We start from the raw sequence: 72,089 nt of genomic DNA, 5'->3' as shown, positions 1-72,089 counted from the left end.
CATTAAATGAGCTTCATGCCGCATAAGAGTATGATTCCCGCATATGCGTACAACAGCAGTGTTAATGGGAGATTAGCACGATGTTGATAGGAGAGATTAGGCAGGGAGATTAGGGGGATTAGTAAGTTAATGTCATGTCTATGTGTAACACAAATTGCGGCACTGCCAACTGCGCTGTGAGGCAAGTGCATCCACGCAAGAGAACCACCGCAACGGTGATCGCGCCAGTGAGACACAAAGCCCATCACACAGCAAGAACCATCGATACATCAAGGCTAAGGGAGCAGAGGTGGCCATGTTAGTGAGACCCCAGCCCGTTACTGCAGAGGCGCCTAACAGGGCAATGCAATTCATAATATAGGTTTTTGGGTCAGATCGCGTTATTTATAAATGTGTCATAACCCTCCACCACCCGCCACGGCCAAACAGTAAAAAATGTGTCACGTTTTTCAAAGGACGAAATAATTCACTTCTTTAGCCCACCGGTGTGCTGAAGAGAGAATCAACAGCATTTAAAAATTTTAGTACGACATTTCGCTGATAATTACAATCAGCTTCATCGGGCAAGAATGGTGAAGCTCTCCTGTTGCTTCCGGTCTTAAATAGAGTAGCATCAGGGTGACGTCATCATTCAATTCAATCTGGTGCAGTGATTCGAGGCAAAGAGGGGGAGGGTATTGTAATTATATAGATTGGTAATCATTCAATTGTTATTCATTGGTATTTGTTTCCCTTATAAGGAATTGTAATTGTATTTATTTAATAATACGCTTCCAGGCCGCACTAAGCCTGTAGCTGTCAGAGCGATTGAAGTTATTTCTGTTTCTCTCAATTTCAAAGGATTCTCTAATTAGTCTTGGCCAGTAATAATTCGTTTTACACAACACTTCAACGTTATCAAAATCAATTGAGTGTCCTTGTTGACAAGCATGCTCTGCCACTGCCGACAGTTGTGTTTGAGATAATTTAATGTTTCTTTGGTGTTCTTTTAATCTTACGCTGATGTTACGTCCCGTCTGTCCAATATAGCATCTGCCACATTAACAATTAATCCGATATACACCTTCTGTTGATAATTTAGGCAATTCGTCTTTAGTGCCAGATACCAGTTTTTGAATTTTGTGCATTGTACCAAATCTTACTTTAATGTTTTGCTTTTGCAAAACCCGGGCTAATTTGTCAGTTACTCCTGAGATGTATGGTATTTTGATTGTTTGAACATTCTTATCGCTTTCGGCAGTGTTGCTTTGCGTTCGTGATTTGGCCTTCAGTGCTCTTTTAATTTGAGCATTATTGTAGCCATTCTGTCTTAGTGCTTCTTTAACATGTTTCATCTCTCTCACTAGACTCTCACCATCTGACACTGTTTTAGCCCGATGTATGAGTGTTTTGATAAGAGACGATTTCTGAGCTGGGTGATGATGTGAATCTGCATTCAGATAGGCATCAGTGTGCGTTTGCTTTCGGTAAACGCTGTGTGTTATTTTGCCATTAAGACCATGCCCCAGAAAAATATCTAGGAACGGGAGTCTGTTATTTACCTCCATTTCCATGATGAACTTGATAGTCAGGTTTTGTGCATTGAGATGATTTAGAAAATCATTAAGTACATTAAAACCATCCTTTTGGTTTAGATATGTTGATGACACTTTGGTTGTCTGGCCACATGGTAAAGATGCACTTAATGATTTTCTAAATCATCTCAATGCACAAAACCCGGCTATCCAGTTCACCATGAAAATGGAGGTAAATAACAGACTCCCGTTCCTAGATATTTTGCTGGGACATGGTCTTAATGGCAAAATAACACGCAGCATTTACCGAAAGCAAACGCACACTGATGCCTATCTGAATGCAGATTCACATCATCACCCAGCTCAGAAATTGTCTCTTATCAAAACACTCATACATCGGGCTAAAACAGTGTCAGATGGTTAGAGTCTAGTGAGAGAGATTAAACATGTTAAAGAAGCACTAAGACAGAATGGCTACAATAATGCTCAAATTAAAAGAGCACTGAAGGCCAAATCATGAACGCAAAGCAACACTGCCGAATGCGATAAGAACGTTCAAACAATCAAAATACCATACATCTCAGGAGTAACTGACAAATTAGCCCGGGTTTTGCAAAAGCAAAACATTACAGTAAGATTTGGTAAGTGCACAAAATTCAAAAACTGGTATCTGGCACTAAAGACGAATTGCCTAAATTATCAACAGAAGGTGTATATCGGATTAATTGTTTATGTGGCAGATGCTATATTGGACAGACGGGGCATAACATCAGCGTAAGATTAAAAGAACACCAAAGAAACATTAAATTATCTCAAACACAACTGTCGGCAGTGGCAGAGCATGCTTGCCAACAAGCACACTCAATTGATTTTGATAACGTTGAAGTGTTGTGTAAAACTAATTATTACTGGCCAAGACTAATTAGAGAATCCATTGAAATTGAGAGAAACAGAAATAACTTCAATCACTCTGACAACTACAAGCTTATTGCGGCCTGGAAGCGTTTTATTAAATAAATATAATTACAATTCCTTATAAGGGAAACAATACCAATGACTAACAATTGAATGATTACCAATCTATATAATTACAATACCCTCCCCCTCTTTGCCTCGAATCACTGCACCAGATTGAATTGAATTAAATGATAACGTCACCCTGATGCTGCTCTATTTAAGACCGGAAGCAACAGGAGAGCTTCACCATTCTTGCCCGATGAAGCTGATTGTAATTATCAGCGAAACGTCGTACTCAAATTTTAAAATGCTGTTGATTCTCTCTTCAGTACACTGGTGGGCTAAAGAAGTGAATTATTTTGTCCTTTGAAAAACGTGACACATTTTTTGCTGTTTGGCCGTGTCGGGTGGTGGAGGGTTACGACACATTTATAAATAACGCGATCTGACCCAAAAACCTATAATATGAATAATACTGGTCGCGAAAGTCTACGTGTTAAAAAGGGCAATGCAACTCAGAGAGTCGGAGATAACATCCAATCGGCAGGGAAGAATGGAAGCACTAGAGCAAGTTACGACATTGCTTGGTTAATAACGTCCTTCCAATGATTGCTCAGCTTAAACCCATCATCTTGGTTGAAATTGTCTCCGTGTTAATAATCTCGATGGCTTCATGGACAAATTTTTTATGGTAGCCCGAAGGTTTGCAGAGTACCTTGGTCTCAGGAAAAACAATATCTGTGCGAGCCCACTGCGTTATAACAATGATCAGCCACTGCTGAGGTATTGGTTCTGCCGTGTTTCAAATCTGCCTTGCGTTAGCGAACACGGTCCGAGACATGTCGTTTCTTTTCCCCAATGTAACTGCTACCCCTAACAGAACTTAGTTTGTAGACACCAGGATATTGCATGTCAGGAATTACATCCTTCACAGATGAGATCAAATCACAGATTTTGTGTACTGTATTAAATCAGACCTGGATCTTGTATTTGTTTAAGATTTTGAAAATATTTTTGGTAACACCTGCTATGTATGGCAAGGTGATGGTTTTGATTGGGTCCTCAGATGGTTGTCTCCCCATGGTTGGGGCTACAGCTTTGCGGATTGTGCGGTCTGAGTATCCATTCATCTTGTGGGCTTGGTGTATGTGCTTCAGTTTCACTGGCTAGGTGGCGCTAGTCGGAGATGCAGCGGGCCCTATGGTTTAGTGGTTTGATGATAGAGTTCTTCTCGGACGGATGGTGGTGGGAGTCAGGCTCTAGTTAGGAATCTGTGTGGGTGGCTTTCCTGTAGAAGGAATGTCCCAACGAGCATCAGGCCTCTTCTCGATCAAAACATCCAGGAATGGTAGCTTGCCATCATTTTCCACTTCCATGGTGAATTTGATGGATTGGTGTATGGAATTGATGTGGTTGAAAAACTGGTTCAGTGCTGGCTGGCCATGTGGCCAGATGACGACAGCGTAATCTTCGTATGGCATCTGTTTCAAATTTCTCCATGAAAACATTAGCTACCTATGGTGATAAAGAGAACCCATAGGACATTCCATCTACAGGAAAGCCACCCACACGCATTCCTATCTGAAGCCTGACTCCCACCACCATCCGGCCAAGAAGAACTCCATCATCAATACACTACACCACAGGGCTAGCTGCATCTCCGACCAGCGCCACCTAGCCAGTGAATTGGAGCACGTGCCCCTTTACCAGATACAGCCTAGGGTAGTGACCACCCAGCTAACTACACTATACACAGGAGTTACAGCTACAATGAACCGGACCCTCACTCGGATCCCGGCCACGTGTTGGTGCCTCTTCAGACGTAGACGTGGAGCTTCCAGCTTGTAGAACGAAGCGACCCTGGTCCCTCTCAGGGACCCACCTTATATCCTTCCGGGTCGGGGCCGGCTCCGCCCTCGGCCCCACCCACCTTCGCGAGCGTTCTAGCTCCCTCTCGAGAGCTCTCCCCAGACACGTGATCACCCCCTAGACCCCCCACCTGGGGGCCTCTCTGTGGACACTCCGGATCACGTGCATACGGGGTCAACCAGAGTACCATGGCCCGGGGCAACCCTGTCCCTGGGCTGACACTCTCCCACTCCCCCTTATGGGAGCCCGCACTGCATGCCATGCGTGGTGCCCGCGCTTTCCCAGCACTCACCAAGCCCCGCTAGGGTGTACGCGATGACGGTGCATCACACGCCGTGCTCTGCTAGAGCCAACCCCACTCAGCAACACACATGGTGCTGTCCGCGACGTAAGTACATCGCACGCCACGGCCCTCCCGGGCCGGCACCACACAGTGACATCCCTGATGTCACTACATATGTATGTTGAACTTCCTTCGCACCGTACGTAGCCAAATGTGCTAATCGGAGGTACGGTGAATGTAAGTTGAACTTCCTTCGCGCCGTACGTAGCCAACCATGTTCATCGGAGGTGCAGTGAAGGCCGGCACGGAACACCTGAGCCCGGCCGCCTTTGTCTTCCCAATGCGGATGGTTTTACACACCGCACTAAGTACTAATTTAAGGCCGAATCAAAACATACATACACACTCACACGTACATCCACTCATGTACACATTCTAGTATAGCCTTTCACAGACTATTGGGGCAAGTACTGTTAGTGAACACCTATCAAGGGCACTATTTAAACTTGTTTTAAACTACTATTTATTTTACCAGGTAAAGGCCACTGAGCTAGATAGCTTTTTTTCAGAAGCGACGTGGCTTATCACATGAAAATATATTGCAGCTAAATTATCTAAACGCATGATTCTAAATGTGGAGGGAAAAAACGGAGCGTCCGAAGAAAACTTCATACGGACAACAGGGAGAGGGACATGCAAACGCCAAATATACAGCAGGCTTCAGGGTCGAGATTGAACCCATGACCTCATGTATACCAGGAGATGTAATTAACATCTCGCCACCGCGGCGCACATACCGACGCGCACACAGTACGATCACGGGCACTCTCACCCAGACACACCGAGATACTGACATGCTCACACACACCCACATGCGCTCACAAGGAGACAGCGATCTTTGAAACCCACATTCCCACATCCTCTCTCTCCCTCTCACTCACACTTGCAGACAGCTCTCGAGTGGATGGGTAGGAGTGATCCCTACTCCCAAACAAAGACAAAGATCCCCCTATAGCCTGAACATACTTTTGGGGCAAGTTCTGTTAGGAAGCGCCAATGAAGGCCAGCAACGGCACACGAGGGGGTGGGTGGCCAGCACCACACCTGGCCACCTTTCTCTTCCAAGTGACGATTCTGACACACCGCATCAGGTACTAATTTGAGGCCGAGTCGAGTTAGGAGAGGCCTAGGACCGGTTCAGGTAAACGTCACTGGTATTAGCCTTTTGCGGGAAAGTAAACTCTGGTCGCCGAAGAGCTACAGTGAGGGAAAAAAGTATTTGATCCCCTGCTGATTTTGTACGTTTGCCCACTGACAAAGAAATGATCAGTCTATAATTTTAATGGTAGGTTTATTTGAACAGTGAGCGACAGAATAACAATAACAAAATCCAGAAAAACGCATGTCAAAAATGTTATAAATTGATTTGCATGTTAATGAGGGAAATAACTATTTGACCCCTCTCAATCAGAAAGATTTCTGGCTCCCAGGTGTCTTTTATACAGGTAACCAGCTGAGATTAGGAGCACACTCTTAAAGGGAGTGCTCCTAATCTCAGCTTGTTACCTGTATAAAAGACACCTGTTCACAGAATCAATCAATCAATCAGATTCCAAACTCTTCAACCATGTCCAAGACCAAAGAGCTCTCCAAGGATGTCAGGGACAAGATTGTAGACCTACACAAGGCTGGAATGGGCTACAAGACCATCGCCAAGCAGCTTAGTGAGAAGGTGACAACAGTTGGTGCGATTATTCGCAAATGGAAGAAACACAAAAGAACTGTCAATCTCCCTCGGCCTGGGGCTACATGCAAGATCTCACCTCGTGGAGTTGCAATGATCATGAGAACGGTGAGGAATCAGCCCAGAACTACACGGGAGGATCTTGTCAATGATCTCAAGGCAGCTGGGACCATAGTTACCAAGAAAACAGTTGGTAACACACTACGCCGTGAAGGACTGAAATCCTGCAGCGCCCGCAAGGTCCCCCTGCTCAAGAAAGCACATATACATGCCCGTCTGAAGTTTGCCAATGAACATCTGAATGATTCAGAGGACAACTGGGTGAAAGTGTTGTGGTCAGATGAGACCAAAATGGAGCTCTTTGGCATAAACTCAACTCGTTGTGTTTGGAGGAGGAGGAATGCTGCCTATGACCCCAAGAACACCATCCCCACCGTCAAACATGGAGTTGGAAACATTATGCTTTGGGGGTGTTTTTCTGCTAAGGGGACAGGACAACTTCACCGCATCAAAGGGACGATGGACGGGGCCATGTACCGTCAAATCTTGGGTGAGAACCTCTTTCCCTCAGAACCTCCTTCCCTCAACCAGGGCATTAAAAATGGGTTGTGAATGGGTATTACAGCATGACAATGACCCAAAACACACGGCCAAGGCAACAATGGAGAGGCTCAAGAAGAAGCACATTAAGATCCTGGAGTGGCCTAGCCAGTCTCCAGACCTTAATCCCATAGAAAATCTGTGGAGGGAGCTGAAGGTTCGAGTTGCCAAACGTCAGCCTCGAAACCTTAATGACTTGGAGAAGATCTGCAAAGAGGAGTGGGACAAAATCCCTCCTGAGATGTGTGCAAACCTGGTGGCCAACTACAAGAAACGTCTGACCTCTGTGATTGCCAACAAGGGTTTTGCCACCAAGTACTAAGCCATGTTTTGCAGAGGGGTCAAATACTTATTTCCCTCATTAAAATGCAAATCAATTTATAACATTTTTGACATGCTTTTTTTGGATTTTGTTGTTCTCTCACATTCAAATAAACCTACCATTAAAATTATAGACTGATCAATTCTTTGTCAGTGGGCAAACGTACATAATCATCAGGGGATCAAATACTTTTTTCCCTCACTGTATATAGCTCAGTGGGCCTTATCTGGTACAATAGAAAATAGTTTAGTAGTTTAGTAGCGCAGCACGCTGACCCCTGCGCCACCGCTCCCCACACACACACGCGTGCACACACGCGCGCGCGCACACACACACACGCGCACACATCTACGATCGGCTCTCCACAGTCAATTGCTTACAGCTGATCTGCCTAAGGGGCCATCCATTTATTACGTACGCAAAAATATGTTGAAACTTAACCCCTCCCCCCTCCCTGTACGCACGCGTACTTTTTACACCCCCCCCCCACCTCCGTGCGTACGCTTGACGCACCCCCCGGAATCCTATAGAACGGCCGATATTTAATCCACGCAGAAACGATCAAGGATTAGTAATATTAACGTGTTTAAGCAAACAGATAGTCCACCGCCGGACTATCTAACTCATTTGAAGGCCAATGCAGACAAATTATTATCGAGGCTTCACCCCCCTCCCCCCGTTTCATATGCGTGCATACATTGTCAGTAGACCCCCCATATGCAAGCGTACGCATTTGGATTAACCTTCCCCCTACAGGTTGCATGTTACAGGTCTAAGCAATCAATTAGTACAAATGGAACGTTGCCTAGTCAATTCAAGTCGGGAGTTATAATATAGTTAACGATTTCCATTTATAATAATCGTGGCATAATCCGCGAGGTTGTTTTTGTTGTTGTAAAGGAAGCATGGATAAGAAGTGATCGCGCGGGTCAGAGGGTCATGGAATCAGATTCAGAATGTTTATTTGTACTGGAAGAATTCGATGAGCTATAAAGCTCCTTTGTCACAAATGTCAAGTGGACACTGATCTGGCAACCGTTGCTGAGTCCGAGACCTCTTATTTTGTTCTTGTGTTTGTTGCTGTAACTTTGCCGACCCGCTCCTGCTGGACATTAGTGACACAGAGCTTCACGGCACCTTCATCCAACAGTCGATGGTCTCAGTCGGTCAACGTTGGCTGCACACAACCACCTCCCGATGAGGAGCACGCTTGGCTACATACGGTGCGAAAGAAGTTCCACGTACATAGAGCACTTTCACACCTCACTCAGAAAGATACACTCATACGCGTGATGCCAACACAAAGGCAAGCGCAAAGATCCCCCGGTATAGCCTCGAACAACCTGGTGGGACAAGTGTTGTTCGCGATATTAAGTGCTGCGGCCATCATAAACGATTCTCTTGAAGCGCTGAACAGTGCGCACCGCAGCTCCCGAAAAAAAGCTGCCTGCAACTTCTAACGTCGCAGGCGTGGAGTTTTTTTTCTTCAAGAAATTTTTACCGGTATGGCTCATGCAAGACAACGACGCATACGTTTGCAGACAGTTACCATGCGTGTCAGATGATGCATGGAGCGTTCTTCACCTTGGAAGCGCGAGCGAGCAGCAGAGATATATTTTTGGGGAGGGAGAGGAGAGGGGAGGGAGTTGGGTTACAGTGAGCTCTGAAATTTGTGCTGAAACACTTAAGGTTCGGCAAAAATAGTGCGCACACACACCGAGCAAAAAAAACATCAACGTGATGCCTGGGGAATAGAGGAATGTGTGGCTTTCGCGAATCTGGTGTTGGCACAAAGGGCGACTGTTAATGAGAAAGCGCCGCGTGGTGCGCGCCAGAGAGAGGTAGGGGGAGGGCGGTTAGATCCTGGCTACTACACGAGGCTGCAGCTCCCACTTTGTCTCTGATGGCTGCTAATCGAGGAATAGATCACCAAGATGGGAATAGGTCACTAAAGATGGGCCGCCACGATCAATGATTCGTGTTGCCGAGTTGCAGGCGTGCGGTTGGCTAGCGAATCCGACTCTAACTCAACTATTTTCATTTTACCAGGTGAGACCCACTGAGCTATGTAGCTCTTTTTCAGAAGCGACCTGACCACAAAGGATAGCTCAAAGAAGTGGCTTTTCATGTGGAATTGTATAGCTGCCAAATCCTCTAAACGCATGTCGATTCTAAATTAGGGATAAACCGGAAGATCCGGAGAAAAATCCACGCGACCACGGGGAGAGAGAGGGAGATGCATCCTCCAATTATTCGGCAGGCGTCAGGGTCGGAATCGAACCCACGATCTCTTGTATACTTGGCGAGGCAGATAACATCTCACAACCGGGGCGCACCCTTAAGCCCTCGCCTTACGCTATCCCCTCTCATTCCCGTAGTCCAGACAGAACATTTCACTCAGAGGAGGAGGCGTAATTGGCAGGAAAGGCGCTGATGGCTTCCAGCCGAGTCGTCGTCAGCGTTGTTGAGCACGGCGCGGGCCGAGGTGTTGGGTTACCCCCCGGGCGCGCGCGCGTAGGAGCGGAACTCCACTCCTCTCGGTCCCATTGCTAAAGGTCAGAGTTCATTGCGGATCCAGGTCACGCTTCTCGGCAAGGAACGGTTTCCTTCATTGAAACGGACGAACTTCATCCCTCCTATTTAACACGTAGGAGGAGGAGGCTTTCGCGACGAATGTTATTCATAATAAAGGTTTTTGTTGGGTTTAAATCGAGTAGATATGAATGTGTCGTTAACCCGACACCACCCGACACAGCCAATGAGTAAGGGTTGTCACCTAAATAAAACTGTGCCAATTAGTTACTAGTTCAGCACTAACCGGTTTGTTGGAGAGTAAACCCAGACACCATTTACCATTTGAGTACTGTGACGTTTCGCTGGTGATTACAACAACCAGCTTCATCAGGCGATGTGGCAGAATTGTGGAGAAGTCTCCCCGTTTCGCTCCTTCTATTTTGGGCCACAGTGGAACTCTAAATGTCAGTTATTAAATCCGTGCTCCGTCTTCCACGGGGGAATTTTTTTTCCCGGAGCTGGAATTCTCTTCTCAGTTTTCAGTTGCACTACGGGGTCGTTTCACTGTACACCGCGACGCGTTCCGGTCGGCGTTGCCGCGGGTAGCGGCAAGGGTGGGGGGGGAGGAATGAGGATTGAGAGTGCCTTGAGTTGTCACGACTTGGCTCGAGTGTCGACGGGACGGCCGGGCGGGAGTATGAGGGAGAGAGGATCGCACGAGAGCCGTGAGGAATTAACGGGGGATGGAGCAATCGGGGAGAAGAGCCCAGCCACCCCATCTCAACCCTCGCCCCGTGGAAAGGGGGCCTGCCTCAATAGAAACAAGGACCGTTGACGGGATGAGCCAGGCGCACGGGCGGAAATAAATAATTATATATATTAATCATCGACGGTAGATTCAAACCAACGATGTCGGGCGAGGTTATGTGAACGCAAGAGCAAAATACAATGGCCACGTGCCAGTGACCGAATGTAGAAGTGAGACAAAGATTGCACGGAGATAAAGACGCTGATGATCGAACAGTAATGAGAAGGAAAATTTGCACTATTTGGACACATATGTAGGATGGACAACAACAATAACAGAAAAAATATAAGTGTACTCTTTGGTTCTTTCGGTAAAGTCACGTAGGTATAAAATAAAATAAAGAAGTAATAAAATAATAAAAATAAAACATAATAAAATTATTCTCACGACGTTTCGGCCACAACGCCAGCATCCGTCCTCAGGTGAAGAACAGGTCTGTCGAGAAGACAGATTCTGAATGACAACCCCAGGCTTGGAGCGTCTTTTTAAGCTGGGTTGGAGGGGGGAAGAGCGCCTTGACAAGATAATTTGCATATCAAGAGGAATTTAGCACATATATAAGCTGGGTTGGAGGTGGAAGAAGAGCGCCTTGACAAAAGAATTTGCATATCAAGAGGAATTTAGCATATTTATGGGAAATGCGTAGGAGGTGGGCTGGGGGGTTTCAAAGTCATATTATGCCCATGCATTATGCAAGATTAGCAGCATCAAAGGGAGGGGGTATGGGGTAGCATTAACAAAGGGAGGGAATGTTAATAGTATGTAGAAGCAGGAGACCCGCAGCGGAGCAAATAATGCATTTCCTATGGAGAACACAAGATACACAGTCAATGCCAGTGAGTGGACTGCGGTCTGAAAGTCACCGTAATCGTGAACAACAATCAGTAAAGATCCGAAATGGTTTATTACGTCCTTCCAATGATTGCTGAGCCAGAATCCATCTTCTCGGTTGAAATTGTCTCTGTGTTTGTATATGTGGATCGCCTCATGAACGAATCTCTCATGGTAGCCAGATGGCTTGCAGAGAACCTCCGTCTTGGAGAAGTCAATGTCATGTGAGCCCACTGAATTGTAACAGTGATCTGCCACGGCTGAGGTGTTTGTCCTACCGTGTTTCAGGTCTGCTTTATGTTCACGAGGTGAACATTTGGAAATCAAGATTATACAGCTTGCCAAAGATACATAAAGAAGATACACCTCTTCGTCCCATTGTCTCTACTATCAACTCCCCCACCTACACACTGGCACGTTTTTTGTCTGAAATCCTACGGCCTTTCACTGGAAAAACCACCTCTGCTGGTACTAAACTCTACTGACCTGGTATCGACAATCAAGGGGATTTCCCTGTCCCCAGACGACCTGCTTGTCAGTTTTGATGTGGTTTCCTTATTCACCAAAGTTCCTGTACCTGACACCATCGCAATCATTGAAGAATTGGTTCATCAAGGACTGAATGCTGCGGTACCCCCCTGGTGTGACACGTGTTAACCAATACATACTTCACCTGGAATGGAACTTTCTACAAACAAACTGAGGGTACCCCAATGGGCTCCCCCCTATCTCCGGTTGTAGCCAATGTTTTCATGGAGAAATTTGAGACCGACACCATCCAGACTGCCACTCTACGCCCGACCTTATGGAAGAGGTACGTAGATTATACTTTTGTCATCTGGCCACATGGCCGGCCTGCTCTAGACCAATTCCTCGACCACATTAATTCCATACACCCAGCCATCAGATTCACCATGGAAGTCGAAAAAGATGGCAAGCTACCCTTTTTGGATGTCCTAATTAAAAGGAGACCTGATGGTTCAATGAGCCATTCTGTCTACAGGAAAGTCACCCACACGGATGCTTACCTAAAACCGGATTCCCACCACCATCCATCCCAGAAGAACTCCCTCATCAAGACTCTATACCACAGAGCCCAATGCATCCCCGACCAGTAACACATTGCCAGTGAACTCAAACACGTACGCCAAGCTCTTAAGGCTAATGGTTACTCCGACTACACAATCCGTAAGGCCATCACTCCAACCATCAAGAAGGATCCTGTTGAGGAGCCTATCAAAACCATCTCCTTACCCTACATTGCTGGGGTCACAAAAAAGATCTCCAAAATCCTGATTAGACACAAGATCCAGGTCCGATTCAACACAGTACATAAAATCCGTGATCTGGTCCCGTCTGTAAAAGACGTGGTCCCAGACATACAGTACCCTGGCGTCTACAAACTAAGTTGCCTCTGTGGTAGCAGTTACATTGGAGAAACCAAACGACATGTCTCGGACCGCATCCGTGAACATAAAGCAGACCTGAAACACGGTAGGACAAACACCTCAGCCGTGGCAGATCACTGTTACAATTCAGTGGGCTCACATGACATTGACTTCTCCAAGACGGAGGTTCTCTGCAAGTCATCTGGCTACCATGAGAGATTCGTTCATGAGGCGATCCACATATACAAACACAGAGACAATTTCAACCTAGAAGATGGATTCTGGCTCAGCAATCATTGGAAGGACGTAATAAACCATTTCGGATCTTAACTGATTGTTGTTCACGTTTACGGTGACTTTCAGACCGCAGTCCACTCACTGGCATTGACTGTGTATCTTGTGTTCTCCACAGGGAATGCATTAATTGCTCTGCTGCGGCTCTCCTGCTTCTACATACTATTAACATTCCCTGCCTTTGTTAATGCTACCCCCTACCCCCTCCCTTTGATGCTGCTAATCCTGCATAATGCATGGGCATAATATGACTTTGAAACCCCCCAGCCCACCTCCTACGCATTTCCCATAAACATGCTAAATTCCCCTTGATATGCAAATTATTTTGTTAAGGTGCTCTTCTTCCACCTCCAACCCAGCTTATATATATGCTAAATTCCTCTTGATATGCAAATTATTTTGTCAAGGCGCTCTTCCCCCCCTCCAACCCAGCTTAAAAAGACGCTCCAAGCCTGGGGTTGTCATTCAGAATCTGTCTTCTCGACAGACCTGTTCTTCATCCTGAGGACGGCTGCTTGTGTTGTGGCCGAAACGTCGTGAGAATTATTTTATTATGTTTTATTTTTATTATTTTATTACTTCCCTTCTACGTGACTTTACCGAAAGAACTAAGAAGATGAATCCCTGCAGTCACGAAAGCTTTAAATCGAAAAATAAAATAAATCAAGACGTTTCGGGTGCAACACAAGCGTCCGTCATCAGGTGGGAAAGCATGGTCTGCTGCTGATGCAGACTGTTTTAAAAGGTTTGAAATGGGTGTAGCCCAAGGGTCATAAAGAAGTGGCTGGGTCTAGTGATGTTAATGTGAGAAATTAGCATGTAACTGGGTACGGAAGTGGCTATGTTAATGTAAGAGTTCATACTCTTAGTTCTTTCGGTAAAGTCACGTAGGTAAAAAATGAAATTAAAATTAATAAAAATAAAAACAATAAAATCACTACGTTTCGGAGGCAACACAAGCTTCCGTCTTCAGGTGAAACTGTCACAGCAAAACATCTGTATCAAGTGAAGAGAAGTCCCAAGAGGCACGACCTTATATACTGGTTAAGGGGGGAGGAGACAAGATGGGCCGCGGGAGAGAAGAAGTTGTGAGATGGTCATTGCTGCTGCTGGAACTGAGCCTTTGTAATGTAGATGGCATATGTAGATAAGCAAGCTAGGATTAAGCCGCCTTTTGTTATGCTGCTGGGTGGGTAAATTAATTAAATATGATTAAGCCGCCTTTTGTTATGCTGCTGGGTGGGTAAATTAATTAAATACGAAACAGGAGAGTACTCTTAAACGCTGGGGATGTTAACACTCGGTAGAGTAAAATAGTGCCTGTCAGATAAGATGGTCCAAAAATATGTAGTTAATTTTTTTTGCATGGTTGATAACATCTTTCCAATGATTACTAAGTTTGCACCCATCATCACGGTTGAAATTATGTCTGTGTTTGTATATCTGAATGGCTTCGTGTACAAACCTTTGATGGTAGCCAGAGGGTTTGCAGAGCACCTTAGTCTCGGAGAAAACAGTATCATGAGAGCCCACCGAGTTGTAGCAATGATCGGCAACGGCGGAAGACTCAATTTTGCCGTGTTTCAAATCTGACTTGTGCTCGCAGACACGATCAGAGACATGACGTTTCGTTTCCCCAATGTAACAGTCACCACAGCTGCAACTCAGTTTATAGACTCCAGGGTATTGCAAGTCAGGGATGACATCCTTCACAGATGGAATTAGATCACGGATTTTATGTACTGTACTGAATCGGACTTGGATCTTATGTTTGTTTAGAATTTTGGAGATCTTTTTGGTCACGCCTGCTATGTATGGTAACGTAACAGTTTTTATCGGAGTTTCAAGTGGCTGTTTCTATATGGTGGGAGACACAGACGGAAGCTTGTGTTGCCTCCGAAACGTCGTGATTTTATTGTTTTTATTTTTTATTAATTTTAATTTCATTTTTTACCTACGTGACTTTACCGAAAGAACTAAGAGTATGAATCCTTGCAGTCACGAAAGCTTCAAATCTAGAATTAATGTAAGAGATTGGAATGAAATAACAGCTGACATAGGCAGGTAGGATGGAAACATCTCAGTCAGTTACGACTTTACCTGGTTAATAACGTCCTTCCAATGATTGCTCTGTTTGTACCCATCACCTCGGTTGAAGTTGTGTCTGTGTTTATATATCTGGATGGCTTCATGAACAAATCTCTGAAGGTTATTAACCAGGTAAAGTCTTAACTTACTGTGATGTTTCCATCCTACCTGCCTATGTCAGCTGTAATTCATGCTAATCTCTCACATTAACATAGCCACTTCCGTTCCCAGTTACATGCTAATTTCTCACATTAGCATCATGCTAATCTCTCACATTAACATAGCTACTTCCGTGCCCAGTTACATGCTAATTTATCACTTTAACATCATGCTAATCTCTCACATTAACATAGCCACTTCCGTACCCAGTTAGATGCTAATTTCTCACATTAACATCACTAGACCCAGCCACTTCTTTTTTGACCCTTGGGCTACACCCATTTCAATCCTTTTAAAACAGTCTGCCTCAGCAGCAGACCACGCTTTCCCACCTGATGACGGATGCTTGTGTTGCGCCCGAAACATCGTGATTTATTTTATTTTATACCTACGTGACTTTACTGAAAGAACCAAAGAGTATGGATTCCTGCAGTCGAGAAAGCTTCAAATCAAAATACTGTATAAGTGAGTTGTTGTTGTTGTTCGAAAAAAAATGGAAGGAACCGGGAAGAGAGAAAGACCTAACCAGAGGCGTAGCTAGGATATTTTGCGCCCGGGGACGAACTATAAAATTGACGCCCCCCACCCCCCCGTTTAATCACATTTTCCTATTACATTGTATTTAAAGAAGCAAATATATAGAAATTATATTATATGGCTCACTCAGCCACTGTCGTAGACTGGTTGACATAGTCTACAAAAGATTATTTTTTCTTGATTTCACTGTCGCAAACTAGTCAATCACGTAATCAAAATCTGTTTTTTTCCAATGTTTCTCTTTCAACGCTAAGAAGAGCAAGATCGCTGAGACGATCTTGTCCCATTGAAGCACGCAAATACGACAAAATAAGTTTCAATTTGCTGAACGACCGCTCACAGCTTGCAATTGAAACTGCTATTGTTAATCAAATTTGCAGTGAAATTCGGAAATATGTCGTCTCCATAAAACACAATAAAACCAAGAAGATCCAAAGGAGTTTCTGGTAGAACTTTATTCCGGTTACTGAGCAGCATTTTGCAACCTCCAATTTCTGTGAAAAGTTCGTGGCCATTGATGTCTGTGTCATAGAAATTTCCAAAATCTGTGCAATTTCGACGAATTGCATCGACATCTGTGTCGGATAGAAGAGTTTTGACGTCCAGCAGAAATTCAAATTTTGTGTTCAGGTCTTTTAGTCGTAAAAACCGTGTTGACATCTCCTGTTGAAGTCGATAAAATACGCTCTTCATAACGTGCACAATTTCTTCTTCTGCTGAAAGTTCTGCATCTCTTGCCAGTTCTCCTGGAATCTAATTCTTCTGTGCACATCGATCCCCCAGGCTGTGCATCTTGTTTTGGCGTTTTCTACAGCAACTTGGCTCAAATCATCACGAAGCTTGACAAATTCATGCTCCAAAGATTCAAGATCAGTTGCTGCTTCCTTGAAATTCATAGTAGGATCCTGTAAGCGCTGCTGAACACGATAAATTTTTCCAAGAATGACATTCCAGAAATGTAATAAAACTATGAAGTAAAAATTTAATACGCATGCCTTTAACTGTTCTGCATCGCTTTTGGTTTCAGGCGTCATAGTTACGTCCTCCGATAATTTGTCTAGCAGCCCTACTAGTTCATCCAGTCCTTCATAGATAGCTTTAACAGCTTCTGATCGTGCACTCCAGCGTGTTTCAGACTCCCGCTTTACTGTGATGGGCACAGCTTTTTTAACTCTTCGCAACGAATTGTTGAACGAGAGAAAAACAAATATATACTGTGCGGTGGCTAGGATTGTTTTCATGAGAATTTAGTTTTTCTGGCTTTTTCCACTTGTTGAAACCGTTTGTTAACTCAAACGAAGCTCGTGAGTTTGAACTCGATGATGTAAATAATAGACAACAGAAACAGTAAGCAGCTTTATTGATTGATGAATATAATAGCCACGAACGATTCACTTCCTCTTCATTCGCTCGTCGGCGTTCATACCATGCGGATGTAATTGAACGTTCTCTGGATACTGATGATAGATTGTCTCTGTGCTGAAAAGGCAAGGATCCGAGAGTAATCATTTCATTGCGAAGAGGCTGTGATATTTTCGATAGCTTTGTCGTTTTATCATATTCTAAGTAGCCAACATCGTGAAACCTTAGTACAGCAGGAACAACATCATAATGAGTATTTTCAGCTTCTCTAGCAGAAGATTCTTCTATCTCATCTTCCCCGTTACTGTCAACAATTTCATCATCATGTCGTAGTTTCCGCCACCAAAAAACAGGCCAGTGACGAAGGCTGAAAGACTGCGCCTGTCTGTTGTTTGGGACGTTCTTCCATGTAAGTTCTTAATAGGCGCGCGTACCAAAATGTAATTACATGACATGTAGGCTGTGTGTGGCGGGATATTTAACTTTTAGGTTGAGGTGTAGATTTGTGCAGTAGTTTCAGGCTGCCGCGCCCGCCGCAATAAGTTATAATGTAACGTTGTAAGCCTCATTTTGGCGCCCCTTTACCTTGGCGCCCGGGGACATATGTACCCCCCTGCCCCCCCCTAGCTACGCCTCTGGACCTAACAGGGAATGGCTTGACGATGACATAAGAGAGTCCGGTGCCAGAAAAATGTGACCACTACTTCTGTGTGTTGAACTTCTTTCGCACTGTACGTAGCCAACCGTGATAATTGGAGGTGCGGTGTATGTGTGTATGTTGAACTTCTTTCGCACCGTACGTAGTCAACCGTACCAATCGGAGGTGCGACATTCTGCACCACGCTGTGGACTTCACATCGTGGCATCTCCTCCACACGCTGCCGTACGGCAGAATAGGGGGCAGGGATGGAGGGGGGCGGGGGGTGGGGGGGGATATTTGTCCACGCATCGTTTCTCAGTGAGACGTCTATGGCTCAATAAGTTCGCGCGGAGAAACCGCCCGCGGTCATTCGCCGCGCGTCTTTGAGTGGCAGTTTGTCACATAAAAGCCACTCGTGAACGATGCTAACCCACAACCTCCATCCAAACGTACACGCGTTAGATTCTAAGTCCATTATTCTTCGCCAATTTTGCAGAGGGGGTGGTGGTGGGGGTTGGGTTTGTGACAGCAGCAGCCGTGCAAATCGTAGGAACGGGACCTACAAACTAAACTATAAACTTTTTTTTTACCAGGTAAGGCCCACTGAGCTGCTATATAGGTGTTTTTTTCATAAGCGCCCTGGATATCACAAATGATAGCTCAACGAATTGACTTATCGTATGGAAATGTATAGCAGTCAAATACTCTAAACGCACGTGAATTATAATGTGGAGGGAAAACCCAGAGGAACCGGGGGAAACCCTAACGTAACTCCAAATATACAACAGGTGTCGAGATCGAACTCACAACGTGATCACGAGACAGTGGGCCCGGAGAACAGAGGTGGGCGAGGAGGAATAGGTGGGGAGGAGGGGGAGGAGCGGAAAGAGGAGGGGTAGGAGGAAGAGCAGGAGGAGGTGGGAGAGGAGGAGGAGCGGGAGGAGGAAGATGAAGGGGACGAGGAAGAGGAGAAGATATTGGCGAGTGCTCCCCGTCACCTCCTCGCCCTGAGCCATCGTTGCTGCACTAAGCGCCAGAAGTGGCGAAGTCATGGGCCGCCTCAGGTGATGGTGCGGGACGCTTCACTGGCGAGGGGTCTTTCCCAACCGAGAGTTGTGGCGGTTATCGTTTAAAATTCGGGGGTGAAAAGTGTCCGAGCCACCACCACCAATAGCAGCAACAGCTGCGTGCCATCCCCACCAATGTTTTAACGATGAACGTCAAAGCGAGGGAACGCGAGAGACGCTCGCTTGCCTCGTCCCGACAGGGAGAAGAGCCGAACACTGAAATGCGAAGAAGCAAATTGTCTGAATTCTCAACACACTTACCAAGAATCCAAGCACGCGATGACGGTTTCCCTTTGAGCTATGATAGGTGGGTATTTTGGTGTATCGTGAGTTGTGTTCGAGTGTACAAAAGCGGATGCAAAAGAGGCCCGTTGTTGTGTTTTGTTTCTCCGAGTGAATCTGAGAAGTAATTGTGATGGAAATGCACGTGCCAGACTCGAGTTGCCAAAGTAACGATGCATATGTAGTGACATCGCGGATGTCACGGTGTGGTGCCGGCCCTAGAGAGACACGACGTGCGATGTACTCACATCGCGGACATCACATATGTAGCGACATCATGAATGTCGCTGAGTAATACCGGCTCTAGCGAGGCACGGCGTGCGATGCATTGTCATTGCGGACACCCCGTAGATGGGTGTAGTACCAGCCCTAGAGGGGGCTCGGTGAGCGCTGGGATAGCGCTCAGTGGCACCACATGTGGCGTGCAGTGCTGACTAATACAGGAGGGAGTGTGAGAGTGACAGCCATGGGATGAGGTTACCCTAGGCCATGTCACTCTGGTTGACCCTGGGAGGCGCGTGACAAGTAAGATCTACACAGGGGCCCCAGGGGGCTAGGTTGTGGTCACGTGTCAGGGTGAGATCCTACAGGAAGGGTCGAGAAACGACAAGAGGTTTCTGGAAGGTGGTCGTGGCCAAGGGCAGGGCCAGCCACGACCCAGGAGCATATAAACCGGGTTCCCACAGGGACCGGGATTCAGCGTTGCTGTTGTCTGAAGATTTACGATCTACATTCTACGTCCAATAAGAATAAGAATTCAATAACACGTGGACAAGGACCCAAGCCAGGGTCCTATCCGTTATAGCTACTTCCAGTAACTAGCGTAGTTAGCCTAGTGGTCAACCACCATAAGTTATCTGGTAAAGGGGCAGTAACCCCTTTGTGTTAATGTGGTGGTATTAATAAATATGTGTTGCCTCCAAAGAGTATGAATCCACTACAACTGGTGTCGGAAGTGGTCAAACGCTATTTTACTTAGCTAAGCTGTTAGACTTTGGCTACGCGCCGCAGACTACGTACCAGGACGTTGGACGATGAAGACGAAAATCTCATCCCGCAAACAGCCCCTGGAGGATGGAGGTTAAGTGGTGCCGGCAGAGCAGAACACTGACTGGGCACGTGACTGCCCAACGTCGACGAGGAGGGTGTTCCAAACTGCAGACGGCTGCCTCGCAAAACTCCTCCGCGACGCGGCGTCCATCCTCATGGAGCTCCACATCGCGGAGCCAGCAGTGGAAGTGGGAGCAACGGAGCCATGTGGGAACGAAGTTCCCGCCACCATTTCCTGCCAAGCAGGAACCTCCATGGCGCAGCCCGCGCTTGCAAACGCTATCTTCTCCAAAGAGCGGAGCGCGTGGAAACGAAACGACATATCTCGGACTGTGTTCGCGAGCACAAGTCAGATCTGAAACATGGCAGAACTAATATCTCCACCGTGGCTGACCATTGCTATAAGGCTGTGGGCTCTCATGATATTGTTTTTTTCCGAGACCAAGGTACTCTGCAAACTTCAACCGAGAAGATGGATACAAATTGAGCAATCATTAGAAGGATGTTATTAACCAGGTAAAACCTTAACTGCTTTATGGTGTTGCCTTCATATCCGCATCTCCAGTTTCTTCAGCCTCCCACTCTTAGCCCCGCTCACTTCCCCCCCCCCCCCCCACCCTCCGGCATTTTGCCTTTTCTCTCCTTGCTTGCCCTACCCCACACCCCCCTCTCTATCTCTCCTCCCTGGCTCCTCCCCCCTCTAACTGGCAGCCTCCCACTCCCAGCCCCGCTCACCTCTCTCCTTGCTCGCTCTTCTCCACACCCCCCTCTCTATCTCTCCTCCCTAGCTCCTCCCCCCTCTCTTACCTATATAGCCTCTTGTCACAGCAGCCCATTTGCCCACTTCAGCAATTGTTTCTTGCTGTGGTTGTCCCACCTGATGACGGACGCTTGTGATTTAATTTATTTTATACCTGACACCTTTTTTGACTACTGCTATGCATGCTTTTTTGACTACTTGTGTTGTGGTTATTGCAAACATGATGCCTTGAATAAAGGTGTCAGTTTTGTACCAGTTTAAAAGGGTAAAAACCTACTACTATATTTTGCCACTGGTAAAAGAGATCTCATAGTGTAAATGCTTACCCCGAGCTCTCAATACTCTGATATTGCACTGTGTTTGAGTTGTACGCCTTCTGGTGTCATCTGGTCCAACACCAATGGGGACTAGGCTCTAAAGAAAGCCGTCTCGGGTGTGGACCAATCAACTTCAAGGACAGTGCATATTATTATCATTATCAGAGTTGCTTCTTTTTGTTTGCTTTTTTGACTACTTGTGTTGTGGTTATTGCAAACATGATGCCTTGAATAAAGGTGTCAGTTTTGTACCAGTTTAAAAGGGTAAAAACCTACTACTATATTTTGCCACTGGTAAAAGAGATCTCATAGTGTTTGGTCGTACATGTTATGTATATCGTTTATTGTTAAATTTGAATCACAGTTCATATGATCACTGTTACATTGTTTTTAAAGCTTTATTTTGTTGATTTCGAAAACGTATGGTTTAGCTATGTTTGTTTGTTGAAGTACAGAGTTAGCCTGATATCTTTAATCGAAATTGTCTTATGGTTGTTATTGTTTGACTTGCATCCCACTGGGATTTTTGCACACAGCGTTGACAAACTGTGTTTTTTTCTGGAAGACTTTGCTCTTTTTTCCTGGTTTTTTCTGTTGCGCGTAGTCACTTTAAGATGTTCTTTGTTCATGTTTTTGTTTGTTGCGATTGCACCCGAGTCAAGAGCCGCATGGCTCACAGGGCGATACCTAATAAATGAAACTGAAACGTCGTGGGCTGCTTTTCATTTGCAAGTTTCACTTTAATACACCCGTCCTTGGACGGGCAAAAGGCTAGTTGTATAAATAATAAGACAAATGAGCACCCAGTGTATTGTTATTGTCCAGAAACACAGTCATGTCCGTCCTGCTATGCATGCAAAACCTCGTGTATTATCCATCAAGTAAACATTACAAATTTCAAGGCAGACTGATTGAATTCACTCAACTGTTGAATGTATCTGCTGGAACCCCGTGATTACATCATGTCCTTCCCCGATAATGGTGGGTGTGGGTCTCCCTGGAACGAAGCGGATCACATTGTCGAGCGGCAGGTTCGCAGTGGTAAGACTCGTGCAACAAGGGTTCAAGCTTTCCGCGTGGAGTGTGTATGTGTTTCCCCGTGTTCTGCTGCGCGAGTGGACATCTGTGAAAAAGAGCTTCATAGGTCATCGGATTCCTCCTGTTTAAATACATATTCTGATTTTGAATGAGAGAGAGTAAGTGTGTGTGTGGAGTTTGTTCTCGCCCTGTTCTGCATTCGTTTCCTGCGGAATTTCCAGTTTCCTCCCGTAGCTACAAAACACACAATGCAAATGGCATTGGTCACGCATCCCTTTGCTGAAAATGTACAGTACTTACAGATCACTCAATTAGCACTTTTGGCACTACCGATTAGCACGGTTGGCTACGTACGATGTGAAAATGTTCAACATACAGGACATACACCGCACCTCCGATTAATTATCACGGTTGGCTACGTATAGTGCGAAGTTCAACATAGGCACATTTCATACATGCGCAAGAACATAATTAATTTAACTTGTGTTGTTTGCTCTGGAGGGCGGAGCATCGTTGATCGGATGTTCGTCCGCCACTTTTGATGGTGTTCGTCGTGATTCCTCACTCTCTCAGCAGAGAGGGCCGCGTGAATCCTCCTGCTTCTGCTGCTGTCCATCTTCCACTCCACAAATTAAACTAACACAGAACGAACGCGTTTTAGGATTGTTTTTAAATGTCCCGTTACACAACATTGACCCACGAAGCCTCCCAAGTCACGCGGGGGCACTCTCCAGGGGGAGGGGAGGGGGCTCTGAGCCTGAAGTGGCCGATGGCCACAATCAGTGCACCCACACAAGTCTCCCAGACTGGGTGGGAAGAAATCCCCACTGGTCGCTGTGACAGAAGGCCCGGCTTGCCTTCAAGGGGCAACGAGTACCCAACACACACCACTCGCTTGCTGCCCCCCCCCCACCCATCAATCACAACCAAGGCTCTCGCTCTATCTTTTGCAGGGGGCAAAAAATTCGCCTTCGCTTCATTGTTTCCGAATAGCATTTTTATTTATTTTCCAAACAACAAGACGCCTGGTCACAACTTTATTTATTACGCTTTTGATTACCCCCAGGAAAACCAACGGCGAGTCTCAACTCTTTTTTGTTTGTCTCTCACGAAGGTCCTGCCAAGGTTTTTTTTCTCCGCAGTAAAGGGGAGGGGGCGATGTTTGTTTTTGCTCCTGCTGCTGTTTCTGCTTCGTGTGTGTGTGATATAATTTGTATGTGTGCGTGTATTGAACTTTTTTCGCACCGTGCGTAGCCAACCGTGCTATGGCTAGTCCAAAGTTTGGGTTGCGTGGCCACAATCGCATTGTGGCTTGTCTTTAATGTGTCTTTAGGTATTTCTGTGTTTCCATAAATCTCTGGGTTTACTGTGTGGTCCGTAGTTTTGGTTCCATGGCAACAATCGCACTGTGGTTTGTGTCTCTATGTTTGTTTTTTATACGGGCCCATAGGTTTGGGATTCGTGGCCACATTTATGAAGGAGTAAAACGAGTCGTAGTTTTTTTGTTGCACGGAGATCGCTTCATTTTGTCTGACATTGCTGACTCCCGAACGCCGTTTTCAACAAAACACAGGCGAAACAAACCACGCACGCGCCCCTCTGTGACGAAGCAACCACTGGCTATCTGAGGCTCTCGGGGAAACGGAAGAACGAAACAGGAAAACAATCAGAGCGCACTTCACCCGTTACAACACGCACGTGCATGGGAGATGACAATGACACGGACAACTTTTTGCCATTTGCTTTGCAGCAACGTTGCCGGCCAGTTTAAATTGTTTCCATTGTTGTTGTTGCGTTATAGCGGCGGGTTTAGTTTGTCCTCCCTACTCCTACACGGGCCAAGAGGGAGCCGGGGGTGAGAGCTGCACTTCGGTGGGAGGGTGTATTCAGCTCATTACTCTTGCGCGCATGGCATTTTAATAGCGGCCCCTGTCTAAATCTCAATCTCTAACAGATGTGTGGTTAGCTTCAAAGTCGGCCTCACAATTGCACCGTAACACCCAGCGCAGGCCTCGGCTGCAAACTGTAATTGCGGAATTTCCTCCCCGGCAGATTCTCCTTGCCGTGCCGCTCTCCATGCACACACACTAAAAAAGACAAAGATCCCCCGTATAGCCTGTAACAGACTGTTGGGGAAAGTGCTGTTAGCGAGCACCTATGAGGTCCGGAAGGGTACACGAGTGGGTCTGGGTGGCCAGCACCACTCCCAGTCGCCTTTGTCTCCCTAAGTGACAATGTTTTTACACATCGCACTAGGTACTCAGTTAAGGCTGGGACGACCTAGGCGAGGCCCATGCCCGGTTCATATTATCGTCAAATGTGTTGGTGGCCGTGAGCGGGAATCTAACTCTGGTCGCCGGGGTTCGTAGAGCAGCACGCTAAGCGTCTGCGCCACCACTCCCCCACACATCACACACAACACACACATCACACACGCAACGAGACTCCGGGCGACGGTACCAGCGGAGCCGCTTTGCACTCATGGTAGAGCGTGGCTTGTAGCGAGGGGCGGCTCTCGTGTTCATTTCATCTGGAAACCTTTAAGAAATCTTGCATGACAAATATGCCAATTACTTTCTCGGGGCATGCTTTTGCAGCTCTGTAATGTAATATCTGTGTCTCCTGCGGCTGATGTACCCCTAAGTTTTAATTTGCCGTTGCACAACTGGCAGTTCTTGGAAGCAATGTAGTGGGGGAGGAAAACATAACACAAGGATACAAAAGCAAAATGACACAACTAGTGTTTCTGCTGCTGGATTAGTTACCCAAATTACTATTTTTCAGTCAACAGAACAAACCGCAGAGACATTGGAGCCAGTCTGTCAAGAAGCTGAACGCACCTACGATACGTTTGGGTATTGCGTTAATTCGCGAAAATTTTATTTCATATTATTGCTGTATGTCTGCACCGTGTGTTGAACTTCTTTCGCATCGTACGTAGTCAACCCGTGCTATTCGGAGGTGCGAGAGTAAGGATAACTCAACACAACAATCTTGACTTAAAGCTTTCGTGACTGCAGGAATTCATATTCTTTGGGTCTTTCGGTAAAGCCACGTAGATAGAAAAATATTAAAATATCACGACGTTTCGATCGCAACACAAGCAATCGTCATCAGGTGAAAAAATAGCAGGCGAGCTGCTGAGGCAGGATGTTATAAAGCTTTGAGATGGGTGTAGCCCAATGGTCATAAGCGAGGTGGGTGGGGCTAGTGATGCAATTTGCATGTAAATGTAAGATCGGAGAGAGCTACCTCCAGGACGACGAGGCTGCGAAGGTGGCCATTGTATTGTGAGAGATTAGCATGTCAATGTAAGATCGCAAAGCCACCACCGCAATGAGGACGAATGCTTGAGTTGCGATCAAAACGTCGTGATATTTTATTACTTTTCTATCTACGTGGCTTTACCAAAAGACCCAAAGAATATAAACACAACAAGCAGTTCTAAAAAATATATTTTCAATCTAGATTATTAAAAAAATATGAGCCTCCCCTAGGTCGACTCATCCATAGCTAATTGCCTGGCACGGTGTGTAAACATCAACACTGGGGAGACAAAGGCTGCCGGACATGTATCATGCCAGCCATCATAGGTGCTGCTACTTGCTACCAGTCCTTGCCCCTACAATCTGTTTATGTATGTGTGTATGTTGAGCTTCTTTCGTACCGTACGTAGTCAACCGTACTCATCAGAGGCGCGAGGGGAAGGACTACAAACTAAACACAAGTAGTTCTAAGGAAACGAATTTGTCAATCGAGATGATTTCAAAGTTTATAGCTCCAATGGGCTTCCTAAATGTCGGCAGGAAAGAGCTGTTCCAGACGGCCGCAGCAGCGCAATCTGAGAGCGCCGCGCAATGATGCGGTGACACCGTTTGCCAGCGCTCACGGCTCCACTCGAGCGCGCGTTTGCACGAACCTTTCCATATGGATTTTTGATTCATGCGACTCGCAACGCTGGCTTTCTACGCTGCCTTTGCGGTCGCTTGTGAAACGACGAAAAGCAGACCACACACACACTTCCTCTTGTGGTGAGAGAAAACGTGGGGGTTGGAGGGAGTGCCCCCTTCCAACTCTTGGGCAGGCGGGGATGGTAAGAGATATGCCATGCCCTCTTGGAGGGGATTCTTGATAGCTCTTGCGTGGGCCCTCCAAGCTTCAAATCGCTGCATCACCATCCCAACGCATCCACCACCGGCACCTCCGATTAGCGGGGTTGGCTATGTACTGTGCGACAGAAGTTCAACGTATGTACAACACGAAACACGCTACCACCACCACATGTTCCATAACCATTTCACTATCATAACTGCCAACAAGACAAAAGACAATGATTCACCCGTGGTATAGTCTTAACAGGCTGTTGGGGAAAGTGTTGTTAGCAAGCACCTATGAAGGCTGGCACGGCAAACGATGGGGTGTGCGTGGCCAGCACCACGCCCAACAGTCTTTGAGTCGAATTAGTGGAGGCCCAGGACCGGTTCAGATAATCGTCACTGGTGTTGGTGGCCGTGAACGGGAATCGAACTCTGCCGGGGATCGTGGCGTGGACCAACCTTCACGCGATGCCCACCCTTTTCTTAATGTATGGAGCACAAACCTCTTGCTCGCGGATTGAATTTCGGGCTGCGGGTGTCAAGGGGGTGGGGGAGGGGGTCAGCGTCGAAATTATGCCCAGGGGCGGCCTGTCTCAGGAAAAGGGGTCACTTTGGCAGTGAGGTCACGGTGGCTAAATGTCGCTCCAAATAGCCATGCGCGGGTGTGTTCACGGCCGCCCAGCAATGAAGGACAAAGTTTCTCTGGCTAATCGACTGAAGGCTGCTTGCTCATTGTAACCAGGGGCTGCAGCTCCCTATTTCAACAGGGATGCGGGGGGGGCTATACAAGATACGACTGTGGGCCCCCCTCCGTTCTCTCGACTCACTTTGACTGAAATAGATACGGATGTGTTTTAACCCCTGTAGGCTATAACTCTGTATATTATTTTAGTTGTAACCGTGTATTGAGTTTAGAGGAAGACAGTCTCACAGTGACAGTATTAATACTAAAAAATATTGAAAGATACAATACGACTCGCAATTAAGTTATCGTGCGTCTTGCTTTCATGACGGCCCCACCGGTCTGGGATTTTCTCAAAGTAGGTGGATAGCTCAACTGACTGGTGCTCTATTGATACGATAGCCAGATGCGATCATCGGGCTTGGTCCATGGTAAACCCGCAGGTATTTTTTTTATTACACAGTCTTTTTTCACGGGATTATCCGTCAATATTCCACGTAGCAATGTTTTTTACGTTTAATGTTTCGCTGTGGATAACCTTCAACCAGGGATATCTTGAGCCGAGTCATCACTGGCACAGTAGCCAGCATCCATGAGTGACGCCCGGAGGGTATGTACGGAACAGTACTGAATAGTCCAGTAACGATTCTCCTAACCTCGTGATTTCTTGGATTGTCACGATTTAAGGTTGCATTCCAGTTGAAGAAATAAAGCTCCTTATTTTATGTCGTGCATTGTGGCGACAAGGATCACGTGAACTAATTACATACTCAACAAAACTATTTTACATTTTTACCAGGTAAGGCCCACTGAGATTTAGAGGTATTTTTCATAAGCGACCTGGCCACAAATGATATCACAATGAAGTGGCCTATCATATGGAAATTTATAGCAGCCAAAGACAAAACTCCAAATGCATGTGTATTCTGAATGTGGAGGGAAAAACCGGTAAACCCAGATAAAAACCCACGAGAACATGCAAACTCCAAATATACAGCAGGCCTCAGGGTCGGGATCGAACCCAGGCGAGGAACAGTGAGGGAAAAAAGTATTTGATCCCCTGCTTATTTTGTACGTTTGCCCACTGACAAAGAAATGATCATTGGTTTTTTACCCTTCTATCTGGCAACAAAACTGACACCTTTTTACAAGGAGTCATGTGTGCATAGACCGCAATACCTACAGTCATAATACAAACAAAAGACATAACTCTGATAATGTGCACTGTCCTTGAAGTTGATTGGTCCACACCCGAGACAGCTTTCCTTAGAGCCTAGTCTCACATGGGTTGGACCAGATGACGCCAAAAGCCGCACAACTCAAAGACAATGCACCATCAGAGTATGAGAGCTCGAGGCAAGCATCTACACTATGGGAACCTCATTTGCCAGTAAAAATATAATTGGTTTTTTACCCTTCTATCTGGCAACAAAACTGACACCTTTTTACAAGGAGTCATGTTTGCATAGACCGCAATACCTGCAGTCATAATACAAACAAAAGACATAACTCTGATAATGTGCACTGTCCTTGAAGTTGATTGGTCCACACCCGAGACAGCTTTCCTTAGAGCCTAGTCTCACATGGGTTGGACCAGATGACGCCAAAAGGCGCACAACTCAAAGACAATGCACCATCAGAGTATGAGAGCTCGGGGCAAGCATCTACACTATGGGAACATCATTTGCCAGTAAAAATATAATTGGTTTTTTACCCTTCTATCTGGCAACAAAACTGACACCTTTTTACAAGGAGTCCTTGTAAAAAGGTGTCAGTTGTGTTGCCAGTAAAAATATGATAATTGTTTTTTTCCCTTCTATCTGTAAAAAGGTGTCAGTTTTGTTGCCAGATAGAAGGATAAAAAAACAATTATCATATTTTTACTGGCAAATGAGGTTCCCATAGTAAAGAAATGATCAGTCTATAATTTTAATGGTAGGTTTATTTGAACAGTGAGAGACAGAATAACAACTAAAAAATCCAGAAAAACGCATGTCAAAATTTTTATAAATTGATTTGCATTTTAATGAGGGAAATAAGTATTTGACCTCTCTGCAAAACATGACTTAGTACTTGGTGGCAAAACTCTTGTTGGCAATCACAGAGGTCAGACGTTTCTTGTAGTTGGCCACCAGGTTTTCACACATCTCAGGAGGGATTTTGTCCCACTCCTCTTTGCAGATCTTCTCCAAGTCATTAAGGTTTCGAGGCTGACGTTTGGCAAATCGAACCTTCAGCTCCCTCCACAGATTTTCTATGGGATTAAGGTCTGGAGACTGGCTAGGCCACTCCAGGACCTTAATATGCTTCTTCTTGAGCCACTCCTTTGTTGCCTTGGCCGTGTGTTTTGGGTCAATGTCATGCTGGGATACCCATCCACGACCCATTTTTAATGCCCTGGCTGAGAGAAGGAGGTTCTCACCCAAGATTTGACGGTACATGGCCCCGTCCATCGTCCCTTTGATGCGGTGAACTTGTCCTGTCCCCTTAGCAGAAAAACACCCCCAAAGCATGTTTCCACCTCCATGTTTGACGGTGGGGATGGTGTTCTTGGGGTCATAGGCAGCATTCCTCCCCGCCAAACACGGCGAGTTGAGTTGATGCCAAAGAGCTCCATTTTGCTCTCATCTGACCACAACACTTTCACCCAGTTGTCCTCTGAATCATTCAGATGTTCATTGGCAAACTTCAGACGGGCATGTATATGTGCTTTCTTGAGCAGGAGGACCTTGCGGGTGCTGCAGGATTTCAGTCCTTCACGGCTTAGTATGTTACCAACTGTTTTCTTGGTGACTATGGTCCCAGCTGCCTTGAGATTATTGACAAGATCCTCCCGTGTAGTTTTCGGCTGATTCCTCACCGTTCTCATGATCATTGCAACTCCACAAGGTGAGATCTTGCATGGAGCCCCAGGCCGAGGGAGATTGACAGTTCTTTTGTGTTTCTTCCATTTGCGAATAATCGCACCAACTCTTGTCACCTTCTCACCAAGCTGCTTGGCGATGGTCTTGTAGCCCATTCCAGCCTTGTGTAGGTCTAAAATCTTGTCCCTGACATCCTTGGAGATCTCTTTGGTCTTGGCCATGGTTGAAGAGTTTGGAATCTGATTGATTGATTGATTCTGTGAACAGGTGTCTTTTATACAGGTAACAAACTGAGATTAGGAGCACTCCCTTTAAGAGTGTGCTCCTAATCTCAGCTCGTTACCTGTATAAAAGACACATTGGGAGCCAGAAATATTTCTGATTGAGAGGGGGTCAAATACTTATTTCCCTCATTAAAATGCAAATCAATTTATAACATTTTTGACATGCGTTTTTTCTGGATTTTGTTGTTGTTATTCTGCCTCTCACTGTTCAAATATACCTACCATTAAAATTATAAACTGATAATTTCTTTGTCAGTGGGCAAACGTACAAAATCAGCAGGGGATCAAATACTTTTTTCCCTCACTGTAGATAACATCTCACCATGGCACCCCAATACACATTAAGGTGCTATCGGCCTATCATTATTTACATGTGGGAAGAAACCAGAGCACCTGGAAAAATCTTTATCCCATACAGATGGAACAGGTGGAGTCCACAGTTGCTATACCACTTTCTCTAAGCCAGGGTATGACACCTTGCAGGGAGATCCAATACATGCGTGTGATCCACCAACCCTCGCCTCCAACATAATTACAGACATGCATAGCGACGACCCCACCATTCGACTATACTAAGTAAAGCAGAGCTGCCAGTCTGCATTCGTTTCGTAAGTCAATTGGTTTGCGCCACGGTGGCGAGATGTTAACTACCTCGCCTGGTATACAGGAGGTTGTGGGTTCAATCCCAAATGCCGTATATTTCTAGTTTGCGTGTCTCTCTCTCCCCGTGTTCTTGTGGATTTCTCTCCAGCTCCTTCGGTTTTTCCATCCACATTTAGAAACACGCGTTTAGAGTATTTGGCTGCTATACATTTCCACGTGATATTGCCCACTTCGTTGAGCTATCATTTGTGGTCAGATCGCTTCTGACAAAGAGCTATGTAGCTCAGTGGGGCCTTACTCTAGAAAAAAAAATAGCTTATAGTTTAAAATAGTTTAGTTTAAGTCAAGCTGTGATGCAACTGAAAATATTCCAGAATCTAGTGAGACTCCCTCGCCCAAATAAACAACGACGGATAATTACCAATGTGTGTTTATGTATGAAACATTAAAATGTACAACAATAAACACTTAAACATTATGACAACAACAAACATGTCGTTAAATATGTAATTTTTAAAGTCTAAAAAAACCGATGGCAGTCTCCAAATAACAATTGAGTTGTGACGACCGTAACAGATGGACCACATCTCAAAGAGTTCAACGAGTAGAAGTGTACACTGAAGAACGCATTATAACCTACACTCTGCCCTTAGTCTGGGACCAGTGAATCAGAGTGGAGGATGAGGGGCCCGGCTCTACGATGCAGTAAGGAAGAGATCCTCTCAGCCAGGTATTCTAATACTGCTCAACTGGAGTGACTCGTCTGGTTGTGACGAGCCATTAATCTTTTATTTTATTCCCATTGGGTTGCACGGTCCGATACGTTTATATTTACCGACAGTGTGCTTCATTACTACTGCGCTTGTTTTACCCAGAAATAAAATTCAACGAGTCTCGCGACACTTTTTTAGCAGGGTCCTGCCAAGTTTTCATTGTGATGGTTGCTACGTACCATTCCAACCGGGTACGATGCAATAGAATATTTTTTTTATTTGAACTACGATGCCCGCATACGATAGCCTACTCTGGCGACACACTCTGCAGGATATATTTAAAGTCGACCGTGAAGAAGATGGCTTGCCAATTTGAATGTTAATACACCTACAGTATTAACCAGGGCGGCCCTGGAAATCGAACTGCAAACCTCTGCAACAAGCGGCGAACGCGCTATCAAGTGGCTGGATGCGTCACGTGATGCCATTACATATAGCACGACACAGGCGCCTGATTTGGCGCATGGTGTCGCGAGTTTGGGGGCGCTGCGGTGATGATATGTTAACTACCTTGTCTTGTCTGGTATGCAGGAGGTCATGAGTTCTGATTCCGACCCTGACGCCTGCTGTATATTGGAAGTTTTTGTGTCTCTCTCCCCGTGGTTGTGTGGATTTTTCTCCACGTCCTGCGTTTTTTCCCCTCCACATTTAAAAACATATATTTAGAATATTTGGCTACGATACATTTACATATAATTATCCCACTTCATTGGGCTTTCATTTGTGGCCAGGTCGCTTCCATAAAAAGAACTATATACCTCAGTGGGCCTCACCTGGTAAAATAAAAAAAAGTTTTATTTTGAGGTGGAGCGGCGCGTTTCACACGCTTCTCCATTAGTTCAGCGACCTGGGTGTCACTCCCGGCCATGGATAATGTCAGCATCGTGCGCTAACGTGTACCAGTCCTGGGTTCCTACTCTACCCAGCTGCACTGACCAGCGTGGTGAACAATGGCCATGACTGACATGGCATGTGGGGTGGGTGGGTGGGAGAGCCTTTTTCCAGTGGTGGATTGACAACGGTTTTAAACCGACCGCAATGATTCTCGTGAGCTTGAGAATATGATACGAATTGAATAGTGAATAGTGAGGAGTGTTAAAGGAGATCACTCCTCAATTGTCCTGTAAATCATCTCCGGCACGAAGGAAGTGCAGAAGTGCAGGATGTCCTGGTGGCAATTGCTGAGGTGTATGTCGCGCTGCTCGTAGCCCGCGTGCAAGGAAAGGTCCGAAGGGAACACCGTGGGAGGCACTATCTGTAGGGCGGAAGTCCCTGCAACAACACAAAGGGCGTCTCTTAACACGACTGGGACACGGACCCAGTAACGGAGACTTTGCGTTCGCAGTGGTGCGCAGGGCACGACTCGCAAACACTCGCCGCATTGAGAAAAAAGTTTCCAGTGTGTTTGGAATCGGACCCTTAAAAATAATCTCTTCCTATGGCGTAACATACACTTGGCGTGCTTTCACGCACGAGAGTTGCGGCGCATGGTAATCGTCGCATGTGGTGCGGTGTACAACTTGTTAGCTTAGAGAAATAAAAAAAAAATTCTACAATATTTTCAGAGTTGTAATGTTTTATTTATTATTTAATTAGTGTTGCTGTTGCGTGGGTGAGAGTGCTCTCTCCTGGCATTAAAGTAAAACAAATATATGGCAGCAAATTGGCATGATTGCCAGCAGAGTTAAAGCGAGAGTGGGGGTTCCCGCTGGAAGAAAGGCTGCGGTGGCGGTTGTTTAGGGGAACGTCCATAGTGGCGGGTTTGCTCAAGGAGCCGCTGAGAGGGCCGGTGGCAAAGTGCTACTTGCACGCACGAGTGAAAATCATAATAATATTTCTTTAATAAGACTGGAAGAATCCAATGAGCTATAAAAGCTCTTTTTCACAGGTGTCCAGTATGGGCGGGTCTGCAAGTTACAACAACAAACAATACAAAAAACAGAATAGGAGTGTAAAATAGACAAAAAAGCCACCAAATAGGAATTAATAATAGATTAAATAGGTCTGATTTATCAATCTTGGGCAAGGCAGCAAAAACAACAAAACATTCCCAGACCACACCAAGATAACACCACACAGCAGTAGTCCCTCAATAACATGCCACATTAATATTTAAACTATCAATACATAGGTAATGGGCATGAATGCTTGCTCTTACAGTGGAACCTCGGTATACAACCGCTTTGGAATACGTCGAATTTGGTATACGTCGTGTTTTTTCGAGAGAAAAAATGTCTTGGGATACGACGCGTTTGCTAGAACTTGTATTGGTCGGGATGAGTCACCGCGTACAGTACCCGCGTATGCCCAGTTCACGATTGAGACAAAGCGAGAGGGGCGGGGTGGCGTGGGAGAGAGGGGTGGAAGGGCGTGGGGAAGAGGGGCGGGGGACGTGGGGGGCTGCCCCCATGGAGGGTGGAGCCTCGGGTCGAGGCGCGCGCGACGTGCGTGGTTGAGGCACGCCACGTGACTAGCGCAGCTGGCAGCAGCTGGCAGCAGCGTGGTCACGTGGCTTCTGTATGCATTTTAGTAATTAGTGTCTAAATTATTTTATACAACCCCATTAATGTATAATATGCCACTTAAAATATCATTTATTTTCCTCTGGAACGGATTATTTCCTCTCCCTTTATTTCTTATGGGAAAAATTCGTTTGGTATATGTCATTTTCGGTATAAGTCCTACCTTTTGGATCAAATAAACAACGTATACCGAGGTTCCCTGTATTATGATTATGATATGGACGTGCAATATTTTATTTTCTGCAGAACCTGAACGTCAAATCTGCCTGCGTCTTGTTTTTTTTGTTCAGCAAGGCCAAACGCAGCAGCACCTGGTCACTTTGCGCTGCGAGTGTCGAATTTGGATTGGAGATGACAGTGTGAACCCGCCACGAGACAGTTTCACCTTTAAACTAAATGATTAACTATTTTTATTTTAGCAGGTATAGCCCACTGAGCTGCAATATAGCTCTTTTTCAGAGTGACCTGGCTATCACAAATTATAGCCGAACAAAGTGGCTTATCACGTGGAAATTTATAGCAGCCAAAAACTCTAAACGAATGTTTATTTTAAATGTGGAGGGAAAAACCGGAGGAACCGGAGAAAAATCCACACAACCATGTGGAGAGAGACACGCAAACTCCAAATATACAGCAGGCGCCAGGGTTGTGATCGAATCCACAACTTCCTGTATACCAGGCGAGGAAGTTAACATCTCACCACCGCGTCACCCATTTGTTTGGAAAAGTTCGGCAAATCCACGCCGACTGACGGTAGCAAAAGGGCTGGCTCACGTTACCGACGGGGCGCATTACCAAAGACGTGAGCGCAAAACGCGGGAGAGCCCCATTTACCGTGCCGCGAGGTGATGGAGATTTCGTAGAGCGCGATGGCGATCACCGCGTCCGCCTCCAAAGCCACACTCCGCAGACTCAGCCTGGCGTGCGCCCGCGCCACCGACATGCTGGAAAGAGAGAGGTGGTGGGGGGCATCGCGAAACGAATATTTTACGCCGCCTGATATCTACGGTAATGTGTGAAAAGAACAAAAAATAAACAAACGTGCGCTCGCGCGCTAAATGAGAAAAACCCGCTGGACCCACGAGAAACAAATTAAGCCTCACTCTCCTGAACAAAATGTGAGGGCCAAAGCACACACCTCCGCTCGGGCTGGGTGCAGGGCATCGCAACCCGCTCACCACTGTGTGGAAAACGAGCAATCGTCCAATTAGTTGCGCTAAATAGCACCGTTAGTGTCTAGTCGGGAATAACACAAACTGCCTGCCCTGTCTACATCTCTGGCAGGAAAAAGCCACTTTCAATTCATTCCTCTATGCCTGCGCACAACTTGTAAATGTCAGTGTGGGATCTGTTTACTTGTGCACACTGTATACACAACATATGCTCATTGTTACACTTTTTCCATTTGCAGAGGGTGCCGTTTACGCAATTCTAAGCATAAAAACGAAATGCAGAGTTCTCAAGGAAAGTAATCATTTAAGCACCGCTCAGTAAGCCGAGAACATTTTCCAGTAAGAGCGCAGTATTGGTTTAAAATTGCTTTCATTTCTAATTTATAAATAAATAATGCACGTGCCACTAAACTTATCACCGTTTAAAATGTATTCCATTACACCTTGCAATGGTAACCTGCACCGTGTATTTGTATTATTGATTTTACACCCTTCTTTAATTAAGTGCAACTGAGATATAACATACTCTATGGGTCTTTCGGTAAAGCCACGTAGATAGAAAAATAATAAAAATAATAAAAAATACAAATAAAAAATATCACGACGTTTCGATTGCAGGTGAAAAATACAGCAGAACTGCTGAGGCAGGAAAAACATAGCAGGAGAGCTGCTGAAGCAAGCAGTTATATAGGTTTGAGATGGGTGCAACCCAAGGGTAAGTGGGCGGGGCTAGAGATTGAATTTGCATGTAAATATAAGATCGGAGAGCTGATATACCCCACGACTATGAAGCTGCGGAGGCAGCCATTGTATTGCGAGAGATTAGCATGTCAATCTGTTAATGTGAGATTAGCATGTCAATGTAAGAAAACTGGGCGCCACCGAAGCTGTGGGGGTGTCCATTGTATTGTGAGAGATTAGCATGCTAATGTAAGAAGGCCACCGCAGTGGCGGCTGTGTTAATGAGAAGACAAGCATGTCAATGTTAGAAAACCACCGTAACGGTGGCTGTGTTACTGAGACATTTAGTCTGTTAAAAAAAAAAAACGAGAGCTACCACCACATCGAGGAAAAGGAGCAGCGGTGACTATGTTAGTGAGACATTTAGCCTGTTAATGTGAAGACATTTAGCATGGTAATGTAACTCAGAATCGGAAATATCTGCTAACATCGGCAGGTAGGATGGAAACATCACAGCCAGTTATGACTGAAACTAGTTAGTAACGTCTGATCCCATCTGTGAAGGATGTGATCCCGGACATGCAATACCCCGGTGTCTACAAACTAAGCTGTGGCTGCGGCAGTAGTTACATTGTGGAAACCAAGCACCGTGTCTCTGACCATGTTCGTGAACATAAGGCAGATCTGAAACACGGTAGGACCAATACCTCGGCCGTGGCTGATCATTGTTTAAACACTGTGGGCACACACGAAATAGATTTTTCCAAGATGAAGGTACTCTGCAAACCTACTGTCTATCAACAAAGATTCGTTCATGAAGCCATCCAGATATATAAACACTGACACAATTTCAATCGAGAAGATGGGTACAAACTGAGCAATCATTGGAAGGACGTTATTAATCAGTTTCAGTCATAACTGGCTGTGATGTTTCCATCCTACCTGCCGATGTTAGCAGATGTTTCCGACCCTCTGAGTTACATTACCATGTTAAATGTCTTTACATTAACAGGCTAAATGTCTCAATAACATAGTCACCGCTGCTCCTTTTCCTCGATGTGGCGGTAGCTCTCGTTTGTTTTAACAGACTAAATTTATCAGTAACACAGCCACCGTTACTGTTGGTTTTCTTACATTGACATGCTAATCTTCTCATTAACACAGCCGCCGCTGCAGTTGCCTTCTTACATTGGCATGCTAATCTCACATTAACAGATTGACATGCTAATCTCTCGCAATACAATGGCCAACTCCGCAGCTTCGTAGTCGAGGGGTATATCAGCTCTCCGATCTCACATTTACATGCAAATTCAATCTCTAGCCCCACCCACTTACTCTTGGGTTGCACCCATCTCAAACCTATATAACTGCTTGCTTCAGCAGCTCTCATGCTATATTTTTCCCACCTCAGCAATTTTCCTGCTGTATTTTTTCACCTGATGACGATGGCTTTACCGAAAGACCCAAAGAGTATGAATTACTGCAGTCACAAAAGCTTTAAGTTGAGATATAACAATTTAAATTAATACTTAAAAAAATCACGTAACATTACAGTGAGAACATTTTCTCTGAAAAAATGTACGCTGGCCAACGATCATCCCTGTTTGAACGGCCTTTAGCAATTGCCCTAAATTCCACATTCCTATGGCAGAGGATAGTCACTCCATATAGTGACTCCCTATGGGATGGCTACAAGTGATGACAGTGATTTTAATGCTGACATACTTGTTGATCCTTGCTGTTGTGGTTGGAGCTTTGCGGACTGCAGGTACCAATTTGGGTAACCAAAGCTATTGTGACTGATGGTCTTAGCCCTTTACAGAAACCCCTATGCGAAACGGGTATTTGCACTTTTCCCGGTGATACCCGGGAGCCTGAGCGTCTATGTCTGAGACAGCGGGGGACACAAAAAACAACACCACCAAAGAGAATGCCTTCTTGTCTCACAGGGTGCGGAGCGCGGTGGAGGGGAAGTTGGAGCCATGCGTGGAGGAGGCGCGCAGCCTCCGGCTGGACAGGTAGTATCCTTGAATGAGCTGCTCGGCGCTGGGGCACAGCTCACACGGCTGTGCTCTGGCAAACTCCACCAGCTGCAACAGAGATAGTATACACGGACACACACGCACACGGACCTTGACCCACATTTAATGCATAACAACTCTGCAGGAACTCATGCACATCTCCTGCATCTGCCATTCATCACATTCTGATTTGACGATTGCAACTCTCTCGTCTTGAAATGCCATATTATCCAAAACAGTGCTCTCAGACTTCTCACCTGTATGCGTAAACTAGAACACATCACCCCAATACTCCAATACTTCCACTAACTCACAATACAATCCCAAATAAATTTCAAGATCACATGAACAGTCTTCAAGACCCTCATTGAACTCACCCCTGCCTTCCTCTCCCCTCTCATCTCCCTAAAAACAAAGATAAAGATCCCCCGTATAGGCTTAACATACTTTTGGAGCAAGTGCTGTTAGTGAGCACCTATGAAAGCCGGCATGGCACACGAGGGGGTGGGTGGCCAACACCACGTCCGGCCGCCTTTGTCTCCCCAGAGTGGTGATGTTTACACACCACACCAGATACTCATTTGAGACTGAGTCGATCTAGAGGAGGCCCGGGACCGGTTCAGATAATCGTCACTGGTGTTGGCCGTGAGCAGGAATGGAACTTGGATTGCCAAGTTCGTAGTCCAGCGTGCTAACCACTACACTACCGCATCTTTCTCTGCTCCCCTCCACACATGCTCCTACATCTCCACACTCATCTCCCACTGCTCCCGTCCACGCACGCTCCTACGTCTCCACACTTATCTCACTATGCTCCCCTCTGCACACTCGTCTACCTATTCCCTCTGCTCTCAATGAACTCCTCTCCATGCATTCTCCGTTTCAACTATGAAAGGTTTCCATCACAGCCTTCACTCAATGAGTGGGAGATCGCTTATTCACTTGTAGAACGCCATTCCTCCAGCCATCTGTGCTGTTGACGCCCCGCCTCTGTTCAAGTCCAGCCAGCCAATACAAGCATATTATTTGATAACTCCACTCACTTGCTGAGGTTATCACGTAATTCACCGTTTATGGCCACACACATTTTTTTAACCGTTACTGTTATGCCACATCAGGTGGTACCGACAAGAGAAATATCTGCTCTGGGCTCATGGACTACACAATGTTTTGAGATGCCGTCACAATTATAGACCATTTAAATCCAAACTGTACTGTTGTGAGTACCTATTAATGGCTGCAATAGTTCAACAGCAGTGGTGTGACCAGCGTGTACCCAAGATGCCTTTGCCGCTGCAGGGCTGGTGTTTTTGACCGCAATGTACGGAGGTATTATTTTTTATGCTGCGTTAAATTGGAAAAAGCCAGAGCCAGATTCAAAACTCAATTGTTACCGCTGTGCCATGCCAGAATTTTAACTCGGGTCGTGGGAATGAAGCATTGCGCTCTAACGGCTAATGTACATGCATGGGTTGATACTGATATGAACGAGCAAGCATTAACTTACATATATACATTGACAAACAAAGACAAAGATCCCCCGAATTACCTAAACAGACTGTTGGGGCAAGTGCTATTAGCGAGCACTTATGAAAACCAGTATGGCACATGAGGGAATGGGTGCCCACCACCACGCCTGGCCACCTTTGTCTCCCTAATGGCAATGTTTACACACACCAGACCAGGTACTAATTTCAGGCTAAGTCGACCTAGGGCAGGTCCAGGACTGGTTCAGATAATCATCACTGGTGTTGGCCATGAATGGGAATCGAACTTGGGTCACCGGGTTCGTAGCGCAACATGCTAACCACTACACTACCGCTACCTTATACATACGCACACACATACATATCTATAAGCATGCAGAAACGTTTTAATACGAGCACACACATGTTACACATCCACAGCCTTCCGCATGCGTTGAGACCCATCTCTCTATAATGTATGTATGTTGAACTTCTTTCGCACCGTACATAGCCAACCATGCTAATCAGAAGTGCGGTGTATGTATGTATATTGAACTTCTTTTGCACCGTACATAGCCGAGGACAACAAACTAAACATCAAAAAGCAGTTCCAAAGAAATTAGTTTTAAATTCAGGAAATTAGTTTTCAATTTACGTGTCACACGGGCACGTACACGCACACGCACACACCGCGTCACTCTCGCGTACGTGCAGCACGCACCTCTTCAAAATGCCGAGTCATGATCTGCTCCGGGATGGTATAAACGGGCTCGTTGGCAAGCATCGCCTTATTCAGCACGTGCTCGGCCAACAGCCTGCACGCTCCGTTGCCACTCGACTCATTGCCCTCGCAGAAGACGATGAGGCCAAAGGAGTCAGCAAGCGGCAGTGGGATGAGACCCAGCTCCTAGTTCGATGAGAAAACGAAAGCAGGCAAAACCAGTCAAGGACGGGCCATCAACTCGGTTGCATAAGTGCCGCAATGGCAACAATTGTGCCTCACAGCAAAATCCATTGCTTTACTATGCTACAAAATATGCACACCTTGCAATCTGCACTAACCAGCGTGGTGAAGTATGGCCAGATAAGTAAGTAACCTATGTGGCGTGGGGAGGCCCTCATGCAGCAATCGACCAGAGGGCTGTATATGAATATATACATGTTGATTCATACTTAAGTTAGGCAATGTAATCAATGACCAAACCTATATCATTAAGAACCCTCCACCACCCGACACAGCCAAACAAAAGTAAATGTTTTGTTCCTATTGACACAAATCCGGTCAAATCATCATGTGGCGTCACCCAAAAAAACAATTACGAATCATTATATCGGCTGTGAACACCTACATATTAAATGTATGCATGTCATATATGCAATGGGTTCCTATGAACGATGCAGCCACTAGTGGCCGCTACAATGTAAAAAAAAGTATTAAATCAACGTAAACTGAATCGTGATGATTAATCACATTACAAGAGGGTGGGAGTGGCAATACCCTGGTGCCCAGGGGGGCATCTTCCCACAGACCCCCCACCGTCTTCTTCAGCAGCGCTGCAGAATCTCCCCCCAGGGCCCACACGCTGCAGCTCATGGGCAGTTGAACCTCCTGGGCCACTTCTTCACCAAACTTCTTCTTGGGAATGGGAACGGACACCAGGCGGCTCTCCAGCGCTGAGTGGTGGCAAGGAGGCGCAGTCACGTCCAATGAGACACATCCCACACCATGGCGCCAAACAAGCAGGGCCATTACAGGCAGTTTGACTTATGAACACCCACACTTACGAACACCTGCACTTACGAACCAACTTCCATGATTTTTTTTTTACATTGACTTAAAACGCGTACTCTCACTTGCGAATGGAACCGGGGCACTATTTTGTTCAGCTGAGCGATCCTCTGTGAGATGTCATGAGTCAGCTTTGTGCTGGGAGTGAGTATTTGTGTGTCTTGACATTTAAATACAGTAGATTTCTGTGTTCCGACTTAGGAAACCGTTCGACTTATGAACAGGCCTCGGGAACTACAGTAGAACCTCGGAGATCAACGCCCCAGAACTCGAACAATTCGGTGATCGAACAACATTTTCGACCATTTTCTGCCCCGGACATCGAATAAAAATTCGGAGGTCGAACAACTGGAAAGAACCTGTTTGGGCCGAGACACGTAGCCAGGGCGACCGAGACAAAGGCGAATGACCCAGTTTACGCGTAGCTCTCGCCCAGTGCAGACCCGCAAAACATCGTTCCGTTAACTTTTTCATTTATTTCATTTATTTGAGTGTTATTTTTTTGTGTTTATCCATACACAATGGCTCCTAAAAAGGTTAGTAGCAGCGATAAGCCAAAAAGGAAGGTTTCGAGAACCTTCCACTCAAGCCATCCACTCTCCTTACTACAGGTAAAGTGAAGTTCAATGTTCATTTATTATTTTAAATATAACTGTGTTTCTTGTTTTTTGTATGCTTTTATGTACTGTACTGTATTTTAATATTGTAAACTTCGTGTAAAAATGGCCCATAATAGGAGCATCCATGGGTGGGGAACCAATTCATGCTATTTCCAAATCGGTGTTCGAACACCGAATCAATTTTCCCCGTAAGAACGAATGGAAATAGGTACCAGTGTAATTGTGTCCATAAGTCAAGGACTGTCCGTCTACCTATGAGACCTTTTCTTTTGCTAGTATTAAAATGAGGGTGGGGGGGGGGAATAAGAAAAGGCTTTATTACCCCTTCCGGAAATAACACAGGAGCTGTGTTAAAATGTTACATCTCATGCCAGATTGTAATCTAAGTCATATAGGATGTATTTGTCATAACTATGAGAGTGAGCATCATCTTTAATATCAACTATTCTCTGTCCCTTGCTGGATGAGAACTACGATTCAGTTCTAGCATGAAATTCTGTCCGTGTGTAATCTATAAAAATTATCTTAGTTAAAATTCAGTTCACAGATTGAACATCACATTATCCAGATATTTTTTCTGCTTCCAAAATAAGTTATTACCTGAGGATGAATTGTATTTTAAACAACATTCCATGAATACATTCACCCAGTATCATCACACATTTGAGCAGTTTTGAAAAAGTAGGTTATTCTTCATCAGTGACACTCTTCTAAACTGAAAATTTATTGCAACTAAATAACAAAAGAAAACCGATCAAATGTTCCTCCTTGAGCAGTTTTGCAGATCTCCCTTGGAAAGTGAACAATGTAAATAAAACCACCCTGACTTGCCTCATTAAGCAGGCATCATGCTCGTAATGGTTCCTTGAATGAAAATGGCTCTAACGCTCTCAAAATACACATCTAATTGTGCGCATGAAAATGGACTATTTCATATTTGCACAAATTAATTTCACATGTTAAAAAGTAGACAAATAGATCAAATGAGACAGACGACCCAAATGGGACACTAAGAAATATATTATTGAACCAGGTCAGCACCCTGAATGGTGGAAATTCATCGTGGCCTGTAACTGCAAGTGCAGTGTAACAGCGGAGACAGTCGAACAGTGAGTGCAGTGGAATAGCGGGTGCAGAGGAATGGCGAGCTACGACTGCTGACCATTCTGAAGCGCCTGCAGCTTCTCCTTCTTGTAAGAGGATGTCTCGCCGATGCAGCAGATGCCGCCCTTGGCCAGGAGAACATGTCCGGCATGGATGCTTGCCGTGGCCGTGCCATGCTCATCCCTCGACACAGAGGCCAGGAGCTCCCCGCTGGGCGGGCATTGGACACCTCTCTCCACCAGCCCAGCTGCGTAGCTCAGGAGCCTGCAACAAAAAAAGCGTCCGCTCCGATCGTGGTGGTGAGCCACCACTGCCAAAGACCAATGCCAATCTCATGGGTAAATACGTTACATGAGTTATTATGATACAACCGTTGGCAGAGGTGGCCAGGTGGCGCAGAGGGCTAATACCAGAACACAGTTATAACTCGGCACTGCTGGGATCTAGGGTTTGAATCTGGGTTAAACCCACTTGTGGTTAATCTTTAGTTCATGAGGGTAGCAAGTTTATGTGTGTATTTTTTACTTATTTCGAACTGTACACAACCAACCATGCTAATTGATGGCCACAGCACAATTATCAATAGCTGTACAATAAAGGTAGCAGTGAGACAAATGCATAATTGTGTCACCCTCATAAGTACAGTAATCAATGTTAATGGGTCACCATAGTGTAAAGGCTAGCCCTCTTAATATATGAGGTTCTCAGAGGCAGATGGCAGCAGTGAACATCGATGACTATACTGCACTGATGAGTCCTAATAATGGAAAAACAGGTCCACAGTTGTGTCTTTGTCTCCACATTTTCTCAATTTATTTATAGTGGTTTAAGACAAAATGGCCACAATGCAGTTCTTCTGAACTGGTGGTTTAGCATAATAGTATATGCAATGCACATCTTCAGAATCATCTTTATTTTTCCTGGAGAAATCCAATTGGCTATGAATACATTTTTTCACAGATGTCCAGTAGGGGCGGATCAAAAATATATATACACAGGCCTGCACTAATTTTCAAGTTGTGATGGGTTTTCCCGTCATTTACATGTTTGAAGCATCTCTAGTGGCTGCGGGGGGGGGGGGGGGGGTCATGCAAACCAATTACATTCCAATAGGAGAGTAGCTGAATCTCCTGGGCATGTATGTGAGCATAATGACAGATTAGAATCAATGTATCCTTGCATGCCGACTAATCCCCACTGACCACCGCACTGTTGCTATCCCTTCTCACTGGCGGTCATAATTAGTGCGCAAGTATTATAGATGGTTACCGCATCAAGTGCCTTGAGATGCGCTTCTGTGAACTTCTAGATTACTCCTCCTTCTGATATTAGGAAGCCATTAGAGCTGTGCACTTTTAAATCATCCAGATTGAAATCGATTTTCTTTAGAACTGGCTTTTTGTGTTTAGTTTCTTGTCCTTCACTCCGCACCTCCAATTATCACGGTTGGCTACGTATGGAGCGAAATAAGCTTCAACATACACACGGATATAAAAGTGGCCTTACCTGCCGATCACCAGGGTTTCTCTGCCAATAACCAGCAGGTCCAGGAAGTCCTTGCTGGTGCTTCCGTCCGCGCTTGTGTGCAGGAGGCTGAGCAGTAGCACCAGCTTCAGGGCACTGTAGGTGCCGGGTGGCGTCGCTTCGGCGGCGAAAGCGTGAGCGAGGCACGCGGCAAACGCCCAGGGGGATACGCACATCCTGGCATGCAGGTTCTTCATCTCTGCTGGCAAGTCGCGTGGTCCTAGCACACAGAGGTGTACACAGTGAAACTCTCCCGCACCATGAACTCACATGGGGGGAGAGGTGGGTGGGAGGGCGCTCTTGGCAGATCCTATTAATCATGAAAATAACTCATGGATATCGTGGAAAATAGGATGAATTGGCTGCGAAACACCCATTAGCTATAGGATGGATTTAGTGCCCACACCAACCACTTTTGGTTGTGCATATATATGCTCTATACTTATCTCCTGAAAAAATATGCATTTTATATTCTGCCAAAACTATATTGCTCAGGAGAGATGTCACTGGCTTTTAATTTGTTCCAGTTGCAAAAAAAATCTCCAATTTGGCATCTTACTCTGGTGAGTGATGATGAGTCATGTGGCTATGCCATGAAAATATTCACTTTGTTAGTGAATTGTCACAGTTCGAGGTAGTGAATTCTTTACTGGCCTCATTATTACTGCCTCTTTGTGTTGTAACATGTTCTGTTTGCGAATTTCTGTTAACTTCAACAATCTAAACCACAAAATTATCATTTACTGTGCATTACATTTCACGTGCATGATTCAATGCAAGTGTCGCGAGCGTAATAATATATTTTGTTAGGCGAATCGATGCATCGTTGCATTCCCGAGTAGGCCCAGCGCTGGTTGCATTTTCATACAGTGTCTCTTATGTGACACTGTAGGGGGGGTCCGGCCATCTCAAACTGGAGCGTGTAGCCACGGTCAGCCCACGACACTTACCTGCCGTGACGTGCATTTCCACATTACTCGCTTCCATGCAGAACATCGTATCTGTTCCCGTGCCGACATTCGCTGGAATCCCGCATATGATGTACCTGCCACCCATTTCTGCCTTGTTGGTCAGTTCATCTGTTGAAATAGAAACACAAAGTTGTCGCCATGTGCCACACAAACCAGAAACCAGCCTGTCGCATCTCCAATGCTGGAGGGTCAAAGCTTACGGAGCAGTGGCAAATTGGTTAGCGCACTGTGCCATGCACTCGGAGACCTGTGAGCAGGGCTATCATCAGTGGTGGATGATATGTGAACCAGTCCTGGCCCGCACCTTTCACCAACCTGCACTGACCAGTGTGGTGAAGTATGATCAAACCACCCTATGACTGACATAGCGTTTAGAGGCCTTCATCCAGCAGTGGTTTGAAAAGGGCTGTACATTATTACCATATTGTTATTAAAGCTTGCTCTCATATAAATGCATGTAACAAACAACAATGTCTCTTACCGCCGGAAGCCTGATTGAGTCTCAATACTATTTCTAAAAGTATCCTGCACTGGAATGTTTGGCCAAATTACATAAATTAGTGTTTGGATTGTAGGAGCAAACCACAGTGCCCAGAGAAAATCCACACATACAAGTGGAATAAACATCACACTCTAAGCTCTGCGAAGATACTTTTAATGAATTTCTGTACCTCTGTAATAAAGGACACTGTGACAGGTTGTCGCTCTCCGTTGTCCTTTATTGGGTTCTCTCTCGCACCCGCTGGTCCTCGCTCCGACCTTCGCCGCGCGCCCCGCGCACGCTCCGTGTGGCACCCTCTCCATCCTTCTCCGTGCGCCCCGCGCACGCTCCATGTGGCCTTCGCCGCACCGTCACCTCCGGCCTCTCCTTGTGCTCTCTCCTCACCCTGCTCTTGCCACACCGTCCTTCGGGTCCTCCACACCCGCTCCGGCCCTCTTCTCCCTTCCGTGCCCCTCGCACGCTTCGTGCCTGCGCACGCTAGACTCCAGGGCCCCTCGGCCCCGACCACGTGGCAATGGCGCCACTTCTCCTGTTCCCACCAGCGTGGCTCCCCTCTGTGGTTCACTCTCTTCTCCCCCAGCTCCTCCTCCGTCTCTCTCTTATATCCCCCCCTCTCACGTGACCCAACTCCACCTCCTCCTCCTGCCCCTGTCTCCGCCCCCACTCACCCCGACGACCAGGCTCCGCCTCTCTAATACACCAGCCCGTGTGAGTGGTGCGGAGGCAGCGCCCACCCTGTCCTTGCTCGCATTACACTACCCCCCCACCCTGATGAAAAAGCCAGCCGACCTCGGCTGCAACAGAACAACAATAATGCGAGCAACACATGACACACCGGCATAAGAACAACGGAGAGAAGAACAACAATTAACGCAAAGGAAGGGATTTCGAACGCGTGCGAGTCGCCGACCCGTCCTGCACGGGGGTGACCCCCCGTGCGGACCGTGGCCTTGACGGGGTTTTAGGAGCGGCGGGACCGGAATCGCCCACCCCTGTCAGAGGCCCGTCACTCCCAGCGTTCCCTTCCCCAAAGGGGCCCGTCATCGAGCCCTCCTGCAACTGCGCCCGAGGTGGGGTTGTAGGGGCAGCGGGGTCAAGTGTCCCTGTCGCCGTGGTAGGCCCACCCGGAGCAGGAATCACCATGTCCGGCACGATCACCGCCGGTCCGTCTACAGGAGGCACGACAGGCGCGCTTGCAGGTTGAGCAGGCAAAGTCAGTGGCGCGTCGGTCGCGACAGACACCTGCAAGGCAACATTAGGAGATGACGCATCCGTCCGCGGGGCTACATAGGGTTTCAATCGGGACGTATGCACGTACCAACGCCGCGACCCGAACCGAACGTGCGCGGATTGTGAATTAGGAGTCTCAATAAGCACCACCGGTCCTATGCAACTTAGGGGAGGTCCCCACCGAAACCTGCGGGCAGTGCAGCCAGGCCATGTCCCCCACCCGCCAGGGGGACTCACCATGCGACCGTCGTGCACAACGTTCGTTCCGGGTCTGGGTCTTGGCAGTAGCCAATCGGGCCCCCTCCCGTGCCTCCGTCACGCGACGGACAGTGTCCCGAATATAATCGAGAAGAGGCCTAACAGGACCCTTCACCCCCGAGCCCAGCTGCACGTCCACCGGCGGCACGTTCTCGCGGCCGTACATCAAAAAGAAAGGCGAGTACCCCGTCGATGCATGCGGCGTCATCCGGTACGTGGAGAGAACCCCAGAGATATGCAAATCCCAATCAGCCTGCTTTTCGCTAACCATATGACAGAGCATTGCCGACAGGGTCCGATTAAGACGTTCAACCATCCCATCCGTCTGCGGATGGTAGGGAGACGTCCGTACCTTCTTGGTCCCCAGTGCAGCACACACCTCAGCCAATAATTTAGAAGAAAAATTTTGACCTTGGTCCGTAAGCAAACTTTCCGGTGCCCCTTTGTCCATCACATGTCCAAACAGGAATGCCTCCGTGATAGACGCCGCTGACTGATCGGGTAAGGGCCAGGCCATCGGCCAGTGGGAAAGATATTCCACTCTGAACAATAAAAATTTGTTACCCCGAGCGGATGATGGAAAGGGCCCCAAAATATCCAACGCCACTAATTCATTACTCCGTGACACCTGTATGGACTGCACTGGCGGAACATATGGGTGTTTAGGCGGCTTCCGCCAGGCACAGTCGGAACACGCTCGAATGTGCCCGACGACATCAGTCGTCATGCCGTGCCAAAAGTAATCCCGCTCTAACGTCAACAATGTTTTCTGCACTCCGAGATGTAACAACTTCTCGGAATGCAGAATCCGAATCAATTCATGTCGCAGCGACACTGGCACAACAAGCCGCCAGTGATCGTGCAAGCCTTCCCTCCACATGAGCAAGCCATCCGGGAGAGCAGCTCCCATCGCACCATCGGACAGCGGGCCACCCCTTACCTTCGCGGCCCGACTCTACAAAGCCTCCAGCGACTCGTCAAGCAATTGTTCGCGAACCCATACGGAACGTGGCAAATTAAAAACCCCATCAGCCAGCTCTGGACACGCAGGAGCCTCAGGCACCTCCACTGCGGACATAACCGCCCGAGGTTCCCGCGGAACCCGCGTGCACCTATTCGTGCCCGAAGTACAAGCGCATGGGGGCCCCTGCGGCAATCTAGAAAGCACGTCCGCGTTCGCGTGATGCGATCCCTTCCGGTACTGAATTTCGAATGAAAACTCCTGCAGGGTTTCCAACCATCGTGCCAATTGGCCAGACGGTTGATCAACCCTCAGGGCATATTGCAGACCAGCATGATCCGTGCTGCACAATAAACGTACGGCCGTATAGATACTGGCCGGTATTGATGAAGAAAATGTACTATGGCCAAGAGTTCCCGACGAGTAACGCAGTAGCGGGTCTCCGCCGGAGACAGCACGCGGCTTCCATAAGCCACTACGTGTTCGACGCCGTCCCTAGATTGGGACAGGACGGCTCCAATCCCCGTGTCACTCGCGTCGGTATCCAGGATAAATGGCCGAGTAAAATCCGGATAGTCCAGTGTCAGTGCCGATGCCAACCGATCGCGCAGGCTCTGAAATGCCGCCTCCTCCTCCGGTCCCCAACTGAACCTCTGGCCCTTCGCCGTAAGAGGTGTAAGGGCCTCGCGATCATGGCAAAGTCCGGCACGAACCTGCGGTAATAAGAAGCGAGCCCGATGAACCGACGCATGTCCCCCACTGAGGCCAGAGTCGGCCAGTTCCGAACGCACGCCGTCTTCTCCGGGTCAGTGGCCACCCCGTCCGAGCTGACTATGTGGCCCAAATAGCGTACGGATCGCTGCAGCAGGTGACACTTTTTAGGCTTAAATTTTAAATTAGCGGAATGCATCCTCGCGAACACCGCGTCCAATCTCCGCAAGATGTTCCTCAAACGTGCGGCTGAAGACGATAACATCGTCCAAATATATCAGACACGTTTCCCACTGCAGACCGGTCAACACGAGTTCCATCAATCGCTGGAACGTCGCCGGGGCGGCGTTCAAGCCCATGGGGAGATAATTAAATTGAAACAAGCCCTGCGGCGTACGGAAAGCCGTCTTTTCCCTCGAGGACTCGTCCAGGGGAAGTTGCCAAAATCCCGATGACAGATCGAGAGTAGAAAAAAAATTTGCCCCGGACAAGGCATCGAGGGAATCATCCATACGCGGCAGGGGGTACGCATCCGCAACCGAGACTTTATTCAACCTTCGAAAATCGACACAAAACCGCAATTTCCATCCTTTTTCTTCACTAGTACCACCGGCGCGCCCCACGGACTGTTGGATGGGGAAATAATGTCGGCGGCCAGCATATCCTCCACCGCGCCCCGTATATGATCCCGCTCCGACGGACTCAACCGATGCGGGTTCATCCGAATCGGAGCGGCATCCCCCGTATCAATATGGTGGGAGAGCAGAGAAGTGCGTCCCAAATCGAAATCGTCCGAACTAAAAACGTCGAAATACTTTCCCAATGGTGCGCGAAGCGCGGACCGTTGGTCGCCAGTTAAGGACGCATTTTCCCGGCACAATTCCGCAATCCAGCGGTCGTCCTGTGCCGTGGAGGTCGAGACCCCCCCTACGAGGCCCCGGGGGCCCCCCTCGGCATGGGCCGTGAAGGCAGTCGTAGCATGAGCTAAAACCGTTCCGGCCGGCACACAAACATTATCTGCGGTCCCATTCAACACTTGTAAAAACGGGGGTTGACCCGGCCGAACAATCGTCTGCGCCCCAACCAGCGTCAAACCCCCCGCTATAGCATTGGACGGCGACAACAACACACCTTCCGCCCCCTCGATTCCCGGCACCGGTTTCCGATAACGCAGCGGAATAAGCATTTGCGATCCAGATGGAACATCAACCGATACGTCGGAGAGCGCCTGCACCTGGCGGTCAGGAACAGACTGGCCCCAAGGTGATGGCAAGAAGGCAATTTGGCGGCCCCCCGGTAATTGAATGCAATTCTGATCAACCCTAATCTGAATGGGCATTTTCGCCAGGAAATCCGTTCCCAACAAGCAGGGCACAGCGAGGGACCTAGAAATCAACACCGTCCCAGAGACCGACACACCCCCAACCATAATGCTGGCGTCCACCTGACCCACAATGCCCATACTTCCCCCATTCGCCGCTACGCACGAGTCGTAAACCGGTCGCACCCGCTCTGGAGGAATGGACAGGAGGTGAAATATAACGTCCGAGATAATGGTCGCGGACGCACCCGAGTTCACCAAAATACGCACGTCCACCCCTTGGATGGAACCCGGCACAGTGGATGACCCGGTAGCGGCCGCAACCACCCTCCGTGCCAATTTACGCCACTGTGTCAGCGAGCGACGCGGCCCTTCTAGCGTTCCCCCGTTAGAAACATTATCCATACCCCGTGGCGAAAGTGATGCATGAGGTGATAGGCCTTGCCGGGTGTCTGATGCGTACCGACTTGCCTGTCGTGGTTGTTCTTGACGCGGCGCCTCCTTGGCAGGGGCCTCCTGCTGGAGCGGCGGATGAGGGCGAGCCCAAAATTCTCTGGCGAAGTGCCCCCGACGACCACAGCGGAAGCACAACAGGTCGGGCCGTCGTCCGGCGCCCCCCCTGTCTTGGCGATCTCGCAACGGTGGCCCCGGCCCCAACTCCGCACCCCCGCGAGTAGGCATTTGGGTCGTGGCTGCCGTCAACTCCGCAGGCCACCTCTCATCCGGCACGTACACGGCCTTGGACGGGTCCCATCCCGTGGCACCACCCTCGATCTTGGGGCTCCCCATCCAGGCTGTGACTTGCTTCCACCAACGCAGGTTAAATTGCGCATCCAGGCACTTCGCCGCAATCCGGGAGGTCAGTTGTTCGTGGCCGCACACAGGCATGGGAATGCCCAAATCCCTGGACAACTCCAACATTTTTTCCTAAAATCAAAGGCTCTAGCAAGTCAGGCTCCATGTCCGGGTATGCGGCCATAGCCAATTCCAAGACGGCACCACGGTAAGCCACGGGAGATTCCTCCGGAGCCCGCTGCCGTTGAATAAACCTGCGATGAGCATCGTCGGGGGGCTCATACGCTTCCGCCATTTCTTCAAATACATCCTTCAGCGTATTCTTTCTTGCGGCTTTAATGGAACGGAAAAACCTGACCAATTCGTCATCCAGAAGTGTCGGAAGAACTTCTAGAGCCTCCGCATCCGTCCATTTTGCTGAGCGGACTGTGGCCTCAAAGCGGCAGGCGAACGCACTCCAGTCGCCACCAATGGAAAATTCCTTGAGCGTCGTCAGCCGATGGCTGCGGGTCCCCGAGTCGCCATAATCCGCCGACGGTGTTTGATGCGGTGGCGACACGATAGCATCTTCCCACATAGCCAAGATGGCGGCCTCCCGTGGAGACAAGATGGCGGCTTCCCGCGGTGACAAGATGGCGGCTTCCCGCGCTTCAGCCCCGGCCCCGCCCAAGATGGCGGCATCCTGCCACGTGGCGGAGAGGGCGGGAAGCGTCGTGTGGGCCCCAATGGCGGACGGCTCTCCGCTCGGGCGATGCGGTCTCGCCGCCGTCGTCACCAGGGCGCACAGTTGTGTCAGCGTGGCCCGCAGCAACTCAAGTTGAGCCGTCACGTGCCGCCAACCTTCCTCAGCGCCCACTGAAACAGACGGCCCCGCCGCGCCGACGATTTCTTGCACCCCCGGCGTGTCGCCCGTCTGTACTTCGCCCCCTCCTTCCATCGTCGGGAACGCCGCCTCAATCGGACGCTCGTCTTCGTCATCTGAGGATAGTGCAGGTACGTTCTTCTTCTTAAGATGCTTAGACATCTTGGTTCACTTCTGACACCAGTGTAATAAAGGACACTGTGACAGGTTGTCGCTCTCCGTTGTTCTTTATTGGGTTCTCTCTCGCACCCGCTGGTCCTCGCTCCGACCTTCGCCGTGCGCCCCGCGCACGCTCCGTGTGGCACCCTCTCCGTCCTTCTCCGTGCACACCGCGCACGCTCCGTGTGGCCATCGCCGCGCCGTCACCTCCGGCCTCTCCTTGTGCTCTCTCCTCACCCTGCTCTTGCTACACCGTCCTTCGGGTCCCCCACACCTGCTCCGGCCCTCTTCTCCCTTCCGTGCCCCTCGCACGCTCCGTGCCTGCGCACGCTAGACTCCAGGGCCCCTCGGCCCCGACCACGTGGCAATGGCGCCACTTCTCCTGTTCCCACCAGCGTGGCACCCCTCTGTGGTTCACTCTCTTCTCCCCCAGCTCCTCCTCCGTCTCTCTCTTATATCCCCCCCTCTCACGTGACCCAACTCCACCTCCTCTTCCTGCCCCGGTCTCCGCCCCCACTCATCCCGACGACCAGGCTCCGCCTCTCTAATACACCAGCCCGTGTGAGTGGTGCGGAGGCAGCGCCCACCCTGTCCTTGCTCGCATTACACCTCTATATCCTGAACATGTCGTGGCCCAAGCCTCCAACACCTAGTATTCATAGGCAGTCTCCCATAAAACCAGTCTCAACTTTGCATAGCTTCTAAAATGTAATAAGATCGGGTGCATTCAGGGTGATTGAGTCATAGGCGATATCACTGGGGCATTGTGACACAACTAGGGAAACCACATAAATAAACGTGGCTACAGCCTATTTTCTAATTTGGGCGATGATAACATGACACAGTGATCTACTCTTGTGCGTTATGCACAGTGTTGTTTGTGTTATTTGTAAGCCCTCAGCATGTCGAGATGTATAGTCTCAAAATAAATATTCTTGTTTCCACTATTCTAAGTTTCCAACAACAGGCAAACATGTGTAAAGGCACACACCCTTTGTGCATATTCAGCAACCATAAGTCATGCAAAGACCATCAGCAATAATGCTGATCTGGACTAACTTCATACCACCCATCCTTTCTCCCTCTCTCTGCCTGTGCCCATTACAGAAGCCCTCTCAAGTCTGCAGGGTCATTTTTTTTTGATCAGCTGGTGAAAAACATCAGCATAGTTGCTGAAGGTTTTTTGCATTGCTGATGTTTTTTTTGCATAATGCACAAAAGGCTGTGAGCTCTTTACACAATGTGGGTGTGTGTGTTACTGTTGTTTTAAGTCCGGCAAAACAACCTCCTACCTCCTTGCGGTGCCGGACGGGCAACACTGTCGTGGGCAGTGCTGTGGGGGGAGGGCCGTTGGCCTCTCCCCTCATGGCGTCTGTGACCACCACAGTGGCTAAACGGGGGCTCTGGACGGGTGCGAGGGGCTGGTAACCCCTCCACCTTCAATTAACCACCACTAAACTACGATATAAACAAAAAGCTGTAACAAATAAGCTTGTGCCGGAGGCCCCGGGGGGTCAGGCTTTTATGACGTCTCCTGGCCAAACCCTATATGGCGGAGCCAGCAGATTGAATCTTCACCCTCGGGGCTCCTCCAGAAACAACGAAAAACCATTGCGGATGGCCACGTGGAATGTTCGAACGCTCACTGCAGAGGAGAGGCTGCCACTCCTTTGTCGGGAGCTGGACCGGTACTGCCTGGATCTCTGTGGCATTCAGGAGGTCCGGTGGACCGGTTCTGGCTCCTGCCACCATGAGGGGTGGACAGTCCTCCACTCGGGGCAGGAGACTGCCAAACAACAGGGTGTGGCTCTTCTTCTGAACAAAAGAATGAAGGGGGCGTGGGAGCGTGGCGGTGAGGTGTGGGAAGCTGTAAGCCCCAGGCTACTTTGGGCTCGCCTTCCCATCAACCGGAGGCGAGGAGTGGTGGTCGTGGTTACTTATGCCCCCACCGAAGACGAACATCCGTGGAGGGATGCAGGCAAGGCCGATGAGTCAGATGCCTTCTATGACCTCCTGTCACAGGTGCTGGCTAAAGTGGCCACTCGGGACAGAGTCATCTTGTTGGGTGACTTTAATGCCCGAGTTGGTCATGATGCTGGCACCTGGTCTGGAGTGATTGGAAGGCATGGGCCAGATCAGCTCAATAACAACGGTAGGAGGCTGCTAGATTTTTGTGCAGCCCATGGGCTTGTAATTACCAACACGCTCTTCCGGCATCGGCGCATCCACACAACATCATGGATGCATGCCGGGTCCAAGCAAGAACATCTGCTGGACTGCATAGTGACAGATCAGCGGATGCGAGCCCATGTCCTTGACACCAGGACCTACCGTGGAGCTGATCTGCCCTCTGACCATCGACTTGTCATCTGTAAGATGTGCCTGCCATTCTTTCACTCCGGTGGTGGGTGTACACCCAGGACCCCATTCCAACCAAAAGTGGCCTGGTCTCAGTTAGCTGATAAAAGTTGCAAGCGAGAATTTCATCATCGCTTGCAGCTGGGGTTGGCATCGTCCCCCACTCCACCTGATGTCGAGGGTAAATGGGCGAGGTTTAAGACTGTGACTCATGCAGCTGCAATGGCTGCTTTGGGTATGCAGTCCAGACCTCCCCAGAAACCCTGGCTGACAGAGGAGGTGTTCAGGTTAATTGAGAAAAAGCGACAGGCCCACTCTCATCGGCTACAGCATACCACGTCGGAGAATGAGGAGGTTTACCGCAGCCTTCACTCGGAGGTTCGGAGAGCCGTAAGGCGCTGCAAGGATGGGTGGTGGTCACGGGTTGCTGAGGAGATGGAGTCTGCCTCAGTGGCCCGCGATCACAAATCACTATTTAACTCCATCAAAAAAGTAACCTGCAGCGCCACACCAATTACCATCATTAGGGGAAAAAACGGTGATCCAATCTCCGACCCCCAGGAACAGGTTTGCAGATTTGCTGAGCATTTCTGTGAGGTCCTGGGGGAAGGAAAAATCTCTCAGCCAGGAAAACATCATGGCACAAAGTGGGGATAACCCTGCTGAGGCTGCCGTGCCTCAAATATTGGAAGAGGTCACCCCCTGTGAGTGGCTAGCTGAGGTGCCATCTGTTGAGGAAGTACTTAAGGCGATCAGGAGTCTGAGACCAGGAAAGGCACCGGGCAGAGATGATCTCCCAAGCGAAATGCTGAGAGAGGGTGGCGTTTGTGCACAGACTGCCCTATATGACATCATAACAACAGTCTGGACCGCTGGACGGGTACCGCAGGATTGGAAGGATGCCCTGGTGGTCCCCCTCTTTAAGAAGGGGGACCGCACAGACTGTAACAACTACAGGGGCATCTCACTCCTCAGTGTGCCGGGAAAGGTCCTGGCAAGGATTATTCAACATCGCCTTGCTAGGCACGCTGAGGATAGACTTGCGGAACCCCAATACGGTTTCAGGAAAGGGCGGTCCTGCACAGATGCCATAGTTTCTGTCCGTCTGCTACAGCAGAGGTGTAGGGAATTCCAACAAGACCTACATCTCTGCTTTATTGACCTGGTCAAGGCCTATGATACCATCAATAGGCCTGGGCTCTGGGTTGTTCTTCGTGCTTTCGGAGTCCCTGACCCTCTGCTCATGATCATTAAGGACCTTCATGATGGTGAACGGGCCCGGGTAAAACTACGTGGCCGGGAGTCGGAGCCTTTCCCTGTACACCTTGGGGTGCGACAGGGATGTCCTCTGGCTCCCACATTATTTAATATCTATTTCGACTGCGTAGTTCGTGAAGCCTTCAATAGCTGTACCGGGGGAATTTCCATTTGGTACAGATATAATGGGAGGCTGATCGACGCCCGGGTGCGATCAAGGGATGGCTCCCTATTGGTCAACCACGTTATGTATGCCGATGATTTGGTAATAGCTGCTCATTCAGAAGAGGAGTTGGAGACGCTGCTGCTGAGACTGGAGCGTGCCACTAAGAGGTGGGGCCTTACCATCAGCCCCACCAAAACTAAGCACCTGCCTGGGTATTTTGTACCATCGGACACTCCACCCCCACAACTCCCAATCGGTGATGGGGAAGTTGTGGAGAGAGTGGAGAGTTTCCCATACCTGGGCAGTGTGCTTATGACCGGCTCCAGTTTAACAGCAGAGGTCTCACTCCGAATCAGTCGAGCGGCAATATCTTTTCATCGGTTGCGTAACGCTGTGTGGAAGCTACCTGGTCTGTCGCTCCGCACGAAGCTTCAGGTCTTCTCGGCCACGGTCATTCCCTCCCTTCTCTACGCTTGCGAAACGTGGACCCCCCTAATGGAGCATCTTCGCCGGTTGGAAACATTTAGGCTGGCCTGCCTACAATCCATCCTGGGTTTAACCAGGCTGGATTGTGTGAGGAGCTCACAAATCCTTGAAAGATCTGGGCAAAGTCCCATCGGGGAGCTCCTCCGGCAGGCAAGGCTGCGTTGGCTGGGTCATGTAGCCCGCATGCCCAGCCACCGCATGCCTAAACAGCTTTTGTTCGGCCGGATCGAGGGGGCTAAACGGGCGCGGCACGGGCTAAAGAGATGGAGTGATGTGGTACAGGAGGACGTGGAGCTGAGTGGACTTGCCGATGACTGGTACCAGCGGTGTCAAGATCGGCCTCAGTGGAGGAGGCTCGTGAAGGACGCTACTGGGCAGTTGGAGGCAGTCGCCCTACAACAACAACGGAGGGTGGAGGAGCGATGCTCACAACAACGAGCGGAGCGCCGGGTGGCTAAAGCACAGCAAGTTGGTACAGTAGGGGGCAAAGGTGGTGCATCAGCCAGTCATCTCGGTCATCTCGGTCAGTCGACCAGTGGCACCTGCTGGGTCTGCCCCGTGACCTCCTGCCAGCGGGCGTTCGACACGTCACGTGGCCTCAAGGTGCACTTGGCCTGGCACAAGCGTCGTGGTGACGTCACCGCCACTTAGTGGCGAATGGCGGTTGTTGTTGTTGTTGTTTTAAACGTAGGGTTTTCAGGCCTGCACTATTATTCTGTTTCAATGTGGGGTTTTTTTCCTCAGCACTTGCAGGTTTGATTAATATAAATGCAACCACTGTCTAACCATGCTCTTGAATGCCAACTTGGCTCTTGAACGATCATGAATTGTGCAAGCCTGGACAATGGCTCTATTGTCCACAAGAACTGAATATTTTCTCGGCGCGGCGCAGCTTGGATTCTGTTACATTATACCTGAGGGCGAAATGAAGTGGCGTGTGTGTATGCGTGCACGTGATTGTGATTTGGCTCGGCTGCAGAGCACCCCTGCCTCACCGCGCAGGAAGACGGTGAACGCTTGGTGTCGGACAGCACGGGCGCCTCGGGGAGCCCCGCGCAGCGTCGCCAGGGCTGCGGGATCTACCACCTCTACGAGCTGTTTGTCTGCCGGTTCACAAATCATGATCCACGATTCACTCGGACGCTGCCAACCGTTCTCCACATCACCGTGAAACGTCGTACTCAGTTTATAAATGTTCTGGCTTGGCTCTCCAACACACCAGTGTGCTGTACACTAGTGACGAATTGGCATGTTCTGTTTATGTGACAACCCTTACGAGTTGTCTGTGTCGGGTGGTGACGGGTTTTAATGACACATTTATAAATTTACGCAATCTAACCCAAAAACCTCTATTATGGATGATATTGGTCGCGAAAGCCTACGTGTTAAACACATTTTTTTCCATATAATTTTTTCTCAACACTGAATTTGGCGAAATTACAGTTCTGAAAATTAAATATTTCGGTGCGATTGTCACACAACAGACGTGTCTCAAAGTAAGGTAAGCGAGAAGGTGTGCGTTGTCTAAAAATAATTTGAAGGGAGCTCAAAAATAGCGTCGTAAAAATCATGTTTCTGCAGGGCACACGGGTCTGCATGGGCAGGACCGCCCAGAGGTTCCTGGATGCCCACGGCCTCTTTACTCATATGAGACAGCAGATAGTTGTGGGGTCCTCTTTTGCGTGAAGTCTTTGGGCATATTGCCTCTTTTGCCCGCTGTCTGGGCAGTTCTTATTTGCAAAAGCTCTCAGCGGATTTCTTCACCTTGTGACGTAACACAAGGTGATAAAAATCCGAAATAATGGAACTCGATAAAAGGATAGCAACAGCACAGACCTCCTATGGTCCTGCACTTGACATCTTCGTCCATGCTGGCACCACACAGGGAGCACGTGAAGTTGCTTCGCATGGTTGAGGCTTCGTTGGCGCCATGGGAGTGGATGCGGATGTGACGATAGCCTTTGACAATTGGGTACAAGATAACTTTAACACCGTTTAATTACAGTAGCTTAGCAGAGGGCCTTAAGACCACAGTACTGAGCAGCCAGCAGCAAAAAGAGCTAAAGTATAACAGGTAGGAGTTTATAATCTTATAGAATCAAGTAATTATATATCCGATTAGCACGTTTGGCTGCGTACAGTGCGAAAGAGGTTCAACATACATACATATAATGACATTAAACTGCATACATCGATGGTGTAATTGAGGTTTCCCTCTATGACTCTTGTTCTTTGGGTTCAAGAATAATAATAAAACGCACTTGAGGAAGCAAAGAGAGGGAACCTTAACCATCCTCCGCTCAGGGCTCAAGAACCCAGCATTGAGTGTGGAGTAATAAGGTGAAGACGGGCTGTGAGATTGGATGGGATAAAGCTTAAACCATGAACCTGCTCTTGGGCAGGAAATTTGAGAAATTTAAGTTTTGATAACAGCAGTCAGAGTCAATATTTTAAAATATATCAGTTATTATTTATACTGACCACTGTAGTTAAAACACCCCCTATGACTCACCTGGTATGGTTAGGCCTTCATCTAGCAGTAGATTGAAAAAAGGGCTTTGAACTATTATCGAACTCTAAAGGTTTGTTTCAGGAGGGCCTCATCTTGGATGCCTGCTTGAATCTCATTGTGGGAACGAGCCTCGGGCTGTTTGGGATTAACCATGATCTCCACTGAGCCACCCAACCTTGTACAGCCCTTCTGTCAGTCCACTGATGGATAAAGTTCCCCACACCACGCCATGCGGGGCATAGGGGGACATCTGACCATACAGAAACTATATATGCCAGTGTGTGCTGGTGAAGGTGGGGAGCATAGACGTGTGTAGTTTGACCTTCCACCACCCGACATAGCCAAATAAATAAAATTGCCATGTACAGTAAAAGTGTTTAATGGGCCAATTATTATCGGTTCCAATTCACCAGTAAGTTGAAATATTATTTTCAAAAACAAATTTAGCAATTTCTAGCCCAAACATCAACTATGAATCATAACATTAGCTGCAAATGGCTGCATGTTATTACAGCGCAATTTTACCCTTGCTACCAACAATGTAGCCCCACATTAGCATTTAACACCTGTATTCTGCATGGCCATCGGCCCTACAAGCACTATTCGGGCTCAAAACCTGCTTAGCTTCTCAGATCTGGCAAGACGGGGCAGTCTGGCTTGTTTGGTCATAGACCACCAGTAATGAGGGACTGCAAATGCGAGCGCAAGACGCCATCACCTGAGGCTGCTGGGCACATCCTCTCGGAGCACAGGAAGCGTGCACTCTGAGTGTACTGCGTGACGGTCGTGACGGAGACCACCACTCCCTCCACGGAGAAGAAGCGCGGAGGCAGGAGACCGCGGGGGAAAGTGGCGGCGCTGAGAGTGTATGCCGGCAGCTGGGGCACGTGGCTGAGCCTCTGCACAATCAGGATCTTCCACCAAGAAAAATGAGGCGAGACAAAGGGTTGAACAAACCCAGACTCCACTCGGTGCTTGCCAAACGTCGGCAGCCTGACAGAAAAGCGTGGAACACGACTGGACTAGGAATGTCACTCACTGCTACCATACAACACGATAACCCAGTGTTAGCTGCGGTGGTGGAAGCATTGGTTCTGAGTAGGGGAGTTTAACAGCTGGCTTTGTGGGGTGACAAAAGCATCGGTATCAACCCCCAACCCGCCGAGCCACCTTTCATCGCCTCTTGATAACATAAAGTAGGTGGCGGACAGGAATGTTTGCTCAAGCCATTTCAAAAATAACTCTACATCAATGGGCCTTGCATTAACTGTATTTCAAGTGGTTGTAATTATTCAAAAGTGCTTTTAAAAAGATCACATGAGGGAAACGCAGTTCATTCTTAACTTTTGTGAAAATGCAATGGGTGCCAGGCCGGTGAAATGATTGGCGGTGCAGTCCCACGTGTGAAGGAGGGCCACAATATTCTATAAAATCCCGACGAAATAGAAAGCTGTCTTGAGAACACATGTGCGGGTTCCACAAAGACTGCTCCCAGCTGCATACATAAGGGCAATGAGCTGTAAATAATTATATTTTGTTTTAAGAAGTCACATGCTACCATGCCTTCTTTATTTATCCCATGTTGACATTGCATTGCATCATTTCACATTGCAGCAAAAGTTATTTTAAACATGAGAAACCGTGACAGATATGAGTTTTGTGCTAAAACACGTGGAAGATATTAAGATCTAAGCATTGCTTTATGAAAAAAGTCTTAGGCATAACAATTGTATAAATCTTCAAAAAATGAATGTTATTACAAACCTGGCTTTCACATTCTATGGATTCCATCAAAGAGAGGGCTTTTATGGCTAAAAAGACGACCTGTGAGCACATGGAAAACATACGTAAAACCACGCGTTACAGAAGTATGCTAAAACATTTCCGTCGTTTTCAGTCCCCCATGTGAATTTCTCTTGACTGGTACCCAAACAACATACAAAAGCAATATACCATAAAGAAACATACGTAAAGCAATACAAATGTTCCCAAAGCAGAAACATTATAATCATTCATACTCTTAGGTTTTTTTCGGTAAAGTCACGTAGGTAAAAAAATAATAAAATAAAAATTAATAAAAGTTATAATAAAAATTACATAATACGGCGTTATTTATTATTTTATTTTTATTATTACTTTTATTAATTTTAATTTTATAATTTTTTTACCTACGTGACTTTACCGGAAAAAAAACCTAAGAGTATGAATCCTTGCAGTCACGAAAGCTTCAAATCTAGAATTATAATCATTGTTATTACCTGCAATATATATGAATCAGAAACATGGATATTGATTAAATAAAATGAAATATTTAACACTGAAAAGTGCCCAAACCATTGGAGAGACACATGCTTGGAATGACACTGAGAGAGGCAGAAAGAGGAACACACGGATTAGAGAACTACACAAGTTAGAGGCATCACATTGACTGGTAATAAGAGTAAACAGGACAGGTCGCTCAATGGAATGATGGCCGGTGATCGGGAACAATGATGTTGTGGCAGCCACAGAAATGGAGCGGTGAAATATACTCGTGTGCAGTTGCTAAATGCAATGTTGCATCGGTGGAACGTGAGACATGGCGACGGATTGGGGAGGCCTTCATCCAACAGTGGATTGATAATGGCTGATGATGATGGTGCCCACCTTCCGAAAAAGGTACATTGCTTGTATTGGCCGATTCAACACCATATTCCCAAGCCTTGCATCAAACTCTGTCAGGTGGCACGGGTTAATCTTCAAGACGAAGCGAAAGACTGCAGCAGACTGCACCGTCTCTGTTGTGCAAATGCAATGGAACACGCAGCGGCTACTTTAGACAGGATACAGAAGAGACAAGGAGCACACGCTGTCTACTTTCAACATTCATACAATCACTGTAGAGATGATCCCTTGACTACAACGTTGATAACATATGTGCAACATTGAAGAGTGAAACACTTCTGGAATGTATATTAGAACATGATTTTGTGTGCTAAAATGGTCTTCACCTGCCCTTGATTGTACTTCATACTTGAAAAACTTTGGACCCACATAGTGTAGGTATATCTGAGTTGCTGGAAAGACAGCGTTTGAGCTGTATTATCTTTGCCATTTCTAAGACACAGAATTCAAAACGTGGAATTTCCCATTGGAAACATGCAATTAGTTAAAATTTGAACATAATTGTACGTAAGAAAGTGCATACAACTTGTAACTATGTGAATTTATTTTGAGCGGGTGTCATGTATTTAGAAGTCTAGTTATGTATTACAAATGTATACGTTTAGTGTTGAAGAAAATGTACATGTAACTTTTTTGCACCGTGAAATATATTTATCCATTTAAATTAGTCCCTAATATAACTTTAGTCGTTTAACTGTAAACATTTAATTTTAATAAGGTTGCTGAATAATTTGTAATCATATCTTATTTGGTCGTTGCAAATTTACTTTTCACCATGTACACGTGTGTATGCTGCTTCCACCTCTGGAGTTAAATTATGCTGCACTATAAAACACAAAAATCTCACTGCCTCTTGGGAGTCTTTTAGGAGGGTCCTGTGTTGGGGTGTTTGGTCAATTCCATATTTATTGATTGGCACTCCTTAAATTATATAACATTTTCCAGATCAGTTAAACTGAAATGAGACGTAACTTATGACTTGGAGACGGTATTGTGCACTCAGTGGACACAATCATTTCGTTTATAAGAGTGGCGCACTGAACCCCTTTCCAGCAGTGCCACCTATTGGTGAATTTACGACTGGCCCATGCATGAATAATGAGCCACACTATAGTTTATAGCATGCACACCCCCAAATATATAAACGAAAACGCCCATTGCCCGCACTTTTGTAACAACTAAGAGGAGTCACGCTGCAAATTAATCGGACATCTAATTGTCCGTGTTTATCTGCGGGTTTGTTGCGTACAAAGTCGTGTTCTGGAAAAAGTGCTGAATATATTTTAAATGCGAGAATGTTTTCCCCTTGTTTCTGGCAACAAAACAGGTGTTAAGATGTTAAAATACCAAACTTAAACCTTTTAGAAGGAATCATGTCTGCATTAACCACAATACTTGTAAGTCAGAATGCAAACAAACAACGTACTCTGATAATATATGCATTGTCTTTGAAACTGATTGGTCTACACCAGCTTTCTTTTGAGCCTAGTCTCAAAACGGTGTTAGACCAGAGGACGCCAAAAGGTCCTCTGGTCTAGCGTCCTCTGGTCTAACACCGTTTTGAGACTAGGCTCAAAAGAAAGCTGTCTGGTGTGGACCAATCAGTATCAAATACAATGCATATATTTTCAGAGTATGTTTTTTTGTTTGCATTCTGACCACAGGTATTGTGGTTAATGCAGACATAAATCCTTGTAAAAGGTTTCAGTTTGGTGTTTTAACAACTTAACACCTGTTTTTTTGCCAGAAAAAAGGGGAAAACCTATTCTCATATTTTGGTACTGGCAAAGGTCCCATATTTTAAATGCTTATTTTACCCAGATAAGAGGACTCACTCGGAACATTCCTTCATCCATGCTTAGCCACATTTCACAGATTAAGGTATTTTGTACCCCGCACCTCCGATTAGCACGGTTGGCTACGTGCGGTGCAAAATAAGTTAAAGATACATTGTACTAAGGTGAGTATAACATGACCTGCCAAGTGCCCCCCCAGTGGTAGAAATTCTACACTCCCATGGTTGGGACGTGCGCCACGGTGGCAAAATGTTAACTTCCTCGCCTGAGTGAGTCCGATCCCGACCATGACACCCTCCACGTTTAGAATCAACATGCATTCAGAGTAATTGGCTGCAATACATTTCTACATAAACCAACTTCATTGGGCTCTAATTTGTGGCCAGGTAACTTAAGAAAAATAGCTATACAAGTATAGCACAGTGGGCCTTACCTGGTAAAAAAATAAAGTTAATTTAAGGACAACAGCTTGACTGCCCATCAAGTGGTGCAGCTTCACCAGGCGCTACTCATTTCACCATCCATAGAGGGACCCTAGTGAACGAAGATTGTGGGGCTAAGCTAATCCTAGCCACGATTATAACACCGAGCGTGGTGGCGAACGCCTCAAAGCCCAGCAGCGCTTGGTTATAAGAGATCTGTGGACATTCCTACAGCAATTGGACTGTGCTATGTGTAGCAGATTAAATACTGCTCAGCAAATGGGTTGTGAACGCAACCGTCGGACCTTTGAGTGTTACCTCAGGGTACAAATGTGCCCAATTGGGATTACACAAAGCAGGAGCAGTCATCGCCCCCTTTCTGCCAGACCAATGACCCAAGTCGCTCTTGCAAATGAACTGAATCCAGGTCTCTTGAGCCCTCGCATGCGTGGAGAGCTGTCTCCAGGTACGGCTGCTTTGCTTACACATAACCCCTCATTCATGGGATTTGGCCAAACAACCTATTGCAGCAACCTCCCATTGCGGGATCCATTGAGCCTTGAGACTCAATGAGGGTTTTGCAGATTAATAAATGACGTTAATCCATTGCAGCCATTGGGGTACTAAACATCAATAGCGTGATGAATATACATCGTAAGGCATGTTCGGTGTGCTACATTTACTAGACCGTTGATACATGGATTTCTTCGGTTACACCAAGAATCCATTAGAATCGCCTCGGCAACATTGCCACTGCTCAACACGCGTCTTCCTACATTCACTCTTGCAGCAATTCTCCTGAGGGATCCATGCAAACATCCAATGAACAATTCCCATTCCAGTAGAGTGTTAATCACGCAAGCTCCATGGCCACATTTGGTCAACCCACTGCACAGTGCGAGGTGGAGCGGGTGACTTGACCATACTTCACCACGCTGGTCAGTGCGGGGTTGGTGAATGTTGGTGAATGTTGGGGAGCGGTAGTCGCTCGCTGCCCTGCAAACTTGGCGACCCGAGTTCGATTCCCGCTCACGGCCTACACCGGTGACGATTATCTGAATCGGTCCTGGGCCTCCCCTAGGTCGACTCAGCCTCAAACAAGTACCTGGTGCGGTGTAAACATCGCCAATAGGGTGCTGGTCACCCACCAACCCCCCTCGTGTGTTGTGCCGGCCTTCACATGTGCTGCTCGCTAACACCACTTGCCCCAACAGTCTGTGGAGGCTACATGGGGGATCTTTGTCTTTGTAGTTGCTACTCGCTAACACCACTTGCCCCAACAGTCTGTGGAGGCTACACGGGGGGTCTTTGTAGGTGCTGCTCGCTAACACCACTTGCCCCAACAGTCTGTGGAGGCTACACGGGGGATCTTTGTAGTTGCTACTCGCTAACACCACTTGCCCCAACAGTCTGTGGAGGCTACACGGGGGATCTTTGTCTTTGTAGGTGCTACTCGCTAACACCACTTGCCCCAACAGTCTGTGGAGGCTACACGGGGGGTCTTTGTAGGTGCTGCTCGCTAACACCACTTGCCCCAACAGTCTGTGGAGGCTACACGGGGGATCTTTGTCTTTGTAGTTGCTACTCGCTAACACCACTTGCCCCAACAGTCTGTGGAGGCTACACGGGTGATCTATGTCTTTGTAGGTGCTACTCGCTAACACCACTTGCCCCAACAGTCTGTGGAGGCTACACGGGGGATCTTTGTCTTTGTAGGTACTACTCGCTAACACCACTTGCCCCAACAGTCTGTGGAGGCTACACGGGGGGTCTTTGTAGGTGCTGCTCGCTAACACCACTTGCCCCAACAGTCTGTGGAGGCTACACGGGGGATCTTTGTCTTTGTAGTTGCTACTCGCTAACACCACTTGCCCCAACAGTCTGTGGAGGCTACACGGGTGATCTATGTCTTTGTAGGTGCTACTCGCTAACACCACTTGCCCCAACAGTCTGTGGAGGCTACACGGGTGATCTATGTCTTTGTAGGTGCTACTCGCTAACACCACTTGCCCCAACAGTCTGTGGAGGCTACACGGGGGATCTTTGTCTTTGTAGTTGCTACTCGCTAACACCACTTGCCCCAACAGTCTGTGGAGGCTACACGGGTGATCTATGTCTTTGTAGGTGCTACTCGCTAACACCACTTGCCCCAACAGTCTGTGGAGGCTACACGGGTGATCTATGTCTTTGTAGGTGCTACTCGCTAACACCACTTGCCCCAACAGTCTGTGGAGGCTACACGGGGGGTCTTTGTAGGTGCTGCTCGCTAACACCACTTGCCCCAACAGTCTGTGGAGGCTACACGGGGGATCTTTGTCTTTGTAGTTGCTACTCGCTAACACCACTTACCCCAACAGTCTGTGGAGGCTACACGGGTGATCTATGTCTTTGTAGGTGCTACTCGCTAACACCACTTGCCCCAACAGTCTGTGGAGGCTACACGGGGGATCTTTGGTGAATGCTGGGAGCCAACAGCAATGCAAGTGGTCACAGCACTGCCCCCCTCCCCTCTGCCGGCATTCACAGCGCGATGGCTGTGAATGGCTGTGAATGCCGCTTCGCGGTGCGGTGCGGGGCAGCACCGCGGCGAGCGCGGCGGGAAGCGGCGATGAGGGACGCGAGGCCGCCGCCGCGGTCCAGGAATCCGAGCGCCGCCTCCCGCAGAGACCACTGCAGCTCCGCCTCCCCTGCCGCCATGGGAGCCGTGGTGACGTCGCCGCGGCGTGCGTGATGACGTCACCGCGGCGTGCGTGATGACGTCACCGAGGCGTGCGCGATGACGTATTTCAAAACACTGGCTGTATCTACCAATGGGAAGCCGGCATCTTCCACCACTCGGCGCTCCACCAATGGGAGGCTTCCTGCATTTTACAAACGCCCACACGTGACCGTCACCGCGTATTGGTGAGTATAAGGGTTGTTATTCTTGTTTTTTTCGGTAAAGTCACGTAGAAGGGAAGTAATAAAACAATAAAAATATAACAATACAATTCTCACGACGTTTCGATTGCAACACAAGCAATCACCATCAATCGAAACGTGAGAATTGTATTGTTTTATTTTATGATTTCCCTTCTACGTGACTTTACCGAAATAACCAATAATATGAATCCCTGCAGTCACGAAAGCTTTAAATCGAAATTTATTTGGGTTGTGTTGAGAGTGGCCAACAGAGTCGGGTCAGAGCACACGCTGGAGAAACCAGGAAAGAGATAATAGTTTAGAGAAAGGGACTGAGCCAATGGGGAAGATTATCTCATCTGGAGGAAGAGCTGCCCTCTAAATTGTATATCCAGGGTTTTCTTGCTTTATGTGGATTCGGATTGTGCGACTTCACGTATATTCAGCAAATCTATTTCTATGCAAAATTCGAATTGAATTAACTCATGTGGCTATGTGGTCGGACGTGTGTCAACATTGTGTGTACTGTATGTGCTGCTAGACTGTCTCCTGCGGTGTCTCGTGCGGTGCAATATGGGTTGGGTGACTGCGGTCTATGCTGCATGATTCGCTTTGTGTGCCCTTTTTTAGAATGCATCTACTGCCGTATAAAGCAAGGGAAACATGTATATACAGGGTGGCCAAAAAGTCAGGACAGAGAGGGTTATTATACAGTGGCCCAAACGTCAGGACACAAGGTTATTATAAAGAGTGGCGCAAAATATTTGATATTTTAGACAATATTTTATCTATTATCACTTGACCTCTTGACCCAAGTAATCAGCACCCGACTGCTCTCCTAAGTCCATGTTTTCCTCTTATGCCCCATACGAGATGCATCAGCCGTGTTTTATGGACGGCCGCTACATCTGCACCAGCCCTGCTACTACGTTGTCATCCTTGTACTGAAGCTGTGCAACGGCCTCCAGCTGGATGTGGCCAAATCCCACCGGGTAATGTCCTTTTTAGGACATTTACATGGACGATAATGACATCAGAAAGCGACAGCTTTACACGCTAAAGCTCTCTTGCCTCATTTTCAGAGGTTAGTCATTTGCACACTTATTCAATCACTCATTCACTCACCTCTCATTGCTCCCTCACACTCTCTTACTCGCGTATTAACTTGCTTGATCGCCCCCACGTGCATTATTATGTTCTCTCAAGCCCATTTACTTTATAAAGTCAACTTATCTCTAACTTGTGTTCATTCATTCATGTGCTCCTATTTCTGCCCCCACCATATCACTAGTCAGTTGCTTAACTTCTCCCAAATTAAATAATTTATTCATTTCTCTTTTAATCAGTCACTAATTCCACTCTTAAATCATTTCTCATTCTCACCCATCTTGTCATCCCTACCTCATGTCTCTCAATCTTTTGATTCACTCATTGTTTTTTTTCCTTCTATTTTTGGGTTCCTCTTCAATTTCCTGAAGTTACTCTCAGTTCTTTGGCTCTTTCGGTAAATTCACGTAGATAGGTTCAAAGACAATAACAAAAAACTTCAACGTTTTGATCACAACTCAAGCGATCGTCATCGGGAGGAATTAAACTCCTTAAAAAAAGTTTTTTAAAAACAACGGTTTTATTCACAACTTTGTTTAACTCACCCTCGAGAAGTACGTCAATGATCCGGCGCCTGCTCCCACATCAACGCCTACTTGAATAAATTGATTACTTCCGTAACTCGTTCACATGGAGCAGGCATGCCTGAGACACGCGGCGCCTGCTTTTTGTGCGAGACGATTCGACAGTTTAGGGACCGCGGCGTTTTTGACCTACACAAAAATATAGAATTAATAAGGTGTTCATACTAAAATTGTAATTGCTTGAAATGAGCCAATTCATTGATAAATTCATGCCGATTCTGAGTACGTTTGCAAAATTTGAAATTGATTGGACAACAGGAAGTAGACAAACTTTTGATTACAATATTTGACCACGACAAACAGGAGTGAAGTTAAATAAAACTGTTGAAGATAAACTGCTTAAAGAAAGTTTTTTTTTTGAAAGCAACGGTTTTATTTTAAAGTGCACTAGAAAGTAAATAACTCAATTGGACAACGGGAAGTGAACGAGATCTTGATTACAAGATTTGACCACGACATACAAACAGGAATGAAGTTTAATAAGTTGATTGGACAACGGGAACTGGACGACATTTTGATTACAAGATTTTACCACGACATACAGTGGAATGAAGTTTAATAACTTTTTTTCACAACGTCGTTTAACTCACCGTCGAGAAGTACGTCAATGATGCGGCATTTTTACCTACCCAAATACATATTTAATTAATAAGCCGCCCATAAATGGTTAATTGCTTTAAAAGAGCCAATTAATTGATAAATTGATGCCGATTTTGATACAGGCCTGCATTGTCACCGGATCTGAGTACTTGTGCAAAATTAGAAATTCATTGGACAACAGGAAGTAGACAAAATTTTGATTACAAGATTTGACCACGACAAACATGAATCAAGTTAAGTAAAACCGTTGAAAAGATGACGATCGCTTGAGTTTTGATCAAAACGTCGTAGTTTTTTGTTATTTATTGTTATTTTCTTTGAACCTATCTACGTGACTTTACCGAAAGACCCAAAGAATACGAATTCCTGCAGTCATGAAAGCTGTAAGTCAAGATTTACTCTCAGTTATTTGGGTTTCCCTAAATCTGAGGTAACCCTGTCAGTTTATTGCATTGTGTACATGTGTAGTGAGTTCAACTGAGTCACAGACGTACTTGTTGGGGGCGCTGGTCCCCGAAATCCCTCCCTGCTCCGTGCCTATGGCAGGGGCTCTGCTGTTCGTCGACCCCTCGCTACTCTGCGAGCAGCTGCTGCCGTCGCTGGGCTCATCGCCCGACGGCTCCCCTCCCTTGTCCATCCCTCCGCGAGCTCGTGTGAGAGGCATAGCTCGCCGCACGCTCTCGTTCACCTGTAAACGCTGCGTTGTCTCTCCATGAATCACGCGCTATTAAACGGGGGTCAGGGGTCGGAGGGCGAATGACGCTGCCCTCACACTGCGCGAGTCCATGCGGCGATAGACAGAGCGGGGACCTGCGGACGCACCGACCCCTTCCCCCACACTACGAGCGCACACACCTGCACACACGCGACACCCACTCGTGCGCCGCTCCGCGCAGCGCTCACTCACGTGGCGAACCGCTGTGTACACACGCGCTCCCACACGCGCAGCTCCGCGCAGCGCTCACTCACATGGCGAACCACTGTGTACACCCGCGCACCCACACGCTCACACTGCTCGACAAGATCACGCGAGACCACGCTTCGCTATTAATGATTTATTATCTGCTACCTGGTAATTAATGTTAAATCAGTGAGTCGACGAGGCTGGCTTATCCCACTAAACCTGTACCTATTCCCTATTTATCGGTTATGACCCTACTTCACCTCCTTACTCACTGTTGGGTGCCTACGGCGGTTTGCTGCTCCCTGTGCTAACAGCGTACCTCGGTGCGTCGCACGGACGTCCGGGTCGCTGGCTGGAGCTGCGTCTGGTCGCCTGGCGCTGGAGTAAGAGAGCGATTTCCCCTTTGCGCCCCCTATTTATCCTCCCTACCTCAAAGGGATGCGGCTCTGAACAATGGGCTCGCGCCCCTCTGGCACGCGCACGGCGGTTCCGGGCGCTGTTGATATGCTAATCAGTGTGCGGCGTAAATCCTAATTAGTCCCTTACCCTCCCTAACAATGGGGCCTGCGTGCTCAAGCGTAATTATCCCAACCCTCCATGACTATGCGCAAGAGCCCCTGCGGTCCCGCTATTCATGCTGTCCCGTCCCTCCCCTGCTTGCCCCGTCGACCCGTGGGGGTGTGTGTGGGGGGAAATGCGCCTCAACCGCGGTGGCCGAATGCCCCACGCCGCAACCATACCATCTTAAGGTCGGTCGCAGCGCCGCGGCGCAACGTAGCACGGGGGAGGTCGTCCAATTCCCTGATCGCCGTAAACCGTGAGAGTTAATCCCGATAAGGGTTTCTCGGATAAAAACCGGCCGATCAGGTGATCTCCCCTTCCAGCTCTATGGGTGGGGGAAAATGCGTGCGGGTGTGTTCATGTGAGGTGAGGTGAGGGGGACGCGGGGTTGGCTCCGTTGCTTGGTGGTGGCGAGGTCGGGGATTTGGGCGTCTGCCGAACGGCTTCGTGGCGGCGGCATCACATAGCCCCCCGAGGTGCCAGTCCCCGTCCCGGGTTGACTGGAGCACCTCGCTTGGGCCGCGCCCACGAGGAAACGTTGCGGGGTCCGGGGGATCCGTCCGGACCTGGTGGCTGGCCTCGGGGTGGGTGGTTCCGTCCTCTGTAGCTCCTGCGGCGGCCTCCTCCTCCACTCCAGCGGCTCTCCCCGTCCCCCGGCACCTGTGGGCTGGGGCACAAACTCAGCAGCGGAAGGGTTTAGGGCCCGTCGTCCGCGCCGTCTCCGGACTGGATCGGGGCGTCTCGGGGGCCCGGCGGGGCCCATGTAGTGTGCGAGGCCCCCCAACACGAGGGGTGCGGGTACTCCGGGATTTCGGGGCCTTCGGGTGACGGGCTTCTATCTCGCCGGGGCCGCTTTCCACGGTTTTAGGCGGCGGACGTTGACCACCGTCTCTCGACCCCTCTCCCCGCCATAAATTAGTACCGTCCAGGGGGAGATCTGCCGCACCATGGTCCAGGGTCCCCGCCAGTAGGTCGTCAGTTTCCCCACCTGCCCGGCCCCGACGCGAGGGGTGTGTAGCCACACCTTAGCGCCTGTCAGGAATAAGGGGGGTTCCATGCGGGGTCGGGTGCCCTGTTCCTGCCGCCGATGCGCGGCTTCCCCTTGCGGGTATGCTCGGCCTCGGGCTTCTCGCAGGGTCTCCAACAGGTGTTCCACGGGGCGGCTTCCCTCCTCCGGCTGGGGGGAAGGGACGCCGAATAGCAGATCTGCGGGTAAACGAGACTCACGGCCGAACATCATTAAAAACGGGGTTTGTCCCGTCGACGTGTGTACGGTGGTGGCGTAGGCGAAAAGGGCGTAGGGGAGGTGTTTGTCCCAATCCCGTTGATTTGCGGCCGCCATACGTTTGAGTTTCCCCGCTAGGGTCTGATTCAT

General features: G+C 47.7%; 1 protein-coding gene across 2 annotated transcripts; it reads right to left on the bottom strand.

Annotated features, from left to right (window-relative positions):
• Nucleotides 1-30,547: 30,547 nt before the first annotated feature.
• MCMDC2 (minichromosome maintenance domain containing 2) lies at nt 30,548-66,770 on the bottom strand. 2 transcript variants are annotated; one of them, XM_061576475.1, is made up of 14 exons: nt 66,640-66,770; nt 61,822-61,952; nt 60,940-60,999; nt 59,894-60,089; nt 58,500-58,622; nt 57,659-57,766; nt 45,577-45,705; nt 44,609-44,846; nt 43,161-43,366; nt 41,088-41,263; nt 40,311-40,496; nt 38,050-38,192; nt 35,084-35,193; nt 30,548-32,999 (listed from the first exon to the last, which is right to left on the bottom strand). In XM_061576475.1, the coding sequence occupies exons 1-14, from the start codon at nt 66,752-66,754 to the stop codon at nt 32,833-32,835; spliced, it is 2,088 nt and encodes a 695-aa protein (XP_061432459.1). In that variant the 5' UTR covers nt 66,755-66,770; the 3' UTR covers nt 30,548-32,832. The 2 variants fall into 2 exon arrangements, with proteins under 2 accessions (XP_061432459.1, XP_061432460.1); XM_061576476.1 differs by lacking the exon at nt 30,548-32,999 and adding an exon at nt 33,467-33,634.
• Nucleotides 66,771-72,089: the final 5,319 nt, after the last annotated feature.

Source organism: Lethenteron reissneri, chromosome 61 (assembly GCF_015708825.2).
Source record: "Lethenteron reissneri isolate LAM-NWPU_2019-01 chromosome 61, ASM1570882v1, whole genome shotgun sequence".
Classification (NCBI taxonomy): domain Eukaryota; kingdom Metazoa; phylum Chordata; class Hyperoartia; order Petromyzontiformes; family Petromyzontidae; genus Lethenteron; species Lethenteron reissneri.
This window is presented reverse-complemented; position numbering and strand designations above follow the sequence as displayed.

Excerpts from the sequence above, each read along its gene's own strand:
- MCMDC2 (XM_061576475.1), bottom strand. The coding sequence starts at position 66,754 with ATGGCGGCAGGGGAGGCGGAGCTGCAGTGGTCTCTGCGGGAGGCGGCG. Across the intron at positions 61,000-61,821 it reads CAATGTACCTTTTTCGGAAG|GTCGTCTTTTTAGCCATAAA; the intron begins GTGGGCACCATC and ends ATGTGCTCACAG. Across the intron at positions 60,090-60,939 it reads CCATAGAATGTGAAAGCCAG|ATCCTGATTGTGCAGAGGCT; the intron begins GTTTGTAATAAC and ends TCTTGGTGGAAG.